At 44.8% G+C, this 72,089-nt stretch overlaps 2 protein-coding genes across 2 annotated transcripts; both read right to left on the reverse strand.

The window, feature by feature from the left end:
* Positions 1–627: 627 nt before the first annotated feature.
* LOC135401512 (E3 ubiquitin-protein ligase MARCHF2-like) lies at positions 628–31,749 on the reverse strand. The gene is made up of 5 exons (XM_064633965.1): positions 31,524–31,749; positions 28,466–28,575; positions 2,649–2,869; positions 1,794–2,048; positions 628–873 (listed from the first exon to the last, which is right to left on the reverse strand). Exons 1-5 carry the CDS (start codon positions 31,651–31,653, stop codon positions 732–734), a joined length of 858 nt encoding a protein of 285 aa, XP_064490035.1. The 5' UTR covers positions 31,654–31,749; the 3' UTR covers positions 628–731.
* A 25,283-nt stretch (positions 31,750–57,032) lies between these two features.
* Positions 57,033–58,479, reverse strand: LOC135377632 (uncharacterized). Its single transcript, XM_064610202.1, has 2 exons — positions 58,372–58,479; positions 57,033–57,491 (listed from the first exon to the last, which is right to left on the reverse strand). Exons 1-2 carry the CDS (start codon positions 58,477–58,479, stop codon positions 57,033–57,035), a joined length of 567 nt encoding a protein of 188 aa, XP_064466272.1.
* Positions 58,480–72,089: the final 13,610 nt, after the last annotated feature.

Here is a 72,089-nt window from a genome sequence, read left to right on the forward strand (position 1 = left end):
TTTTATCGTCCAGGGTGGACGAAATGAAGACTCTGCCACACTGAGGGCAAGCTGTTCACTGTGATCGAATTGACCAGCGCTATCTCATCATATTCGGAAAAGGCATGCCCTATAGAGGACTACCCTTTGAGAATATGCTAAACATGTAAGCATCTGAAATAGCTCGTCATTGGAGAATGACTGTCTCGATAAGTAATGCGCAAATTATATAGATTTCTGATTTTCTTTTCATTTCTTTCTCCCCAAGTTACGTATCAATGCATTACTAGTATTACTCGTGTAATACACAGAAGTATTAGTATTATGTATTATAATACCTCAGAATCAAAGTATTACGTATAATACCGATTTCTAGGAAGTATTATGTATTAGTATTATAATACAAAATATGGGTATTACTGCCCATCCCTGCTCTTTACAGACGTACTCGAGAGTTTCGCTATATCCGCGTCGCTAGTGCCGCCGATGTCCGCGGAACTGATCATTGTATAGCATGCTCTTCACCTCGCCACGTCAAGCGTGTTGGCGTATATAACTCAACAACACAGAAAAAAAAAAACTGAACGAAATAAAGATCGTGTCATACAGATCAACACGCAATAAGCTGACAAAACCAACGACCATTTATACAGGAGATACACCTGTTATTGTATACGTAGTTCGAAATTCCCTCGGTAGAAGCCAAGGTTCTGAAATGTTCAATCCGTTGTACATGTGTATACTATCTGGCGCTATAGCATATTGCTGGTGCAGCGCCTGACTTTGGGACGTAGGTCGGAGTCGGTGTTATTTGTGCACGCAGTGATGGATTTGAGCTTTGGAGACTTTAGAGTTCCTTCTGGACAGGATCCCATTTTTGCGTCCAACGAGGCTCTGGAAAAACACAAGTTCACGCATGGTTATACTTTGCACTACAGGCACATGTCGAGATCTCATGTATTCATAGTGCGCTATCGCAATAGTCCGGGAACTAGGAAGACGAAAATCCGAATCAGAAACACGGGCTTCGCGCATGCCATGTTTTGTCCACTCGGTTGATCACATCCGTGTTCCGAAAAGCTCGAACATCCCACATGAAAGATTCAGGTACTTAGTAGCAGCAATTGGTAAGCAGGCAACAAGTATCAGAAACAAGGCCTGCTACAACAAAAACTAATAATAATAGCTAACATTGAAGATGCATTCTGTGTAAACACACACTGGTTTTATTCTATGTGAATTAGAATTTCGTATGACACGTATTGATTTCATAAGAGCGACAGTTTCTAAGATCAGTGCGGATCTCTCTATGCCGGGAGGCTAATTGCGTACTTTTGAAGAAACAAAAACACGCTACTGGCTCGTATCTATCTATTAGTTATTTACTTTTCCATATATCCTTCATTATGCAACAGGAAAATGTTTTTTAAATACAAATACATGTGGTGATTAATTAATTATAAGTCGGCCACCCCATCGAAGCTCTATCAACTTTCTGTGTAGCGCAATGATAACATTTGTTTTTGTTAGTGCACTGATGTCGTCGGAGGAAAAATGAGCAACTATTGCTCATATTCGCATTTAAGGGCAAGGGAGAAATCTCGCTTCTCGCGGCGCGACAGAAACGTAAATGTGTAGTGTATAAGCAAAGTGTATAAGTATAAGTTGCACATATCTATTCACCTTCACTGCGGAAAATAACACCGTGTACTTGCTGATAATGTGACATACTTAGTTCGAGGCACATGCATGGTGACAAGGGAAGGAGATTATATGGTAGATGATTCGATGATACGATGAGAATGTTGACTCACCTCCTGGCCTGCATTGAGAATCCATTAGTCTCGGGATGTGTAGAAACGGTGTTATTCGACCCTGATGCCCCCAGAATGGTATCTGGAGGAGTCCCATCGACAGTGTGATGGCGCGTCGCACCTTCTTTTACATGGGGTGGCAAGGAAGGCTGATTTGGGACTCGCTCCAAAGGCGCATCATCCTCAGGCTCTACCGTTAGTAGTTCAATCGAAGCCGTTCGCATTCGCCACTTCAAGATTGGCTCGTAGCAGGTCCTGTCGTGATGACAACAAATGTAGAACGCATGAGATACGGATAAAGACATACTTAGTGTTTATGAGAATCCCAATGTTGCCAATAGCATGTGAATTTGTACTGAAGGCACTGTCCCAACTCAACTGCGCGCGATCGCGTGTTTAAGTATAGTGAGATGTAATTGTGCAAAGATTTGCTCTGTTTTGAAGGTTCCGTATAGTAGCAGGTTTCCAAATGCAATAACAAACAATCTATCGATATGAAATTACCGCACAACTGTCTCCCACAATTATGGACTACGGCACTAATATCCGAATCAGTGAAATTTTGAAAGTTTTTTTGAGAAAAACACTAAAACTTGCTTCGCAGACTGCGTGGGAAGACGGGTGATTTACCGGCGACTTATCACTGGAGTGTTTGTGTGATGGTCGTGAAATGAACATGGAAACATGTCTACGTCAGTTTAATAAAATACCAGGTACTCAGCGGGTATCATCCATTGGTTAAAAATTGCGAAATTGGTTAAATGTTCTGTCCTCTAATGTTACATAGCAAAATGAGACTAACCACACAAAAAATCCTAGCTGTCTTATACGGCAATAAGAGTACGCAGGACCCACCAAGCTCTGATGAAGGCAACCACTATCCAAAATAGGCTCTGTGACAGCAAGACGGCAAGCACCAGCAAGAGAAGGAGGGTTCCCCGGTTGAAGAAATTAAACGAAGCGTAGCGCCACGCAAAGGTCAGCACCATGGCGTCTCCCAGACAGGTCACAAGGCTCACCACCATACGCATTATGTCCACACGATTGCTGGCCTCGGTGAAGAACTCGCACAGTGGCTGGAAAAGCGACAGGAACACCCGAGAGCGTACAACAGAGCAGAACACGTGCACATCATTTCCGCCAGCCAGATTTAATCAACAACGACATAGTTACCCTCTACAACATGGCCCTAAGTAAAATCACTGCGATAAAAACTTCGGCAAACATACATATAGTGAAAGATGAAAGTCACTGAAAAGGTTAGCCAGGCTGTAGGATTCGAACCCACATCTTCTGGATTACCGGTCCAGACGCTCTACCAATTGAGCCTTTTTGAGGCTTTGTATGTGTTTGTCCTTTCTATGTCCAGCCTCAGAACATCAGTTCTCTCTTATACATATAGTAAATACGTATATGACGGAGCTTTAGCATTTTTGTTTTCACTTACTTGCGTTGAGGGTGGGCACAATAGAAACGCGTCTTTTTTTTCTCTCTCTCTTTCTTTTTTTCGGCACCTTGAACAGCCTCAGTATGATATTTCGTATTCTGTAGCTCTTCAGCGGTTGATCTGCATGGTAGAAACGTTTACGCAATTTTGTGGGGCAAACTTGCGGACACATACTTTGCGCCACAGCTATTGCTCAGATACAACATGTACCGTACGTGTCTAGTTTGCGCAGAATTTGAAATAAAAGTTGTTGCTTGACAATGCTGAAAGCAACCGTGAAGTAAGTAGGTTATTTCAACTGTACCTTAACTTGTTACTAATTGCTCAGAGTAACTGTATTCGTTACTTAGTTACTTTTGTGTAATAACTGTAGCTTAGCTTATGTAGTAATCGAGAGTTTTACTACATTGTACGCTATCACCTTTGCGTACGTAAGGGGTAGTGTTGGTGGTCCTGCGCACGCGCAAAACATAAAGAGGGCTTCGCGTAGTGTGCAGAACGACCACGCTATCCCTTACGTGCGCAAAGGTGATAGCGTACGACGCACTAAAATTCGCTACTATTTCCCAACACTGGTTACGACACGGTTAGAAACGAGATTTTTTTTCTGCTTCTTTGCACGCACTATAACAACGCAGCCTGAAAACAATGCTGTTTTCTCGTCTTGGATATGGATGTGCAGCATGAGTAACGGTTGGCGACGCGTGTTTCTAGCTTTCAGAGAACCGTCCACCCAATTGTCTCAGCCTGCAATTATTTGTCTAATGAGGATGATTTTTTTTTCGCTCGTTGATTTTTACAGCACTGGAAGCGCAAAAAGGCGGGGACACAGGGACACGGTACAAGCTCTTGTATCGTGTCCCTCCGTCCCCGTCTTCTTGCACTGTTTTCTTCCAGTTATGTCGTACCAACTAGCCCAACTCTACAGCATTGAAGCAATGAAATTTGAATGAAATTTTATTTACACCAAATGGTGCGGGGTAATTATGGCAAAAAAGCCAGAAAGGCTTGACGAGGCCATAGCAGCCATGCACACAAGCATTACATTTTTTAGCAGCCCCCGTACATTTTTTAGCAGCAGCAGCATAATATAGATTACACAATATAACACACAGTACGTTGTCTCCAGCCTGGAATAACAATAAAAAATATCTCATACAGCATACAGATGAAAAAAGAATCTAAGCAAGAAATTGCACTAATAAATTAACATTTGTGTAATGTTCGCATCGTTTAAAGCGAAAGCATTAATATTAGTAGATGCAAGGTTGTTCAGAATGGTTGGTAATTCATATCTAATGGGTTGATACCCATAGCCTGTCCGACAAAAGGGCACAACAAAGGAAGAAAACTGTCGAAAGCCGTAAGCACTTTTTGTGCGTTCAAGGCAGTATATATCAACATGTGGATTGTCGACTTTCACCATCCTCTTATAAACCTGGATCAAATGATACTTATACAATGCATCTACTCTCAACCTGAAACTGTGCAAAAAGGTGCTCTGCATGATCAGGAAAATTTAAGCCCTGTAGAATACGCAGAACTCTTTTTTGAATCAAATCTAGCTTGCGTGTGTTAGTTTTACTGGTGGTACCCCAAACTAATGTAGAGTAGCAAAGCTGATAAAAAATATAGAATTGTATAAAATGAGCTTAACATTTACAGGAAGAAATCGTCTATATGTATTTACTTAACGTACCAGACACTTTACATAACTTGTTTGTTAAAAATTTGCAATGATCATTCCAGGACATATCGTGAGAAAATATAACACCTAAAGATTTCGCACTAGGTACATACTCGAGTTCATATTTACCAAAGGTTAAGGGGGGAAATTGTTGTTAAAGTCTTGTTTTTAGGTTTAAAGATTACTGCTTTTGTTTTTGAAGTGTTAACACGCAAACAATTTTTTCTCAGTCCAAACTCGCATGTTATCTAAAATGGTGTTCCCCTTGAGAACCAAGTCTGGCCCTTGTGACGCAGAAATGAGTACAGTTGTGTCGCCTACATATACAACGAACTGCGCATCTTGGTCAATATAAACTATATCGTTTATATAGAATATGAATAACAAAGGACCAAGGATGCTTCCTTGTGGCACTCCACACCTTATGTCAAGTATATCTGACATGGCACTTTTTAAGGTTACAAACTGTTTTCTAGAACCTAAATAAGAAGCCATAATCTCTAGAGCTTTGCCCCTGATGCCATATTTGAATAGTTTGGTTAAAACAATACTATGATTGATGCATTCAAATGCCTTAGTAAGGTCTAAGAAGATACCTAAAGTAAGCTTGCGATTTTTCATATTTTTAAGTACACATTCTTTTTGGCATAACAATGCATGTTCTGTAGATAAACCTTTCCGAAAGCCAAACTCTTCCATAGCAATCAGCTTATACTTGTCAGCAAATTTTGATAATCTAACGTGTATTATTGATTCTGGAATTGTAGAGAAAACAGGCAGAATAGAAATTGGTCTATAGTTCTTTAACTCATTCCTATCACCACTTTTATAGAGGGCGACTACCTTGGCTACCTGCATTGAGTCGGGAAATACGCCTGTAGCTAGAGATAAGTTACAAATGAAAGTCAGGGGATAAACCAGAAGGTCGACTACAAATTTTATCGGCTTAATCTGCAAATCATCAGCATCTATACTTTTCGAGTTATTCAAACCCATTACAATGCTCCGTATCTCTGTGGCATCAGTAGGAAATAGAAACAATGACTTATCATTTTGGGGAATGTTATGTGTGTCACATTGTACATTTGTAGTATCGCCGATATTAGTAAAGTATGTATTAAAAGTATCAGCTAGCTCGTCACCGGAAAGGACTCGACCATCTAAAATAACACTATCAATATCTGCAGAGTGTCTTGACTGGCCCATGATGCGTTTCTTCCAAACAACCTCAGTCTTTTTGCAGGTGGCCTCATCGAACAGACGATTATAGTAATCTTGCTTGGCCTTGCTCAGTGCAATATTTACCTGATTGTGGTACCTTTTGTATTCCATCAATTTAGTTCCGTCCCTAGTTACGAGAAATTACTTGTATAACGCATATTTCTTACGAATTGATGTAAGAAGTTCAATAGTTACCCACGGCATTCGCGCATGCTTAGCTTGGGAAACCCTTTTCAAAGGGAAGCACATCTTATAGACTCGCCTTATAATAGAAAGAAATGTATTATACGCGTCATTTACATTAGAGTACTGGTATAAAATTCCCAGTCTATTTGGGACAATTGAGAACGGAATAAATGTAATGTAGTATCGTTGACATCTTGGATACAGACAGAGTTTGACAGTTTTTTTTTTTTTTTGGCGCCTTACGAACACCGAGAATGACCGGCAGATGGCCACTCACGTCGCATGCAATACAGGCAGAGAGTGTCCTCTTTTCATCATAGTTATGAATAAGTCTAGCAGTGTATTACTATGGTCTGTGACGCGAGTGGCTTCATTAACACAATTTGAGAAACCGTATGACGTAAGCAGTGACAGAAAGTTTTGTCGAGAGGATGATTCTATAAGCAAGTCTATATTCATGTCACCACCCAGAACCAGCTTGCATCAATTCCCGCAAGCGTAGGATAAGATCGATTCAATGAATTCAAGAAATCTACTTACACTGCCATGTGGCGGGCAGTAAATTACTACAAAGATATCTAGAGTATATTTAATACACAATGCTTCATAGTCCGGTAGAGATACACACAATGCATTAACTAACTGAAATTGATTTGATCGAACTAACATGGAAACCTCCTCCTAATAAACATGATCGGTTTTTAAAAAAATGGGCGTATCCAGGTAAAAGAAAGAAATCACTTTCCGTTTGGTACCAGGTCTCAGTAAACATCAAAACATCGAACTCGATGTTTATCACATCGAGCAAAAATGATAGGCTGTCGTGTTTTTGTCTTAAGGATCTAGCATTTACTTGAAAAAAAGAAAAACGAGGTGCAGCATCACAGAACAAATAACTCTTTACTGTGTGAGGGAGATAAGGCATTTAAGGCAAGGAATTTGCAAAAAACAACAACACTAACACAGAACGAAGAGAAAAAAAATTGCAGCGCTTGTATCGTGTCCTCGTCTTCATAAGCTGTTTTCTGCCAGTCATGTCGTACCAACTAGCCCAACATCACATCATCATCATTCTCATGATTTTTACAAAAAAGTTTAGGGATGGGCAATTACTAATAATAATTCGTGGCTTTACGTGGCGAGACAAGTGCGATCATGAGCACCGCCACAGTGCTCGTGTCTGCGGGTTAATTTTGCCCACCTGAGGGTTCTCTAACGTGCGCCGAAATCTCGACACACGGCACACCACACTGAACGTCCCTCGCGGAAATCGGCATGTCTGAGCAACTTGTACCCTTCTACCAATTTGCCACCGTCCTCTGCCGGGTTTGAACCCGCGAGCTTCCCTAGTAGCATATATTGTTGCCGTGACGTTGAAGCAACATTGCAAATGTTGTCCAATGTGGAGCAACGTTTTGCAACATTCATTAACATTATTAGCTTATGTAGACACGCATTGAAAAATGTGCACTTACGATGCCGCAATGTTGTTGCAGTGTTGTTTATACGTTGCTCGAGTGTCACAAATGCATGTTGCAAATGATGTTAAAGTCGTGGACATTAGCGACGTTTGGGCAACATTGTAGTTTGACATTGATGAAATATTGCCATACCATTTGGTGCTACCTGGGGTAGGTTCAACAAATATGGATGTAACGCTTTACAATGTTGTATAGGAACGTTACATAATTGTTGCCGAAACGCTGTGTTGTATTAAAGAAACATGGCTGTAACACTGTCATAATGTAGTGAAAACATTACCCAAATGTTGCCACAATATCATGTGTGCATTGAAGAATATGGCTGTAATGGTGTCACAATATTGTGGAAACATGACGGAAATATTGCCTCAATATTGTATTTGTGTTCGGGAAACATGGTTCTAGTGCTGTCACAATGTTGCAGAAATGTTTTCTAGCAACGTTGCTGCAACAGATTTTCAAGAGGACATTAGCCACGTCTTCATGATCTGTTTGATTGTTTGCCATTGATGTTTTCATTCTCATGATTTTTACAAAAAAGAATTTTTTTAGGGATGGGCAATTAATAATAATAATTCGTGGCTTTAAGTGGCAAGACAAGTGCGATCATGAGCACCGCCACAGTGGTCGTGTCTGTGGGTTAATTTTGCCCACCTGAGGGTTCTCTGACGTGCGCCGAAATCTCGACACACGGCACACCACACTGAACGTCCCTCACGGAAGTCGGCATGTCTGAGCAACTTGTACCCTTCTACCAATTTGCCACCGTCCTCTGCCGGGTTTGAACCCGCGAGCTTGGGACCAGTAGGCGGACACCCTGCCGACTAAGCCACAGAGGGCGATGGAAAATCCATTACCGAAATGGTTGATTTCAGTCCACGTTCCGAATTCTATTAGGGTAAAGAGCTAAATAAGGAACTGCAATGACGTTCAATCCATCGTTGGTTAATATGAGCGGTGGAGTACTTGACAACAAGACCTCTGGACAAGAGGACAAGAGTGGAGGACGCAGTGGACAAGATCTCTGCGCTTCTCACAACTATTCAGTTGAAGGCATATGGAAAAGATTTTGCGCTTCAGCGTTGTCTGTCCTCAAGGAATATAAGGGTACGTGCGACACGTATAGTATAAGTATAGAGCCTTGGGAGACCACTTGGGTTCGACGATTACAAGACATAATCCGCCTAGCACCAGACAATATCGATTAAAATTTGTTTTAATCTTGAATCTCCATGCTCTAGGTGTCTTGGGAACATAACCTTACAGCACGCTATCACACAGACGGACATGCCAGCACATAGAAGGGCGCAAGCTAGAGCATATAAATAGGACGAACGTAGCATCTTGTTGAGTCTGAAGAGCAACAGGAACACTATTTGAGCCACCACAGAGTATGAGAGGACACGAAGTCGGAGGAGGGGTGGGAGATGTCGTAAGTGTGGAAAGAAAAGAAGGTCTGCCTGTTCGGTTTTCGCAGGTCGCGGGGAGGCGACACATGAGAACACTACCTACCCGCTACTGTACCAGCGGGGGACGCTACCTCTGTCGCGGTTAAGGTGGGCAAGCAGTACATCACACAAGTGACGGGCGGCTCCCACGACCTGGTATAATACAAACGTTTTAGCTAGAAGCATCCGGGGCACCTGATTTTCGCTCACTACAAGAGCTTTTGCTTTTGGGAAGATAGGTTTGCAGTTAGTACAGGATATTTTGTGGTTACACAGTTTAGAAACATGCCATTTTTTTGTTGTTTTCTAATTATTCGGGTTCTGTCTGATTCATTGTTGTACGCGATACCGAAATAGTGTATCACGATACCAATACTCGTTATCTGAGTAAAATGAATCGAAATACCGACATCGATACTTCCTTTTTAATGTGACGAAGTACCGCTACCGTTACCAAAAATGTAACGCTGTAATATGTCTGATACTTTTGCTGAAAATATGAATTTGCATGCAATCTGCAACATCAAAATCTCGCTCACGTGAACAGGCCATTCGGATAATAGCGAATTGGGAGAATACAGTTTTGCATGAAAAAAAAAAGCAGAACGTTTATCATACAGCTAAATCCCTTTGGTTGACTCTTAGCCATAGCTGGCGTTCAAACTTTTCGTGTGTCATCCTAGTGCGCCTTGCTGTAAGCGTGTCTGTACAGACACTGAAGGGACGTTCCGCTGAACCACTAGGGGGAACTGCTGTGTTCATTTTTTTAGGCAAGGTGAACGTAGGAAAGTTGTCTTTGTCACTGTCCGCACTAGGCGGGCGCGTCACAACTAATAACGGTAAGAATTTATGACCGGCGAAGCAAGAGTGAGGGCACTATAAAAGTACTGGAATCGATAACCGTAAGGATATGGCGTTACCATAAATTTGTATACAGAAAGACTTTTCCGATACCGTTTTATAAAAGTATCGCGACCCGCACTTCGATACCGAAAAATGTATCGATTTATGGTAACGGCGTTACGTATACTACACTAGTCTGATTCTTTCACTAAGGAAGCAGCCCGTTCTCATTATTCATCAAACGCAAGCGTATGCTAAGTTCGTGACATTCATTTGATTCTTAGATGTTAGTCGTGAGCGAGGGCACAATCCGTGGGCTAGGTTTTGCAACCTGAAGAATATTTAACGTGCCCAGAAATCTCCAACACATGTAACACTGCAATAAACGCCAAAGTAACTTGTATCGCGCCACAAAGTAGCCAAACAGATGGCTAACACGTAAAAACACTTATCAACCGAGACCTTTCCGAGGTTAAACTGCCCTGATACGCCTAGATTCCACGTTATATTTCACGTTTCACGGTATTTGCGTATATGAACACAAGTTAATTACATCAGTCGGTTTGCGCAAGTCTTTTTTTGGCCGCTCAAACTTTCGCTCAACTATAGTTGAGCGCCTTCCATGACGGCTGTGACGTGACATTGCAAACCACACACGTCATGCATAAAATCTGATGGCCGAGAAGAACACCCCGCACTTTTAATACGGGATCATAAGAGCAGAGCTACAAATGAGCTTCTATCACACGAGTGTTCGTTAAAAAGGTGGAAAATCTCGCGAACTTGTGGGGAAATGTTAAGGGACAAGACTCAGGATTAGATGAGATGAGGATGAAGATGAAGATGAGGATGAAGATGAGGATGGAGATGAGATGAGATGCGATGGAACACAGTCTTTTTCTGGCTCCTTAAAGTGCCACTGCGGACTAAATTTCTGGGCTGACTTCAGGGGGTACTGCGCCGACATCCCTCTGGGATATCTGCCCGAAGACATCAGACATAACGGCAGACTTTCCAGATTAAAAATTTTGCTGATGGACCAAGAGGAAATTTGACGGATTATCAAAATATTCTGATGGCATATAACTGACCATCAAATCTACCTTGATGCTTCCCAGTGAACCACCATACCGCCCTTGGTAGCGCCTCATAGACAAGCAGACTGTCCCTCTTGATGCCTAATAGACCAGCAGACTGTCATTGGAGGTGCCTAATGGACTGCCAAATTTCCGTTGGTGATGTGTGGTGGAAACCAGATTGCATCTGATAGTACTGGTGAGCCCCTTCAGCCACCTTGCTCCGCCGACTTGCATTTTCATCGGCGTGTAAATGACTAAGTGGATCCCAGGATTTTTAAATATTTATACACCTTAAAAGCTTTAAAGTACACCTCCATGATGGCAGAAAATATGTGCACTCTGTCATTCATTCGTTCTCAACCAACACACGCATGTAATCTGCAGACACAATACGCTGAAATCTGTGCTAAAACACGGTAAGTCCTGGCTGAAGCTGGTGAACTTCCGGTTGAGGTTCTACGTGAACGTGAAGTGGCTCTGCACTTCCTACGTTTGCGTGCGCACATTCCCCGTTACCCTCTCCTCAGGACAATTCGATACCGACCTGAAAGCGACTTCCATCAAGTAGCGCAGAGGACACGCCAGAGTCTCACTGGCTTAGTAGCTAAGGACGTAACACCGCTGGAAGACCCTTGGTCTCTGCCGGTGCGCCACCCACCTTCGTAAGTCTTCCGAACATTCTGGAACGAAGAGATCAGGTTCCCCTCAAGTCCTTCGACCCTATTTTTATGCTCTGGCAGACGAGAAGTTATCTACGTCTGCAGCAGCATATACAGACGAGGCATCCAGAAATAGCACGTCCGCTTCGGCATTCGTCATACCATCCGAAGGCGGAGTGCAAGGACGACGCCTTTCGCATCAAACCTCATCAACAGCTGCGGAACTCTATGCCATACTTTCCTTTCTGCAGCACATCATTGATTTTGCCCCATGTGAATGGGTAGTGTTCACTGATTCAAAATCTGCACTGCAAGCTATTGACAATTCTGGCTTACCAGGCTCATCCGCACCCCTGGTGATGGATGTGTTAATGGCAGACCAGCTTCTCTACGAAGCAGGGCACGGTCTGGTTCTAAAGTGGGTTCCAGCCCATTGTGGTGTCGTGGGGAATGAACAGGCCGATAGCGCCGCAGAAGCAGCTCTCTCGTCTCGGAGACGGACGAGTATTGCGCTGCTGAGAAGAGACCGTCGTTCCATATTTCGACGGCTCGTGACTCCCCTTGCTTCCCGCCAATGGACAACTGACATTCTCCCCATCTATGCTGAGAAGAGTTGATCCAAAGGTCCAATGTCCCTGGCCTAATTCAGCGCACCAACGCTCTGCCCTCAAAGCTCTTTTGACCTTTTTGAGCACCATAGGACGTCGATCCCTATTGTGAAGGGGCTCATTATTTCATTCCCCACATCACCAGCAGCAATGAGGTAGAGTATCGTCCCTGGCGATGAAACTCCCAATTCATCACCTCACAATAAAGTTGTTATGTTGTTTGTTGCAGAACCCTTGTACCCTTACGATATTTCCTCTTTCACGTCGGTGTTCGACTGTTCGTAACACATGTAGTTGTAAGTTGTTTTCACTGTGGCTGATACGTTGGAGGCGTAATATGTGACGCCCAGTCAAGGAATTGGTACTTTTCGGGGGGTCCTTCGGACTGAAAGCATTTGTAGTCACTCCGTAGCTCCTGTAGCACAACCCCTTTGCAGTCACTCACAACCTTTGTTCGAGGGAGTCGGTTGATGGAGGGGACTGGTGGAGATTCGATGAGATGACTGGTACGAGAGGTGTAATAAGTAAGATCGACCAGTTATCCCGTCTGAAATACAGGTGACCTCATGTTATTATGTCTGCGATGAGTAGTTTACGACGTGTGTCCCTCTATCTCGTAGTTCCGCGCTGTAGAGTTTGGCTGTTGATCTGCGATGCATTAGGAAAGAGTCTTACGTAGCTCCAGTTTGACACTTTTGACTTTTATTACTCTATCATTAAATCTATGTCATTTCAACATGTGACTGAATCTGTATGATCTTTGGGGATGCACAACTGTTCCTCCACCGTCAGGCCTGGTGGACCATCAACTATGAGGCCTAGTGGATGAACCATCAAGCATCACAGTTGATGGCCCATCAAATCTGGTGGGTGTTTGTACCATCATGGCTTGATAAACCATGAGGTTGGTGGGCCATCAACCTAATGGTCCATCAACCCATCAGGGTTTCCAAAACCTACGAGATTTGATGGTCCATCTGGAAAATTCTCAATCAGCAGTACAGCCGGTGGTTGGATTCGAACACATCACCTCCCAGACTACATCATGGCCTTGGATTTACCACCCACGAGCGAATCCTTTTATAACATTCGGCCCTGCCGCTGGTACGCTATCTTGCACCTGTCTGGGAACAATGCTCCCCAGAGGTCGTTTCGTGTCCCCCCTCTGACTGGCAGCATCTGTATGATGCGTGCAGTTTCCAAACTTCGGGAGGAGACAGACACGGGGACTGCATCTGCGTTGTTTCTAGGATTATAGGCGCCCCTAGCACTTGGTGGTCCATCAGAACAATGTTCAATCGGGAGTGAAGCCGGTGGTTGTATTGGAACACACCACGTCCCAGGCTACACTATTGCCTTGGATTTACCACCCACAAGCGAATCCTTTTACAGCACTCGGCCCTGCCGCTGGTACGGCATCTTGCACCTGTCTGGGAAACCTGCCAGCCAACTTCGGGAGGAGACAGACACGGAGACTGTCTATGCGTTGTTGGTAGGCTACAGACGCCCGCAGCACTGGATTACGTTATCTATTCTTGGAGAGTAGAGTTTTCTTGGGTGTTTTTAATATATTTATTTATCATACCCTCAGGGCGTTAGCGTTACGGAGGGGAGTGGGGTTTGCAAATAAATGTGGTGAATGTAGAATGCTCTACTGGTAAGTGTGAAATGTGTGGCGCTCAACATAGCAGAGCTAGAAAGAATTGTGCAACATAATAAGAATATAACATAACAATTAGAGACAACACACAAAATTGTTCAACATGATAAGTATATAACATAATAGAGATAACGCTCATACACACAGGGACCTGTGATGAGATGAGCAGTTAATGCATGTTTAAAATGGATGCTGTTTACAATTCATGCTAGTCAGCCCAGGAGGTAATTCCATTCGACAGACATCCGGGGGACTAATGATCTGTAAAATGCATTTGTTTTGTGACGATGGATTCCTGCTTTATGTCGGTGATCAAGTTGCGTCGATACGTATGTTGGAGGTAGAAGAAGAGTGTGTTTTAGGTGTTCATTATGATGCTAAATTTTATGAAAAGCCTGGCTGTTTTCTGCCTTAGACTTAGACATGAAAGCTGCAGGTTACGTTTCATCTGGGTCACACTCGAGGCTCGACCATAATTTCCGTAGATAAATCTGCTGACCCTGTTTTGGATACTTTCCAGAACTTTCTGTCGTGACTATTCCGCTGGGTCCCAAAGTACAGCTGTATGTTCCATTTTAGGAAGTACTAATGTTTTATACAAAGTTAGTTTTAAGTCAAGGGGTGCCATTTGGTAGTTGCGTCTGATGTAACCGAAAGCGCGATTAGCTTTGTTGTAAACGAATTCTACATGTGATTTCCAGGTCAGATTGTAGTTAAGATTAGCTCCTAGATACTAGGAAGAGGTTACCGATTCAAGCGGGACGTTGTGAATGTGGTATACTGGTGAAGTACTGTTCGTACGTGTTACTCGCATGCATTTACATTTGGTGATGTTGAGCTCCATTGGGGGGGGGGGGGACCAAGTCTGACACCACGTGGGTAAATTGTTAAGGTCTGACTGAAGGGCATTTGTATCAGATGAAGAGGCGATATCCCGGTAAACTACGCAGTCATCTGCAAACAACCGTACAGAAGACGACACAGATTTGGTAAGTCATTAATACAGATAAGAAAGAGGGCGAATTACGGTTCCTTGCGGAACACCAGTTAGTACTGGGGTTAACTGTGAATCAGAGTTATTGACGTGCACAAACTGACAGCGGTTCTGCAAAAATGACTGAACCACTCTTTGTACATTGGTGTCTATGTTCAGTGTACCTAATTTTCGGAGCAGGAGGTCGCGATGTATCTTATCAAAGGCCGTTTTAAAATTAAGGAATATGCAGTCAGCTTGTGAACCGTGATCTAATATGTACTGTAGATCGTGCGCTATGGAGAGCAGTTGTGTGTGACGATACAGTGATTTTTCTTCTTTTTTTTCATTTCTCATTTCATTTATTTCCATTTCGAGTAGAAATGTGTACCAGCCGCAAAAGGGAAAGGTCTCTGACTAGGCGGCTGGCGCTACACGGAGGCATGATGGCAGTGCACTTGATTACATATTTGTGTCACAAATATCCGAACAAGACAAAAAAGGAAACCATTTGTAAGGAAATCATTTGCAAGCTATCACTTTATTATGCAAGTTTATGTAATAATAGTTCTGTTAAAGGTACTGTAAAGCAGTAGACAAGCATGATATGCCGGTGATGTGACTAGAGACTTTGTTGCTTCTAAATACCATATGCGGAACCACACGACCGACAACGCGCTATAAATATTTTTAATTTGACATGAAAGGTGCACCGTAGTGGAGCGGTGCGACGCCTGGTGTCAAACAACCCCCTGTACAGCGGGCAACACTGAAAATTGGTATTACACACTATTAAATCGGAACTTCGTTATTTTAGTAACCATATTATTATTTTTCCTGTTTACTTATGCATTCTGAAACCCCTGTTAACAGTTTAACCTGTTAACCCCTGTTTTTGCGAAGTAACCCAGCGCTGTTCGATGGAGGCCCTCCCTATTTCTCTGCTGCGCCTGCGCGCTCCTTCTGTTCGCAGCCTCTTTGGAACGAACAAACTCTCACTGTGAACCTCTGTGAACAAACAAGTCCCGACGCTGTCTGGCTTCTTGAACGTCTGACACATTTTTTTCAGCGGCTCAGCATTTCATTTCAGTTCGCTTATCCGTTTTTCCTCAGATGTGGATCGTTGTGTGGATTGCAGGGGCAGATTTTATGGTGGATTGTGGTGGATTGTTATGTCGGGCCTAGTGTTATATGCATGCAATGTGGTTGCCGCCGTATGTGTCAGGAGTACGGATTCATTTCGAATACCTATAGTACAGTGTTGACCGTAATCTTTAATTGTAATTTTCTAATTAATTACACCGTCGATTGGAATGAAACTTGCGCTTGGACTATCGAACAGCCACACTAAATGACATTTGATCGGTGCTGCTTTACAGTACCTTTAATGTTTGCTTAAACCTATGCAGTGTTGGGCAAGCATGCAACAAGTAGCTCCATGTGTTGAGGAAATGTGGTATTAAGTGCTCGGTGGATTGCATTCCGTAGCTGGTACGACTAAGCGGAGGAACTACGAAATTTGGATTACGAAGATTATATTTAGTATTTGGGAACGTCAACGACGTAGTGCCTGAGTGAAAAGTGCTATGTATATGCGAATATGCCCAATCGCAGTGAGTAAAGTTGTTGAATGGGCAGAATTTTGAGTTCTTTGAAATGATATTGCGACACTGATGGGAAATTCAATATGAAACGCAATGCTCGCTTTTGCAGCGTAATAATTTTCGCGTAATTTGTATTGGTTGTGCATCCCCACACTAATAAACAATACTGAAGTGTAGGGTAGATTAAGGCATAATAGAGTGTGTGTCTAAGCCAGTTAGGTAAGACGTGCCTGATTCTACTTAGGGCACCGATTTTTCGTGCAACGTCGCATGACACTTTAGCGATATGCGTGTTCCACGATAGGTTTTCTTGGAACCACACTCCAAGAAATTGTATTTCTCGGGTTCGCTCGACGGTATCTGTACCAATGCGTAGTTCTATTTGGCCAGGTGTTAGAGGCTTATTCTTAGGTCGAAATATTAGGTACTTCGTTTTGTTTACGTTGAGTTTTGATCTATTTGCGCGGACCCACAGAGACAGTTCATGGAGATACTTGTTTACAGTGATATTCAAATGCCTTATTGAGGTGTGGCTGAAAAAGACATTTGTATCATCTGCGTACATGACTATTTCATTAGTATAAGGAACACAGATGATATCGTTGATGTACAATAGAAACAAAACTGGTCCTAAAATTGAGCCTTGTGGTACACCGTGCTTTATCACCTGCTTCGAAGAATATTGATTATGTATGTATACATACTGCTGCCTATTGTCAAAGTAACCCTTGAAAAGATCATAGACCTCACCCCGAATACCATATGTGAAAAGTTTATGTAGTAGTATGTCGTGCTGGATGCTGTCAAATGCTTTCGTGAAGTCCAAAAAGAGACCGATAGTGTACCGCCGATTCTCGATGTTCTCTATAATTTTATCCTTTACTCCGAGTAATGCAGTTTCCGTTGATTTACCCTTTTGGAAGCCAACCTGGGGATTCTGAAATTATGCGATGTTTTTGTAAAAAGGAGAGCAAACGTTTGTTTATTAACTTGTCTAGTACTCTGGAGAATATAGGGAGGATCGAGATTGGTCTATAATTGTTCAGGTCGTTTTTATTTCCACCCTTACTTAATATTATCACTTTTGCAATCTTTAAACTGTCAGGAAACACCCCAGATACGAACATGCAATTTGCGATGCGACATAGCGAGTGGCATAGTACGGCGGCAGCATGTTTAATCGGAAGAACTTTAAGACCGTCCACGCCAACCGAATTGGACACTTTTAACGATAAGATTACCCGTTTAACTTCGACCGGGGTCGCAGGGTACAGATAAAGTCAGTCAAGTTATGATTGGCTGAGGTATCGATGAAATGATGTCTCTGATTTGTTGTTATTTGGAACATCCATCGCGCCAACGTTGATTAAGTGCTTATTCATGATCTCTGCTAGACAGGGACCTGTGTACTCGTTGCCGTCTAAAGTAATCTCTTTCGGTACTTCAGAGGGTGCACATCCAAAAGCTATATCCTTCAGTGTGCGCCATGTCTTTTGGGAGTTGTTGTGGTTCTGATTGAACAAGTTAGTATAATATTCTACTTTAGCTTTTTTGGTTCTTTTTGTGACTTCGTTACGGAAGCGCTTGAATTCCTGGAAATGCTCTGGATCGTGCGTTTTCAGAAACTTGTGGAAAAGTTTATTTTTCTTTTTGATTTCGTCTAAGGGTGAGTGGGTTACCCAAGGTTCACGCGCTTTTTGCATCGAGGGCGCATCGTTACTTCTGGAAAAGATTTGTTATAGCAGTCAGATATCATGTCAGATATATCTTGGTTAGGAATTTCTGGTACAGGAGAGTGGGGTCCCTTACGGTGTAAAAGTTAAAGATGGACCAAAGGCCGGGAACATACATCTTTAATTACCGAAATTCACACCGGCTCACAACAATTAAAAACAGTGAATTAAAATTGACGTTTCGGAATCCATCCGGATTCCATCATCAGAATGCGGTCTAGGTGGTCTTCCCCGCTCTTTTATACATCAAGGGGGCGTAGCATTCGGGTAACGGGCCGGGATGCCTGTTCATGGTGTTATCTATCTTCTTGATAAACCAGGACTCCAATTGTTTACGTACCCCCCAACGTTTTTCATGTGCCAAGATTGCCGGTTTTTCTAAGCTCACCTGGTGCCCTGTTTTCAAAACATGATGACAGAGCTCTGTCTGCTTACTAGTATTGTATTTCATATCCCTTTTGTGTTCTTTCATTCTCGTTTTTGTTTTCCTACCTGTCTCCCCAACGTAAACCTCTGGACAATCGTTGCAGCTTATTTTATATATAACCCCACGTTCGTCCCCTTGTATCGTCTTATCCTTAGGGCGAGATATTAAGTTCTTTATAGTCACCTGTGGTCTAAAAGCAGTGCGTATACCTACCTCATCAAGAGCCCGCCTAATTTGTTCTGAGACACCCTTTGTGTATGGAATGGTTACAATTTTAATTCACTGTTTTTAATTGTTGTGAGCCGGTGTGAATTTCGGTAATTAAAGGTGTAAAAGTTATCCCATTCGAGATTTGCAACGTTGCTATAAAATTTCTCTAGTGATTCTTCATTTATGATCCTCACCTCTTGGGACTGGAGGTGGTTACGTGGGCTAGTGTTAGTTGTTGTTAACGATAAAACGCAGAAAACAGGTAGATGATCACTGATCAATGTTGAGAACACTCCGGAATATAGCACAGGTTTACTATTAGTAATGCAAGAATCGAGTAATGTATTTGATTGTGGTTTTGTTGGAATATTAATCAAATTTGTGTGACCAAAGGATTCATAAAGATTGGAAACGCTTAGAGAATCCTGCGAAAGAAAATTTATGTTTAGATCGCCTATGATGACAAGAGGCAAGCTCATGCGGTCTGCCTCCCCAATCAGTGTTTCCAAGAAATCAACGAAAGGCCTTCGTTTTCCCGATGGAGGCCTGTAAATTACTGCGACAAGTATGCCACAAATTGTTATGATCAAGTATTCGACATCATCATTTATCGTAGTGAGATTGCTTTCAACGGTGTAGGCGTGCTTTAAATGAACAGCGACCCCGCCGCCGCCTTTTGCTGAACGCTGTAAAGTGACAGGGGAATACCCAGGAAAGTGTATAGGGTCTTCGCCCTGCTTAAACCATGTCTCAGTGAAGGCCAGGATATCAAAAGGGCACCTTAGAGAATCAAGGAACAAGTCGATGTCGTCTTTTTTGCCCAGAGACTTTGGGCATTCAAATGAGGTAAAGATAAGTAGGAATGGAAACGAGAAACAGTATCGTCAAATGTTGCATTTGTAACATATTCAGGAGACGATAACACCGAGAAAGTGGCTCATGAGGACAATGTAGACGACTTTGTCTAAAGCACTCTCAGTTACACAATTTTGGTAAGATCTTCTTCAGTCTCTATACCGATAGCCCTGCTGCCTTGTGCCTTCCTTATATTGACAACACCATGATGGGTCCATACAAATGCGTATGCTGTTTCGCGTGCTTTGGTGCGCACCATCCATTGCAACTTGCTGTTCACATCCGTAAGATTCTCCTGTATGTATACGTGCCTAGTAGTTTCATTACTTCTTAATTTTCGACTTTCAACCCATGTGTCTCTTTCATGGCGATTTACAAATTTGACAATAATCTTAGGTATTTTTCCCGTTTTTGTGGGTAGCCGGTGAATGGCCTCAGTATTGTCCCTTGTAAGAGGAGGCACTTGCAAAGCCTTGGCTACGTCATTCACTTTTTCATACAGGTCTTCTTGAAAAGTAACCGTTATGCCGTGTATCTCAATATTGTTGAGGCGACCGTATTGTTCCAACTTGTTTAGTTTTTGTTGTATATCGTTTGTTTTGTTACGGCCGGCTTCAATGGCGTCAACATGCTTTTTGAGGTTCTTAATACCGCTGTCTTGTTGTGCAACGCGGGTTAATAGCTAGGCATATTTCGCAGACAGCATTTCGACTACAGGTAATATTTTATCTACGTTGGCCTTAATTTCTGGTAGACATGCTAGTTGGCTCGAGAGAAGCGACAGCGAGAAGGTGTGTCTGTATACCAGACAAATTTTCATCCACCTCCTTGGTTTGCTTTGAGCGCAACCTGGCGGTTGAGCAGGTCGAGCAGCGCCATGTGTTTTTGTCAAATGATTTTTTTGTAACGCTGGACTCTGAAACTCCCGAGCACTTTCCGGTATGGTAGGGGTTGTTACAGACATTGCAAGTAATGTAGGGAATGGATGAGCACTCCTTCATGCAAAAGAGGCAAACAACGTCACAGGATAACTGTTGCAATTCGTGATTTGGTCCTGTATTGGATTCGATATCTCCGGCGCGGATCACTCTCAGGGCGGTATCATTAGTACACTCACATATATATAGCTCCCACGAACAATTACGATTGGGATTTTCGAAATCCATGGAGGTTATTATCAAAAAATGAGTTTTCTTTCGAAAACTGCACAAGGTGTGAATGTATAACGTGTTCAAGGACCTTGCACGGAACGCTTGTCAACGAAATTGGACGGTAATTTGATGGACAATGGCTATCTCCCAACTTGAAATTGGGGATCACCTTCGCGATTTTCCATTCGTTAGGAATTGCGCCTTGTTGGAATGACAGATGAAACATTTTAGCGAAGAGCATTGATGTGTACATGGCAGTACTTTTTAGCAGTTTAGAATTTATATTATCAACACTACTGGTGAGTGACACTTTCAAAGAAGTAATTATGTTGGCAATACCAAGAGGATCAATGTTAATTGGGGTCATTGGTACATAGTTGCATGAGGGTAGAAGCGGCAACACAGACACATTAACACTTGCAAAAACCCATGCAAAAACGATAATTAAAACAGTGGCGCATTGGGCCTCCGGAATCCGCTCCCCCAGCTCGTCACGTAGCAAATAGGTTGCTCCTACCTTAGCTTTATTACTTGTTTTTTTTTTTTTTTGTTAAAACATTCTTGGATTGCGTTCGAGCATATCGGAAAGAAGTACATTATAATAATAATGCATTAGTTTTCAGCAATTCCACTTTATACTTTTTAACAGTAGTTTTATATGATATCCATTTCGGGGGGTAGTTTGTTAATTTTGTTGAGCGAAAGATTATTTTCTTTTTGTTAGAAAGTTTAGGCAAGTTGCTATCATCCCATGGAGATCGAGCCTGTGAGCTGATCTTAACCAATGGTATGTTCTCGTCTGCGAGCTCTGTTATTTTGTTTTTATATAATGGCCAATTTTGATCAACTGACCGATGTGAGAAGTCCTGCAAAAATCGGACCATGCGTAATTGTGAATCATCTTCGGCGACGTTCGGGCGCTGTTGGTCGGAACGTTAATGTTAAATCCATAACTTAAAAACTCGAGACTGGGTTGCAAAAAAAAAAAAAAAAAGACAAGACAGACCTTGTCTGTGTGACAGACCTGATGGTCATACACAGACCTTGTCTGTGTTGTCGTTTTTTGTCTTCCAGCTTCCGGTTTTCAAGTTATGGGTTATAGTCCGATTATATAGTCAATATATATATAGTCAAGTTATAGTCCGGTTCACCAGCTCGCTCGCCACCTCTCCATACTCTCGTTAATGTTAAAGTTTAGGAAACAATGGTCGCTAAGGCCCTTGAAATAACGAACTGGGGAGGCGAGATCAGGGGGTTGTTGTCAAGATCAAGTCAAGAATATTTGCTGAAGAATTTGTGATTCTCGTTGGTCGAGTCACTAGCTGGGTAATATTGCAATCGTTACATAATGCTAGGAACTGATTGCACTCTGCGGGCTGTGTGCTAACTTGTGATGGTGGGGAGGTCCACTGAATTTGGGGATAATTAAAGTCACTTACTAGAAATATTGGGTGAGACGGATATCGCGTTATATATATTACAATTATATTAATAATAGCATCGTGTAATTCCATAACAAATGTTCGACCTTTTCCGGGCGGACGATAGCACACACCAACAACCGGTTTTTTGAAGCCACAATCAACGTGAACCCAATGCATTTCTAGGTTTGGTTCTATAGTGATAACACAAGAGTTGACGTTTTCAGCCACTGCAACAAGTACGCCACCACCTCTTCTTGTACCTCTATCTGCCCTGTATACCTTGTAAGTTTTGTTGCAGTTTAATATATTTGTTTAGGACAGCATTTGAAAGCCACGTTTCAGTCACCAAAACAAGGTCCGCTTCGACTGTATCTAAGAACGAGTTAAAATCATCGCGCGTGTTCATGATACTTCTGACATTTGTGTATACAGCTGACAACCCAGAAAGGAATGTTCGGCACCCTTCGCGTGGCTGTGGTTGTTAAGAAGAATGCGTAACATCCTCAGCGGCGATACGTAGGGACGATGGTTCTTTGTGGTCAATGCGAACCCTATCCTGTGACGTTTGCCTGCAGATTCGCCTATGTTCTCCTTTGGCATGTTAGCCTGAGCGCTTTTGCTTGTGCCTGCCGTATCGTTCATCGTCTCGTTGCTATGACGTCATTTGTTTAAAAACATGGAGATGTCTATTCCTGAGCTTTCCATAATTAATTCAGGTATTGATACCACAATCGGATGTCCAAGATGTTTGTCTCTAGTTTTGATACGTTAAAATCATACCGGTCTTGGATATACTGAAAGATGCCGTACCTTGGTGTGCTCCATAGGTTGGCATGAGATTCGGTTTCCCTAATTCCTTCAAATCATTCAACAGAGCACAAGCAGGCCAACGCCAGGCAACCGCGCCAAGTGAGGCAGACAACGGCGCAAGTTGGCGCGCCAGGTTACACTCTTAACTCGGTACCCTTTATTGTAACTTTTAGCAATGTGCAACCTTTATATAGACGTAGATTTCCGAATATCGTAAAGGTTACACGTCCGACACCTCTATTTAAAGGTTAAACACGACTTATAACGTGACACCGGATAAGCAATAGAGAATACTTCAGTGTTCAACGGAAATCTAATCGTCGTAACTCATAAATGTACCCTTTATAGGAACGTTGTAACTTCTAAACGAATTCCGCGTTTGAATTTCCTTCGTTTGCTTTTCTTGTTTCTTTGCAAGGTAACCTGTATAAAATGTACTGATCAAAAGTCACTGTGTTCTCGTTCAAGCCGCACATTCAATCATTCAGTAAGAGAGTGTCGGATACGTGTGCGTTACGTTATTGTGTCTCTGCGTCTGTACGAACTGCGGATCGTGTTCAGAATTGTGAAGAATGCACAAGGGTCAAGTGACGGAACTTGATCAGGGTATTTCTACGGTATGTTCACTACAAAGCTTACGTGGTTACGTTTTTGCTGGACAGTCTAGGAACACTAATCACAGCACAGTCTGTCTCTCCAACACGGTTCAACGGTTCAACACAGTGTGTACGTGTGTGTCTTACGTCCGTTATTTGGTTAGTCCTTTGTCATCCTTGTGTTTTACTTCTTCGTGTGCTTCTGATTTTACCGCGTCGCTGATGTGTCCTTCTGACATATCAGAAAGGTATAGAAATGTTTTCGGTGTACTGGAGAGGAAGTTGCAACAACATGAGGCGTCGTTCACCACAGCTGAAGTGTTGGTATTGTGACGTCCTCGTGCTCTTGCCTCAGCTGTAGTTACAGGTTTGCCAATTAAATAATACATATGCTCCAGTTGCAATTATTTCTTTCTTTCATTTGCTGTGCATGTGAATCTGTACATGTAGTAATCACTCCGTTTTCGCCACTGGATGCCCTTAGATGAATTACGTATATTATAGCTATATGTTCCGAATGACAGTATGCGTTCTGCACTGATGAGAGCTCACTTTGAGCACCATTTGTTCTGTAGCGTCTGTGAAGAGGCGAGCGTCTTGGAGACAGCCATGCCTGGCGAAACTGTAACTTTTACGTCGGTGTGGCGGTTAGGAGATAGTAACCTCTATTTATAGGTGATATGTGTAACGTTTATAGAGGGTATTGCCCATAGCTTACAAGGTAACTTCTGAAATAGAGGGTAAAAATTTTGAAATTTTTACCCTTTACTAGAAGGTACTGTCAGGGACACTTCTAACTTTCTACTCGTTTCCGTGGCCGCGCTCCGATAAGCGCCACGCTAGCGGCCAAGGTCGCAAATAAAAAGTGGACTCGTCCAGGCGTGGCCGGGTGCCGACAAGGTATCGCAGTGCCGCACGAAGGCGTTGGAAGGAACGAGTAAAAAAACAAAGAAAAACGTAACAACGGAAAGCAGACGCAATAACAAAGCGCGATCTTCTTGCTCCTTACAAAACAGGGCACGGCAAGTGACAACAGATTAAGATAGTGATATAATTCCCTCTCACACCGTCTGCTTTCCTTTTGTTACGTTTTTCTTTATTGTTTTTATACGCTATTTCCGACACCTTCGTGCGGAAATGCGATACCTCGTCGGCACCCGGCCACCCCCGGACGAGTCCACTTTTTGTTTGCGACCTTGCCCGCTAGTGTGGCGCTTATCGGAGCGAGACCACGGAAACGAGTAGAAAGTTAGAAGTGTCCCGGACAGTACCAGGTTTAGAGTGTACTCTTGCTACACCGTGCCCGCTATACAGATGCACTGCTGATGAACGCCTCCTGAGTCTCCTAATGTACGACCAAAACAGAATTTGTAGCGTTCACCGCGCAACATGGCAGTGGAGTCAGACCCGCCGTCCACTTTCGCCAGGCGCGCACGTGGTGTCGTCTGATTAAAGCGGGAGGACGGAGTTTGTGTCTTCTGTCGTCTGCAGACCTTAGTCATGCAAAAGGAACTTGGAACTCGCCCCAAGTTACTTTGACGAAGTTACCTAAAAAAGCAATAGTTCCTCGAGAAGTTCCTGGGACGCAAAAGCAACGAGTTGCATAAAAGTTACTGAAAAAAATGAGCTTAGTTACACCAACGAGTTACAACCAACACTGCTCTTTTGGAGCGCCTTTAGCTGCGCTGTCATGGCTGCCTCGATGTCGCGAGTTGATGTGAAACGTGTGCCTTTCATGGTCATCTTGATTTTGGGGAGCAACCAGAAATCGCGCGGTGCCAAATCGGGAGAATAAGGTGGATGAGGGCACACTGTAATGTTCTTATGCGAGAGAAACTGCCGGATTAGTAGGCGCGTGACAAGGCGCGTTGGCATGATGCAGGATGTAGCCGCCCCATTTCGCCTCATCTTTGACTCTGCAGTCCTAATGCGTTGCACGGAGCCGTAAGACATGCCCAGATCTCGGGAAATTTCCCGAACAGTCAGTCGCCGGTTTCATCGAATCATTTCACTGACTTTGAAGATTTCCCCGGTTGTTGATGTTGAGGGACGTCCCGATCTGTCTTAATCTTCAATCGATTCACAACGATGACGAAATTGTTCAAACCATTTGTAGACAGTTAATTGTGACGACAGCATCACCATAAGCAAAACTGAGCAATTCGTGGGTTTCCTTAGCACTTTTCTTTTTAAGTCTGAAGCAAAACCTCATATTGATGCGTTGCTCCTTACTCACTTCTGAAGTATAGTGATGCAAAAATATCGAAATTTGCGATATCGATAAACATGAACACCGTAAAAAAAATAACCAGTAAAATCGATTAACAAGTCGATATTTATATTGATAAATTGCCGATATTTTATCGATATATCAGAATCTTTGACAGAAATATCGACATATCGATGTTTGAAAAGCCGTCACGCCATTGCTTGAACAATTGAAAAAAGTTGCCCTTGTGCTATTATCTTCCATGCGCATTACCGCTGAGCATGGGCGCCGCCAGGATTTTCTCAAGGGGGGGGGGGGGCGGGAGGCCAAGGCAGAATGTTCGGTATTCTGGCACAGTATTTGCGCCCGCAACGACATTGTCTTGGCTCAGAAACCCTACCTTTCTGGAAGCCAGGGGGCGGCCACGGTGACCCTTGCTCCCCCACCCTAACTGCTCCCATGCCGCTGAGGCACGTGGTAAGACGGCGGCTAGCGGCGACGAACAACGTGCATTACGAGGACCAATGAGGACACGTCCTTAATTATCGTGACAAAAAGATTGGTGAATAATTAGTGCACGAATTTAGGTGAGTGCGGAGGATGTCGCCTTCTTCGGATCCGCAACAGCTTGCCAGTCCCCTCCTCCTCCTCCTTTGTTCCTCGAGGAGTGGATGTTTGCGAATACAGAGCCACGCCAGCAACACAAAATCCTCGGTTTCCACCGCCGTGTACGTTGCACACTCGGTGAACTCGTTCTATACATTCCAAAGCGTCCTTCGGAATGAAATGCAGAAATGCGGAACAGATTTCTTCCACAACGTGCATCACATCTTTACAGGGAATATCGGCATCGTGTTGCAAAACCCGATCAAGAAGGAGAGAGGGAAAAAAGCCGTCAAGTTTGGTTAATAAACTCGTTGACTCGCTGTTTTCATATCCTGTCCGCGCACAGAAGCCGCCGAAATGAGTTTAAACGGAAGATTAAAAGTCATTTTCTTTGAGTTTGTTGCTATATTTGTTTTTGCAGTGTCGCAGGTTAAACTGCTTGGTGTTCCTCACTCTATACCTATAACACTTCTTGTATTTGTAGTTTGGACTGTCATACAGGGCTCGCCCTCACAGTCCTGTTCTGTTCTATGTATGTAGTAGAAAACGATGAAGAGCAATAAAAAAAAATTACTTATATCTCTATCAGCATTCATATCGACATCTATATCGACTTAATATCGATATCTATATCGATGTGATATCGATATTCATTTCCATGTGAATATCAATATTTTTTCGATCAATATGGATATTTCAAAATTGGCGATCATATCGCAGGCATAAAATATCGATAAGAATACCGATATCGCTGCATCCTTACACGACACACTACACAAAAGGACCTCCTTTTTACGGGGGCACAAAATAGACTGAATGCGGAGAGCAAGTTCAGATTCAGAGTTGTCACACATTTGCACCGATATACCGGGTGTCTCAGTTAAATCCCCGGGCTGAATATTTCGCTAACGGGTGCACCAATCGAATTACTTTCTTTCTTACAAGTATCTGTCCAATACCGCCTACAAGATGCGCACCGCGTGAATGAGCGGGAGGCGCTCATTATTTAAATAAAAATTCAAATGAGTTTCGTGAAAAAAGCTAACTTCTAAAGCAGGGCGCCGTCGGCATGAAAATGGGTACTACCCCTTCTGGGATTTTCAGTAGATACCTTTTAGAGAAAAATCTGCAACCGAAGCGGGTCGTTTGTTGCAGTAATTAATTGGTTTCGGTTTACATATTTTTGTCGCGGCTGGTCGCAGTGAAGCGCAAAAGGACGCTCTTTTACTCCCATGTCCACCAATGAATTACGTCCTTACACCGATGAATTAACGAATGAGTTACATCCTTTTGCGATTCGCCGCCACCAGCCGCGAGAAAAATACGTAAACCGAAACCAATGAATTACTGCAACAAATCACCCGCTTCGGTTCGGCTTTTTTCACGAAACTGATTTGAATTTTTATTTAAATAATGAGCGTCCCCGCTCATTCACGCGGTGCGCATCTTGTAGGCGGTATTGGACAGATACTTGTGAAAAAGAAAGTTATTCGATTGGTGCACCGGTTCGCGAATTATTTAGCCCGGGGATTTAACTGAGACAGCCGGTATAATGCGTTGCCTCCCCAAAGCAGTTTGCGGAATCTCCGTTAGCTGCAGGTCTGCAGCAACATTCACCGTAGTTTTTGATCACACCTCGTAAGCGTGTGATGTTGACTGGCGGCTTTTTGTCGTCTGCTAAATTGTTTTTTAGCTCCTCAACAGCACTTTCAGAAAACGTGCTACTCACGACTGGTTATTCTGGTGCCTACGAACCTTTGGCCTTCTTTTAATGTGGAACACATAGTGGCATCTTTTGCAGTGGTCCGTGTTCCGGTCTTTGAGGTACTTCTGAAGGCAGCTCTTGTGGGTGACGCGAATAGAGCCTGCGAAAGAGTCGTTAGTTAGACGACAAAACAACGTAGAATAGAGATGACCAATTAATTCTAGTGGTACTTGGCCCGCGGGGAGACGCACATAAACGCCTTCAGTTGCAGGCAGGAACTTCCACAGGCAGGAAGCTACTTTAGGACAGCACTGCTATCCTAAAGTAGCTTCCTGCCTGTAACGATTATTTAATCTGGAGCGACTCATTCTGGAAATAATACTTGTTGGCCGTCTCGATTACTTATGTGCTAATTGGTGACGCATACCCTTCTCAACTCTAACGTGCTCAAGCAGTTTGCTGATGTAGTGCCGTACCTGGACCACTCGTTTTTGTTTTTGGTTTTAACAGAAGATAAATATAAAGGAACAAGCAATTTTCTCTGAAACAGGAGCTAAAATTGACCAAAACGAAGGAAGAATGAACGTCGAATGTCGTGTGAGACATATAACACTTTCTTATTGTTTTTTTAATCATTTTTTGTAATCGCTAGTTCTATTGCTCAGGAAGCATGGCAGCAGAGTCTCGTGCCCGCACCGTCTAGAGCGCGACGGTGGAGGGGGGTGGGGGCACATCCGTGTAACCTAACCTGACCTAATCTAACCCAACTCCACGCCTCTACCTTTCACAACATCGCAAATTCTAAATCCGTTAGCCTTAGCATGGCCGTGTTTCTCCTGCTGTAGAAGTGCTTCAGATGGTGTTGTTCAAATGCATATATAAAACGTTCTAGACCACACAATTTTATAATTCTTACATTTTTAGGTTCGGTATATGACATTATTTCCCTTGTATGCAATATTGGCCTTTAAAACGCTTTCAGTAAACGCTCAGTGGCGTTACCGCTTGAGGCAAGTTGACTCATCTCAATGCAGTCACTGCGGTGCTGTAGAATATCTAGAGAACATTCTTCTCCATTGCCCACACTACCAACCTTCCCGAACCGTACTCTCCCGATCCCTTAATGAGCTGGACTCTCGCCCCTCTCTCTCTCACAAAATTGCTTGGTCCCTGGCCACATCCAGCCCACCAACGCTCTGCCCTCAAAGCTCTCTTTACCTTTCTGGATACCAGAGGACTTAGATCCTTATTGTGAAGAGGCCCATTATTTCATCCCCCGCATCACCACCAGCAATGGGGTACAGTATCGCCCTTGGCGATGAAACTCCCCATTCATCATCTCCCAATAAAGTTTTTGTTCGTTGCTTTCACTAATTCTTAAAATCCAGTGGTCCGGGTACGGAGCTACACCCTAGTCTGCTTCAGAGACCTAGAACTGGTTGAGTGATTGGTCACCTTTTACAAGTAGCTGATTCGCTGCACCAGGGTTTCTCAACCGGGGTTCCGCGAGCCTTGTCTTGAGGTTCGGCGAACTTCTTCCGCGCACTGTTCAGCACCCGCGAGTGTAACTTTACCGCCTACCAATGCTCGCTTCGGATAGCTTTGTTGTGGGACCGTGCTCGACATTTGACCTTTGGCATTGGGATTGACATTGAGTTCGCAGGACCAGGTTGCAGCTGCTGACGGTTATTGCAAACACTTTTGCAAAGACGGCCTTTGGCACAACAAGAAGCTCAACCCAACAACTTCTCCGCGCGTTTGCTTTTCTCTTGTGCTTCGAAACTTACTAGCTGCAAGCTACTACAAGAAACTACAAGCACTTAGAAAGTCGGATCTACCTCAAAGCAAAATTCGGAGGTACTCTCCTGTCTATTCGTGCATGTACTTGGGATGTACAAGCATCAGTAGAAACCCACAATGCGTCGGTTTTGTGAAACAGTCGAATGAATCCGGCAAGCCTCAACAGATATCTTGCCACGAAACAATGAAATAAATTATGACTAAAAAATTCGAGAATTTTTAAATATTAAGTATTAAATATAGGAAATAAGTAATAAATAATTTAGTTCAATAACTAAACGTTTAATTAAATTTGAACAGAAATTTTCTACTTGTACGATCGATGTTCATTCACCCACAGTTGCGCCAGTGTGATAGGTCCCTTGAGGTTGTGCTGGGAGAATCACGGGTTCCCTCAAATAACAAAAGTTGAGAACCACTGAGCCAGCTGCGCACCAGTAGAATTGATGAGTATCACGTGAAGCTTGATTAACTGGACAAAGGAATAGGACTGTATGTACCGTCTACACTTGTTATTATGACACTCGTTAATACGACATCCTCACTCTGTAACCGTTTTTCTAGGAAGCCATTTCTTCCTCATAGAAGCACCACGTACTTCTTCCTCATTATTATGACAAATCGTTAATCCGACTATGACCGAAGTTTTGATGAGGGATCGCGTAGAACACGTGTATTGTGACCCCGTTGTGACCACCGACTACGAACACACTTTTGAGGACGCACGGGGGAGAACACTAGCGTTCAGCCCCTATTAGACCACCGACCTTGCAACCCTTCTGTTCCACAAAGTACAGTGGCCCGAGGTGACGTATGTGTGTTGTATATGAGGGTCCAATGCACAACCCCGTTTTTAGGTGAATTCATTCTGAGTCATGCTTCTTGCATAGTTCTTGCATAGTTGCAAGAACTGTGCACTTTTCACCAATTTCTATTCAAATCAATTGTAAATAGACCACTAAATCATCTGATTTTCATAATATGTAGTAGATCCACACGCGGCGGTTGTGTGTGTGTGTGGGGGGGGGGACGAACGATGGTTTTCCGATGTTTTTTGTTAGTGTGACAATTCGCTTTATGACCAAAATCGGCTGGAACAGACTTGGTCATATTAACCAGTTTAGACTGTGACGACTTCACGTAGACACTTCATGGCAGTAATAGAATAATCTGGAAGTGCATTACATCGCCATCTACACAGCTGACGGCAATTAGACCCTAATGTAATACCAGGGTAAGATTTTCTGTGCCTGTAGCATCTCATAGCCGAAGCTTGACATTCAAAGGGTTTCGATGAGCGTGGCTAACCTTTGCAGTGACATGGCGTAATCAACGGTTCGATGGTGCCTGGCTGATAGCAGAAATGGCAAACGGGGTTCTTTTCATCCCGGACGCAAATATCCTTAGAGAATGTTTCCATGGTGTCGTTCTCCGCCATTTTTACTACTTCCAATAACCCTGCTTGTGGTTCGGTCTGAATTGCTCGTGCTTCGGTGTTTTCTTCTTCGGGTTCTTCCTTTTCTATGGGTGTCGAAAATACGGCCAGTGTGTGTTCACAGCAAACTGTTGTGTATGAGGCACCTCCTCCGCATGACTTGTACAAGGGAGGCTAATGACACTCTTAAGCCCTTATTCACCAGACGACTAACACCATTGGCTTGGTGACGTCAGGTTTAAATCGATGACGTGGTATTTCTGATGTGAAGAACGGTAGCGCCAGTATGACCACAGCACATGTGCATTCTTCACATTGTAGCGAGATGGTTGAGATGAGGGATAAATGAGCCGACGACAGAAGGACTGTGAAGAGGACAACTTTCTTTTTTTGTTTGAGTATGAGGCTGCAGGAGAAGTTAGCAGAAGAAAACAAACTTCAGGCAGCGATGCTACAGGTGGCTCCGGGACGAACAGTGTGTACCTCTGGGTTTGTAATGAAAAGCTCAGCGACGTCTGATCGTGTTCAAAGAGAGCGTTTGTCATGTTATTGAAGAGGCAGCAGTACGTATTCTTGCGGAGGCGATCGCTGTGCTTTTGTCAATGTTCAGTCGTGGATTGTAGTTGCGTATAATAACTGCATCTGTATCGATCATTGTTTGTTGTGTGGTCTTTGTGGTGAACCGCAATAATGAAGATAGCCTCTTGATCGTAGGGGCATTCCAGCAGCGTGTCTTATCAATACTACCTTGATAGGACAAGGCCTCTCCATGCTTCCCTCTACCGCGCCGTGACGTCACACAGTCCCGTCCGCTGTCTAGAGATTTTACAAATGCTAGTTGCCCGCGTCCCACTGCGTGCGTGGTTATTTTATGACTGAATGAGCTTTTTAGCGTTGTAGCATGCTTGATCGACGAGCCCGGGTGCGAGGACGATTATGACATGGGTCCGAAACGGAGGAATTTTAATCAATGAGTGTCTGGAGGCAGGGTAGTTCGTATAGATTCATAGTGAATTTGCAGCACAGGAACACGGACAAAGAATGAAGACTTATGTCTTCATTCTGTGTCCGCTACCTTGTACTGCATATTTACTATGAATTTTAATCATTCTGAAGCCTCAAGGACAAAGGTAACCATAAAAGCTGTCAACTGTGTCCATCACATTTTGCTTTTTGTTCAACTATCACTGGACATAGCCAATAGAATAAATAAGAATAAGGAGATACACATATGTATCAATACATTTTTAGTTTATTAAGTAGAGCACTGCATACAAGGCCTTAGTTCAATCAATAATAGTGAAAGGGCGCAGACTAGCTTGTTCATAATGACGACGTGGAGACCCGAGACAGGGAGGAAATAACAGACAATAAATTCTCAGCGAATTTGATGTCTTTGTGAATTGTGAACCTTTGAGAATTTGTTGTCTGTTATTTCCTCCCTGTCTCGGGTCTCCATGTCGTCAAGGCCTTAGTTGTAAATTCAATATGACATTCAACAACTGCATTCTACATAGGTTTCCGAGCTTCATTTTAAGACAGAACCAATCACCAAAACACCAGGCTATGTTTACCGCCTTCACCAGTGATTTGTGTACCAAGCACGTCACAAGAGGCACCTGAGAAGAAATTTAAAAAAAAAGAAAGCGAGTATTGAAGCAAATGCAACAAAGTCAATGGTATCACAACGCTCACAAATCTATCAGACAAAATGGAAATCGAACGCCTTTTTTTACATTGTTTTTCGAGTTCACCTCCTAAAATTTATCTGCAACAAATGGCTCAACCAAAAGAACGCTGTAAGGTGTTTCTTCTAACCAACCTTGTATGACAATGGCAAGGAAATCAAGGTTGAGGGAGCATCACTTATTTTTTTTATTGCGTTAGCGCCGCGAAGCAACTATGGCTATGAGCGGCGTACAGATGTGGACAGACGGAGAGAGGACAGCAGGAAGGAGTGGGGGACAGGGAGATTAGTATGCGTCCTGGGCCGACTTCAGAGGGAACTGTGCCGACATTCGTCTGGAAAGTCTTCGGAAAACCCAGGGAAAACCTCAGACAGCACAGCCGGCGGTAGGATTCGAACCCACCACCTCCCAGTCTACAGCACGACCTTGGTTACCACCAACGAGCGGACGCCTAAGCCCACTCGGCCATGCCGCTGGTGGAGCATCATTTAGTGCACTGTATAATTACTATGCGCTTGAAAGAAAGAGCCTAAAAAAAGCACACTCTTGGACTGACATTAGGGCCCTCAACGAAGCAAACATTAAGCAACAGAATATGAAATTGCCGTTTACGATTTACAGCCCCTTTGTAGCCGAAACACGTACGCTTGTTGTCAAGGCTGTTTGAAATTCCTCTCCTAGAATAATCAAAGAGGGACATTCAGCGTCACTGTTCAATATATTCGGAAGGAAGAAGAAGATAGCAATAGGTGCTCAACTATAGTGAGCTAGAAGAAGAAGAAGAAGAAGAAGATGCTCACCCTAGCTCAACTCTGGACATATTCGGAAACTTTTGCTTCAACACGTTCTACCTGTGAACACGCAGTTGGTTAACTACACCGAGCTGCAGAAGACCAGCTGCACAGGAAGCAGCAGCAAGCAACTTCTGAGAAACAAAAGATAAAACTCTACAAGGCGTATACTAATAGTGCCATTTGATCAAAGAGCGTTCTACAGGCGCCTTTCATAACGTAGTCAACGTTTCATCTGAAAACATATGTACTGCTTGCGACACGGTTGTCTGAAATCAGCACCTCGTGGTTTATCCCCTCTAAAATCTCGAGGAGTTGCAAGATCATTTATTTCGACTAAGAAACACGTGCAGCATATGGCCCACCTTTAAATACAATGTTGAAACAATGTTTTCGATGGCAATCAATGAAATATGAGCTCCAGAACTACGGACAGGCGATTCCGGACAACCGTGTCGCGAGCAGTACCTGTAACTGTACGCCCCAAAGTACAACTTTTGCACGTGTTTCGAAGTATGTTGCTGGCAGACCGTTCTGGAACTCTTCTGGACGAGGTATTCGAAGCCACACGAGTCGAAGCGAGTAGTAAAGCTGTTCAGCTCACCTTCGTTCGTGCTTTCTTATACTCGTAACAAAAGAATTTGTAAGTGGCTCGTCTTGCTGGTGTCTACGCAATTATTCCGTGTGTTATGAGCAGAAATGCTGCTGTAGAATCCCATTCTTCGAAAGTACACGCTGGTTCCCTGTTTCACATCGAAAAAATGGGTGAATTCAGTAGTAGAGGATCAGCTCAACTAGCGGGCAACTTGTAGGCTAGCCTGGACGCCAATAAACTGCAATTAGAAGAATTTAGGACCCTCCGCAGTAATTGGGACCACCCATTGAGTGACCACCCAACGACACCATATTGAAGAAAGCGGTCCCAAACCATCGTTAGGTACCATGGCTGACAGAGACAGGTGGCTACCTAGTTTACTTATTTATTTTTCCCCAATGGCCCTTACGGGCATTACATGGGGGTGGGAAAAACACTTGCAATTGCAGTACAGTTACAGTGGAGCAGTGAACAAACAGTGAATACAGTATATGAGAGACAAATGAAATACAGCAAATATTTTGCAGTGAGGAAAAAGAAGAAAAAAAAAGACGACATAATACAAAACGAGTTAGTACACCAATGAGCAACACGAGCATACTTAATAAACTTTGCAAGTAATCTAAAAACAAACACAAACAGAAAATCAGCTTAGCGGGCGTATGATGTTCAGAAATGATTGGTGGTCGTGAGTAGTGGCTATGTGTTCTGGGAGGTCATTCCAAATGACTATGGTGGAGCAAAAGAATGACTGCGAGAATGCGTTTGTGTTACAGTGAAGACGCGTGATTTATTAGTATGGTCCAGACGGGGGAATATGGTATCGGCACGAACGATTGGCGATTGATCTGAGGGAATGGTATGGAAAATCGGTGAAAGAGAGATAACTTTGAAATTGTACGACCATGTGCTAAGGTCGAGAGGTTAAGCTCAGCTTTCAGTGCAGTTACTGACATCGTGGTGCAGTAATCGTTGAGTATGAATCATGTTGCCCTGTTGTGAATACATTCAAGACTATCAATGAGGGTTGTTTGAGCAGGATCCCATATGGCGGAGGCGTATTCGAGTTTTGGGCGAGTGAGTGTGAGATATGTTAAATGTTTTAAGTGAGGAGGTGCCTGCTTCAATGTTCGACGGACAAAGCCAAGTAAACGATTAGCATTCGAGATTATGTACTCAGTGTGTGTATTCCATGTCATGTTTGCTTAGAGACGAATGTCAAGATATTTGTAAGAAACTGCTCGTGGCAGAATGACGTTATCGATTGTGTAAGAAAATTGAGGAAGGGTGCAGAAGGAAGTGTATATAGAAGTTTCTTATGTGGGACCATATCGAATGATTGTCGGAAATCGAAGAATGTAGCATTAGTTCTAGAGTTTGTGTCTGCACGAGAAAGAATATCATAAATATAATAGTTGCGAAGCATCACACCAGATGGCGCCACCGTTCTCCTTGTAACCTCAAGTCCTGCACATCCTGGGATGCCAGGTTTACGTCATCATCGAAGGTCTGGGCAGGCTAGGACAGGTCTAGACAAGCAAGGAGAAAAACATTTATAATCGAGACAGAGGAATACAAACTGCTGTGAAAGAAAGAACAAAATTTACTAACAAGAGACGCCATCAACAACCAACAACAACAAGGACTCGGTACACAACAAGTCACCCCGCTTTCCCCCACGGCAACAGTCACGAGGAGCACATAAAGATATATCCGTTCCATGTGAGAGCCAGGCAGAGATCGGAATCGCGATGCTTTTTGTTTTGTTTCCCTGTATAAAGCCACGCACCTGCCCCCGTAGCGCTTACTTTCTGAACTAATGTAATTGCAAAATTATTAAGAATGATGTCAGCGCTACTGTCGTTCCCAAGGCCAAGGCAGCTTCTGTGGAAAACAGAACTTGGCGGACATGCACGGACAAGAATCGCAACAACGACATCCAACATGCACGGGCACGTCACTGCTAATCGCAAACAAAGCGGGGACAATGATATCACGAGAAGCCCACCATGTCCGTTCCATCCAAGAGCCAGGCGGAGCACCGAATTGTGATGCTTTTTTCTCCTATAAAAGTCACGCATCTGCCCCCTAGCGGTTACCCCGACACTGCCAACTTATGACCAATACGCGACAGAAGTTAGCAATATCGGCTCTATGTTTACGGAAAAACGCGACATGTAGCCGACAATGCCAACTTGCGACCGATATCACGTTGAAGTTGGTAATGTCGGCTCGGTGTAGACCGAAATAAGCGACGTGTAGCTGACAATGCCAACTTGCGACCGATATCACGTTGGAGTTGAGAAACGTTGAGTTTCGAAAGCTTCTTGCACTTCGTGGTTCCTGGAGCTTTTGCATTATTTACCTTATTGCTTTTTGTAACGCCGCGCACATTGCCCTCCATGGGGAATACCACAAGGAAAGTCGTTCGAGAAAACGAAAAAATGGCGAGTCTTTCCTTCTTCTGATTTCCGTGGGCTTCAGATGAGAAGGATTTATTTAACTTGCATTACACACACACATATGCCGGGGGTTTCAGCTAAACCCCCAAGCTAAATAATTCGCGAACGGGCGCACCAATCGAAGACCTTTCTTTTTTACAAGCATCTGTCCGATACCATCTACAGGCTGCGTACCGCTTGAATGAATGGAAGGCGCTATTTATTTAAATTGAAATTCAAATCAGTTTCATGAAGAAATGTAACATCTAAAGGAGGGCGCCGTCGACATTAAAATGGGTACTACCCCTTTTGGAACCTTCAGTGGACATCATTTAGAGAAAAATCTGCAACCGAAGTAGGTCATTTGTTGCAGTAATTAATTGGTTTCCGTTTACGTATTTTTGTCGCGGCTGGTCGCAGCGAAGCGCAAAATGACCTAATTAATTGGTGTAGTTGATTGGTGTAAAGACCTAATTCATCGGGTGATAAGGAAGTGAAAGAACGTCGTTTTGCGCCTATTAATTACGCTACACTAGGGTGGGCTAGGGTGGGTTACGCTAGGATGGGCAAAAGTGGCAGATAGGTCAGGTCGTCTCGCTATCGAAGAACAGCGAAAACGACATCGTGTAACCACCATTCCTTGTGCGATGTTGGCGATGTCAAGTTGCGAAGTCAAATAGGCGATGTCAAGTTGCCGGTGATAAGTAGATCAGAGAGTGATATTAAATGGTAGGAGCAACTTATTTATTTACACATGGTAACAAGTCTTCGTGCACGAGACTGCACATCCTCAGGTTATCTGAGAAGTAACCTGGTAACCTGGTATCGCAGGTAACCTGAAGAAGTGCAGTCTCGTGCACGAAAGACTTGTTACCACGTGTAAATAAATAAGTTGCTCCTACCGTTTAATATCATTCTTGGATTGGATAGAGTTAAGCTTATTTGGAGACTCCACCTGTGCCAATGGTCAAAACCGTCTGCGTTTTGAGTATTGCAATTTACCGTAATGGGCTTTTATAGTTTTGTTACCGCGTGGAGCAAATTACTTTCATACATGCTCACTGAAGTTGGTAAGCATTATTCAGTATTTAGTTTATTATTTTTTATTATTTATTTGGTTGTCGTACCTGAACTGAATTTCGTTTCTAGGTGCATACCTCTAGTGCTTCAAGAGTAGGACAGAGCAAGGCAAAGAAACCAAACAGAAAATTAGGAGAGTCTGTGCGACACTGAAGGACAAATTAAAGTCTATGAAAAGTATTTAAAGCCTGATTACCTCAATCGCGATAGAAAGTATTTGAACACGAAGTGGTGCTATGGGTGGTCGCTGTTGTTTATATCTTGAGTTCCACTATGTGGAAACCTCAGCACCTGAAGTAACACCGGGGCCGAAAAACCAAAAGGGCTGCCAGGCACACGTACACAGAGAGTAAAAAAGGGGGAGTAGAAAAGGGGGGGGATGGACGGAATGTGGAGGACGTGCGGATGTGAGGATGTGCGTCCTCCACATTCCGTCCATCTAGTCTGAAGAAGAGCCTTCGCTCGAAACGTCACCCCCCATTTCTTTGCTCCCCTCTTCGGTACACGAGTTCCCCCCTTTTTTTCTCTTTAACCCCGGGGCCTCAAGCTCTGAGGTAACCCCAGGACATCAATATCTGAGGTAACTCCAGAACCTCAAGCTCTGAGGTAACCTCAAAACCTCAGATGTCACATAATCCCTCAAGACCTCGGAGTCTGAGGTAACCTCAGGAACTATTTTCAATAGGGCAGCCCTCCCTTTCCGATTTGTTTAGATGTCAGTCTGTCTACCAACGTCATCATTTATATTATGTTGAGTTTGTTACGTGATGTCCGGGACATGTATATAAGTAGGTATAAATAGTTATGCCAAGAAATTTTCTATTATTAACCTTTTTTTTGTAGTTTGAATCCTTTGAAAAACCATTGCACAGCACCGAAACACAAAGGTTACATTATGACCCAGTTTCACCAACCTTTTCAGCATCTGAACTAAGATGAACGGTCATTAAACTCTCTACTTCACTAAAGGAGTTATTATTACTGAAACATTCACCACGTCACCGATGAAAAAAAGAAGTGTATGTTAGTAGTATAGAGATAGACTGCATAATATTCGAGCGGCATAAGAACCGTGCGCTATAACGACATCCTTTTTCTAATCCAAGATGGCCGATTCTAAGCCAACACAATCCAGTTCTAAGCCAACACAATCCACTTGTAATCCATCACAAGCCAAATCCAAAGCCGTCTGATTGGTCGCCATTAGCTCCGCCCACTTCACGTTGATTGGCCCACGCTAAGCCCCACTGATCGTCGATTGGTTGACCGTAGCTCCTTTATGCTAATTAGTCGGCTCAGCTCCGCCCACTTCACGCTGATTGGCTCATGCTAAGCCTACTGAGCACTGATTGGTTTACCATAGCTCCTTGATTGGTGCACGCCCGCCGCGCTAAATAAGCGGCTCCGCTGATTGGTCCATTCTAAGCCTACTGGTCACTCTCCCAGCCCCCCCTCTGATTGGCTGCCGCCGCCGCCGCCACCGATTGGCCCGTTCCAGGCCCACTGATTGGGGCCCGCTGAACATAGCCTTGATTAGCGCCCGGCAGACGGCAGCGACCCCGCCGCGGCCCTATCTCGGATGTTCAAACTTACCCGGGCTAGCGGGTGGCCTATTGAACATAGCCTTCACCGGCGCCCGCCAGATGGTGCGCGGATCGCTCGGCGGCGGCTTCAGATGGTTCTAACCTATCTCAGATAGCTCTATGAGATCGAACAGGCAGGGAAAAAAATACCTTTCAACGTTTATTGAGTACATGTTTGAGGAAAAGCATGGCAGTCTTGGAGAGGTTGATTCCTTTGATGCTGGGCGTGGTTCCACGGAAGTGACGGATCATGTAGACGTCTCCGGGACAGCGGCTGAGAAAAATTCCGTCCTCCGTGAGTTGGCACTTCCGCGTGCACTGGATATCTTCGTAGCTGTCGCTCACGTCCAGCAAGTGAACGCACGTACGCAACGATCCAGTAGCGTTCCTGTCCAGGTTAATGCCGGACCGCATAGGTACCACGTGCCACTCTCTGATGGCCAAGATGTCGCCGGGGCATTCGTGCGCGTACGTGTGCTTATTCTTCTCGAGCTTGATGCTTGCCGTACAGTTGCCGGCGTCCAGCGCCAGCGCGCACGAGACGAGCGAGAAGAGAACGAGGTGCCACATCCTTCCAGTGACGCAGGTCAAATGATGCTACTCCTACTCATCCACTGCATTATCTGTGCGGCGGTGGGGGAAAGAACGCCAGGTGAAATCTCGCTATCTACGTCATCCACTCGAGCTCACCATATTCGCAGCTTCCGTACAGGTAGGAGTCTACGTCATTGTAGAGGTATCGTTTGTCCTCGTACGCCATCAGACTTCTTTTCACATTTCTGATGGTGTACATGCACTGTTTCTTTCCCACTATTGACACCTGTTCGTGCGATATGCTAGCGTGCTTGAATAGGGTATCACGGTACGTTTCATGGAGGAGGTGTTTGCGCACAATGTTCTTTTTGATCCCTTTAGCGCTTGCAATCTGTTTTCCCCCGGCTAATTTGATGGAATACATTTTAGCTTTCAAGCATACTACTTCCTCAATGGGTACGCTACCCGTTTCACTTTTGAACGCGCCAAGTCTATCGCGATTCCTCTCGCTGTACAGTGGATGATCACGATCGAAGGAAGACAAGTCTAAATGGTCGTCGGCGATCGCACGTAACTGATCTTCGTAGTCCTTGCAGAATAGGCCGAGGATCAGAGAGTCCGTGTCAAAGTAGCAGGTAATCACCGGACAAGTGAGCTTACTCAACAGGGCTTCATAGTAGAATGAGTACATGGCTAACTTACTCAGTTCTAAAATCGTGAAGCCAATCTGCAGGGGGAAATCGCATCGCACTTTTCTCTTGCGCATTTCGTACATGACACAATTGGGGGATAAAATTTCCATTCGCGCGCATTCCACCTGACTCCCGTGGCGACTCGCCGTCTCCTCATCGAAGGCTACTCGCATGTCTCGCACATTAAATTTATTTAGCAACGTACGCCCGAAGACCGCATTATTTGAGATTTTATAGAAATTTTTCTCGAACGTCGTGCTCGATGCGACGTGTCTGGCAACATTGTCCTCAATGTAGGGACGCAGGAATGGTGCCTGACGAAATTTTAGAATTCTGTGAATTTTTGTCACCCGCATGCCCAGTCTACAATAGAGCGCGAGCAGCGCGTAATGAACAACGTACTCGATCTTGTCCTTGCACGTGAGCAGCAGCTTTTTGCTGTTCGCCGGCTGATACATTAACTCTTCGAGGAGCCCTCACTGGAATGGTGAGAGCCATTCCTTCGGAACGACAGCCTTCTCGGGAGCCAGGGGGAAGTACCGCGTCAGCGCGTGGATAGATTTTGGATACTCCAAATCGCACACGTACACGAATCCCACGTCCGAATCTGTGGGACGACGCATAAAATCCACGGAGCTAAACTCCTCGACCCATTCGAAATCACCGACGGGGAGGTGCTTTATCATACTGAATCCGTAAAGATTGTTGCAATCTATGTACGATATGTACACCTCCTCTTTATCGGGATCATAGCCACTGCACAGCGGGTTGTTAGCCCGTAAATGACGCCTGCTCAGAGTCCGCTGACAGAGTCCGCCTCTAACACCCGATTCGATGGTCCGGTACATGTCATCGTCGATGATCAGCTCCAATTTTGCCCGCGTGTACCTTAGAGCACATTGCCACGAATAGGATGCCAGCGAAACACAATGAAGCAATTCCAATCTGCGCGCGTCGTAGCACAGGCGCCGGAAGTGCTGCATTACGTCAGCATGTAACAGGGCATCCATTTTCAGGTACAATGCATTATAATGCCTCAGATTCGAGCATCCAAAACGTTCAAATACGTGCAGCGCGTACTGATAGTCTTCGTCGCTTATATCCTCCCCCGTCAGATCGTTTCAGAAGGCGGATTTTGCCGGCAGAGCCAATTCGTCGTAGACCGCGAACGAGCTAACGTGGCTGTACGGGAATACACCTTTACGAAGCAAAATTTCGTAGTCATCTCCAAATACCTGCTTCAGGCATTGGAACGCCTCTGCGCCCTCCATGGATTTGACGGTTTCCACGAGCTCTCCCAGCGACGAATTTAGGTACTGCATGGTATCTCTGAATAGGAAGGTGCCAATTTCGAACGATCGGATTTTTTCCATGGAACTGGCCACGATGAAGGGAGCTCGCTTCCACTCGAGAAGGTGAAATTCCCGCAACAGTCCGGCCAAATCGTAGGCCAGATTGTGCACCATGATGGGCAGTTTTTCCCGCGTCGTGCACGCCAAGTTACAGGGGTTGCACAGCCTCGCGATGTAATTTGTCTCGCCGGCAGTACAACGCTTGGAATGGTCGTGGTGCCGGACACGGGGTAGATCTTGCGCGAACTCCCGCCCGCAGTATGCGCAGTGGGTGGCAGCTCTGTGCCGCGCTCCTTGCTCATCATTCAGCACCATTTCCGCGGGGCAGGCGTTCAGGGCGATCATCTCGTCCCGCATTTCCATCAAAGCTCTGACGCACTGCCTCGCGGAATCTTCACCGTGGTGCGTCCTGATGCGCATCACCTTCGAGTCGTTGTTCGCACGAGCACGGCACAGAAGCTCGAGGTGACGTGACGCTGCATGCCAACACCACTGGGCGCGAGTACGCTCTCCGTGTCCAACGCGACGACGTAGTTATACTGCTGCTTGTACTGTATTTTAGTAAATTCTACAAAGTTTTTGCCCGGTTCGCAAAATTCCAATATAATTTCGTTTACGTCCGCGCACAGGCGATGATGTTTCGCCATGCTCTCTTCCTTGTTAAAAGAGTGCGTGCAACGCTCGCATACGAAACGCCTGTTGTCTCTCATCAGTAACCGCTCGAGGGACTTGATTCCAAAAAAATGTTCATCTACAGCCAATAAGTGAATTTTCTTTTCATACTCGAGTTTTGGAGGTCGCGACACGTGCACTCCCTGATCGACGTACTCGTATACGTACACGGATAGCTTGTTTTTGTCTTCGAATTCGTCCAGATCAGAGTAGGAAACGGGGAAGCAACTAGGCCACCAGTACTCCGTGGCATAGTTTTCACATTTTTTCCACGAATTACTTTCCTGCGGGTGCAGGAGGGCGAGCGTATTGTATTTAAAACACTCACCCTCCTTATGTGCCGGTAAATGAATATTCGTCAGCACGTTCCTGCGTTTAGCCAAATGATCGGGAAGTGCCCCTTTGCATCCGAATTTTTTAGTTTTCACCGCGGAAATGCGTATTTGAACGTTTTGGACGTCGGTGGACACGAACCCACTCCCTTCCCGCTGATAGTTTTCGACGCGCCCCGTGGACTCCTGAATCGCGTCCATCAGGGTATTCGCGACGGCTCCGTCGCTGTGGACTTCGCAAGCAAACGCCATAAAGTGGGCTATGTGCGCGGTTATCTCCCCCAGAGTTTCCTTCACCATTAAACAAATGCAAAACCTAAAGGGTATTCTTTGCGCTCTCAATATGGCGAGCATATCGTGAAAGTGACTCATTAAATATTGTCGCAAATCCTCTACTCCGTGATCGTGAACAGATGCCAATAGCGTGAATCTTTTGACGATACCTCTAAATGCGGCGTCAGTCTGGAAGAAGGGCAGGAAAGATGTATCCACGTCGGGGTGCGATCGGATCACGTGAGCAGACAGTGTAGGAGGTGCGCCGTCCCGAGAATCGTCGTCCGATTCATCCTCGATATCGTGAGGATCAAAAAAGCAGAACACACACCGAGGCACTGAAAATAAACGCGGATCCGTAAGAAACGTGCAACAAGTAAAGGGAATTAATTACTTGTGAAGCGAGTGAAAGCAGACTGTTCCCCCCCTGAGGCGATCGCGCGGCTTATAAACCAGCATCCACACTACATGCGCCAACACGTCGGGGCTCGCTTGTTTCCACGCGGTCGTAAATCATGTGTCACCTTGCGGATGAGGCCACGTTGGGCCATCTGTTTAATATCAGAACGCGCGCAGCCGCAATGAGAACTCTATGGTGAGCTTTGTTTCATCACAGTCGAAGAAAATGTTGCGCAAGGTAATGTAAATAGGTCTTCTCCGAGAAATTGGGTCACCTTGAGTCGGCTGCATGTTCCAACGCGTTGGGGCCGCCTGTTTTATATCAAAATGCGCTTCATGGTCAAAATGACTTTATACTATAGAACAACGAGCTTTGTTTTATTCTCGGGGAAGAAAATGTTGCGTCAAGGCAATGTAACCAGAAATTGTGTCACCTTGAGACAAGCCCCAACACGACGGTGCCATCTGTTTAATATCAAAAACGCACTTCAACCCATCGTGGCAGGCCCTAGCGAAAGAAAATGTTTCAAGGTTTCTCCGAGAAACTGGGTCACCTCGTAAATCATGTTTTCCGAGGCCACGCGTATTAAAACAAAAAGTAAACTGTTGTGCTTGATGAGACAAGTCTATCTGAAGGAAAATATCCCTATGAGCCCGCGTCACCACCTGCTCATTGCCGAAACAAGCTTTCTGTAACCAAAAACAAAGGGTTCGCTTATGCAGTTTCCAAGAAGTTCCAAATGTCCTTCGCACGCGCATCATATATCACATGCTGTTGCTGTGTGATTGTGTAAACAGAATCGCACCACCCTTGCGCTCCTCCAGGGGTGCTTTATATAAAAGTTGCGATATATACAACTCATTTGAGGTCTGTGAAGCCGTCGGTCGACTCCCGGTGAAGCGCACAACGAGAAAGGTATGTTTCACTGTCGTCTTCAAGATGAGGAAAGTTAGGTAATAGTTGTCCTCATTTTCAGTTCATTTGGCGTGCGTATAAACTTGCACTGAGAGATATGTCATCTATTGTCGAGAAGCTGGATAAACTAAAGAAACCCGGTGATGGGGACATTCAGAAAATGAGCATTGTTCCGAGCAACGAAAAGCTCGACGTGTTGGACTTACGCAAAGTCGACACTATCTATGGGGAGTCCGTGTACGTGGAACTCCTGATGGACAACGATAAACGTGTAAAGGTGTACCTACCCAGTCATTTTAAGTGACTCACAGATGAAGATTTGCAAGAAATGCGAGAATTACCAGATCTGAAACTAGAGAAGAAGGAGAGATTCAGGGATGGTAAAAGAGTCGCATCGCCCGACATCATCTTTACTCACGCGAAGAAGAAGTGACCGCGAGACCAGCGAAAGTCCGCGTCCCATATGTAGTCAGCAGTAAAATAAAAATACATGTATTTCTGATTTTAAATGTTGTGTTGTTGTGATGGATTAGGAAGATAGGCTGATATGATGGGAAGCTCTATTGATAGAATGATATGATAGGGAGCTATAGCGCGTATTCATTGACTAAGCAAGTGTAGTTTGTGGGGAGCTGTAGAGAATAAAGGACACCAGGCGTTTTTAAGCGACAAACAACTTTTCTAGCAGCTTTATTGATTTTAGGTCATTAGCTGCGAGATTATCGGAAAACAGGGAAAACAGTACACACCACACATTGGAGAATACAGGCTTTGGATACAGACATCATTATATTCGTCGACGGTGAGGCGTTTCAACTCGGGTTCGATGGATGGCAATCCGAAGGAATCAAAGTAGATGAGGTCATCCTTCATTTTCGCGTACAGAATCCAGTGCTCCCCAGCCTGCTGAAGCCGATCGGTGTTCACCACGATCATACCCGGTCTATCCAGCGCGTGCAGACGGTCGTCTCGAGCGTATACACCGCGGAAGAGTGCCGAAGTGCAATCGTTGTACTTCAGGAGTCTCTCAATATCTTGCTCGAACATCGCTAATCCAGTGTGACGTTCCTGTTCTTATCGATGGACATAATTCGCACACTCTAGGACAGTATCAATACGGTTGTGGGTTCGACCAAGGCACGTCGGAACTTGAGTTGCAGACGAACGTTTCCACGCCTGATCGGTGACAGGTGGACGGAGGATTGATCGGGATCCAGGTCGTAGTACAGTAGGAACTTGTTTCCAACGTAGTGGTCGTATTCGTAGGAGACGTGCTTCTCACACAGCTGCTCCAGGAGGTTGAAGTAGCTTCGGTGGTTCAGGTTATTGTTGAAGTCGAACGTGTCTATTCGCTGCGTCCCGTTTACGGTGAGCGTCGCCGACTCAATGTCACAGTTCACAAATCGGTACGGGTCCCGATTGAATGCTCCCTGGTAGGCTAGGGTGGGCACGAATGCGACCACCACCTTAGAAAGTATCTTCTCTGGAAATAAATCTTCCAGGCATGCATCCAGGTTGCCAACTGGTAGCGAACGAATACGCGATTCACTTCCGGCCAGTGTGTAGAGAGCCTTGCGCTGCTGCAATTCCGTTTCGTGTCCGAGGAATAGGCTGGGAGACACGGTGATTTTCTTTATGTACAAGGTGGCACTCATGATTTCCACTTTATGCGTGTGCTGCTCCTGATCGGTCTTCATAATGCGGAACGCGTCGGAGCCTTGATAAAAAACAAGCCTAATTTCCACTCCCGATATGAGTAGCTTAGGCTGCAGGAAAACATCCGAGTTGATCTTGGAAACCAGGTCGACGGTCTTGCCGCCACGTGTGAGGTTGTATCGTTCGGTCGGTCCACGAGCGCGAATGTTGTTTTCCGATTGACGCGCTTCTTCTTGCGTGTACAGACCTGCTTTATGCACGGTATTTTGCTCCGTGGTGCTGGCATGAAGCAAAATATCCAGGTAGCTTCTATAGCTATACAAATCATTATTCCTAATCATGGTCTGATTCAAGAAGACGGCTACGTTCTTGAAAAGCGAGCTAGCAAACGCGTTGACGGGGTAGACCTCGTCGTAGGTCGTCCGATCGCCAGCCTGTGTTTCCGGTAGCGAACCATCGTCACGTACGATGCGGACTTTCGTCACTATGTACGCGGAGTTCAAATCGAGATAGTGGTGCCCCAAATTCGAAAGCTGGAACTCTATGACGGAGGATATGTCAGCGACCGGGTGGAATACCTCATATTCCCCTTTCAGTATACGCCACTGCGTTCCCGGCACAGAAAATAACTGTGTTTCCGACTTATCCAACAGAGGAGTGTCGGGATGTACGACGTTAATCGTGTCCATCTCGCAACTAAATTGTGGCCGCGTAACCAGCGTGATTTATGCCATCGAAGACGTCCGGTTTTCTCCTCTTTCTTCGCCCGCCAGCCCCTCCGAGGTCGCGGACAATTTCACGGCCCGTATCTTTCGCCGATCTTTTAAGTGCACTTCAGAAAGAGTCTCCCTCCGACAGATTTTTGGCTACGCGCTTAGCGGCCGCAACAGCCGTCTTTTTTAAGTAGGGCGATACGCGTTTAAAGAGTGGAATAGCGAAACGCCCGAGCTGAGAAAAGAAATTGCCTCCCCTCTGGTACAGGTGCGACCTGTACACCGTTGGAACGCCAAATCCGTAGATTGGTACCGCTTTAGTGTACATGCTTAAAGTGCAGCGTCAGTGTCGATCTACCGCGATTTTGTAGCGGTAGCTAGCGACCCGTGTCGTCACATATAGAGACGGTGATTGAGGAAATTTCGCGCTGCACTAACTTAAAATACTGAATGGGTAGAAAGCTGAAACTCAGTTGTTCTTTCGTTCTATCGTATACGAATGGAATTAATTTCAGTATCGGATGCCGCCCGTTTCCCACTACGGAGGGCGTGACGAGATCCGTGTATATCATAATACAGTTAATGGGAAGATCTATGGTCACTTCGTCGACGCCCGTATCGTTTTCGGTAAATACGGTTTTCGCGCCGAAACCCAGTAGGTACGCAAAGTAATCGGATAATGTAAGCGACACGTTTTTCCGCAAGCTCAACGAACACTTCCTCGCCCACGCATCGTACGTGAGGGAAGCCTCCGGCTGCAGACACTCATGGATGGCGCTCACGGGAGCTTCGGGTGTTTCGTAGTAATTCGGTGGAAGTGAAATGCGCCGACTTTCCGTCTCTCGAGTGTTTATGTGGATGCGGTACGTCTTCACTATGGGATTACACGTGATGCGCTTTCGGGATCCTTCAACATGGATGTGCTTCACCTGAATGAGGTCCAGGAACTCGGTCGACAAGTTGAAATTCACCGGGAGAGAAAGCGAGTAAGTGTTGTCTTTGTATTCCACCCGTGATTCTGTATCGTTCGTCGCTCTGAAGAATTCGATGAATGTGTCGGTAACGAGCGATTGGGGTTGTAAAATTAGATCGTTATTGATCACTATCACCCGGCGAACTCGCATCACAATGGCTCTTTCTTCCGCGAGCGGTAACACGTTTGGGACAGCGCGTACTCTACAACCCTCCGGGTGATCTCCATCGATGTCGATGATTCCAAAGGCGAGATGCAGCGGTCTGTCGATTAATTTCACCGAGCGCACGCGCGACGGTAGCTTAAACACGTAGTGATCTTCCTCGTAAGTCCACTCTATCCCATATTCGGAGAATATTTTATTCAATAGTGTGTCCGTGTCTTCGAACGTGAGCTGTTTTGTTTGCCACTTCTCCGTTGATAGCGTTATCAGGTTATCAGGCGCTTGGTTCACGTTCAGGAAGCTGTTGGGAATGGAAAATCCCTCTAGACCGACGACGTGCGAATCATCCAGGTGTAGCGGCTTATCTAACGCGATCGTGAAGTCATTCAGCATGTTGGAAGGGTACAGGTCCATGGTGGCGTTCGAGAGCAGATACACGTAAAATTCATTTTCTGACATCGCTGGCGGGCACCCAAGAATCGTGATCTTTGGCGTATCCGAACCAATGAACCAAGTAGTGCAATACCCCGTTAATTTTCTTCTTTCTAATCACCGCGGATATGAGTCGCTTATCATACGAGGAAAGATGGTGGACGGGCTGCAGCTCCTGCTCGTTGAATGATCCCAGTATTTCTTTTCCCGTCGAATCTTTCACGTACACTACGGGCGGATCGGTCTTTCTCGTTCGCGACACCTCGAACACTTTGGCCGTCCACCTTTGATCGTAGCCTTTGGCGAACACGCCGCGATCTAACGCGAGCCTCACCTGGTCCCCTGCTTTATACTTGCTCTCGCGCGGGGTCGTCTTACGATTCAATCTGTTGAACAGAGCTACTTCATTTCCGGCGTTCACGTTTTTCGGCTTTTCACCCGTGACAGAGTGTACCGAGTCGTTATAGTCAGCCACTATCTTCGGCAGCGTGTTGATATAATTAAACTTCCCCGTACTAGTGAAATGCCTGGCTATTCTTTCTCTAATTGTTCTCTGCACGCGTTCACAGGAGGCCGCTTTCATTCCGCTTTGCGTGCTATAGTGATTTAGTAGCGACTGAAAGTACCAACGAACGGGGGAACCCCAAAATTCGCTTCCGCGATCCGTGAGCAAATTCTTCAGAATTTCGTGACGGAAAACTCGTTGGAAGGCTTTCTTTACATCTTGCGGGCGCTTTGTGCGAATGGGGACCATGTACAGGTACCTCGATAGCGTATCTATGACCGTTAGGATGTACCTGAAGCCCTTGTTAAATTTCTGATATTTGCGCATATCCAGAAGGTCTGCCTGATACAAATCCCGCACGTGAGTTGCGATGATGGAGCGCCGTTTAAATTTTTTCTTCACTGGCTTGTGAAGGGTGTAAGCATCTTCTTTTTTCAGCTGTTCCACGGCTTCTGCGCGCGTGAGCTTGTGATAGTACCGATCCACTCCACCTAACCCTTTCTCCTTGATCTTTCTATAGGGCCCCACATTTGCTCCAGCGAGCAATGCGGTGTATTTTCAGAGCGCTTATAATTTTCTATACTTTTTTGTACCAGCGGGGTTTCTTGATGAGCGCGCTACGACGTGCTAAGTAGCTCACGAGAGCCACAGTGTTTGAGCGATTGATTCGCTTCCCTATACTAGCACGTTATCCGCCTGCCAGGTGAAAACTTTCTTCAATTCTTTTAGCACAGATTTCGCGCGTGCTTTATCAACGCCAGAGGGTAGAAGATTAAAATCGAATTGATTGGGTTCCGGTTCGGGCTCCGAATGGACAGGTTCCAGAGGAGGAGGAGGATGATAGTGAGCACGCTTCAGCAAATAATAGAGGGCTTCCAGTATTTTGCCCACTTTTACATCGTCGGAATCATTAGATTTCAGCAGTGATGGCCAGTAGTTAACTACATGTAGTTAAACTACTAGTTAAACTATCTCATTGTAGTTAAAAAGTAGTTATCAACTACTCGCAGAAATGTAGTGGCAACTACCAGTTAAACTACTATTTTAAGTAGTTAACTACGGTAGTTAGGTTACTGAAGGCGCCAACTACTTCTGATGTTGCCGCAAGCTTTACGGCACGATTGTGCTTCCGACTTTTACCTTGAGCTACTTGTTTGATGAGAACGGAGATGCAGAGCAATTGTCCCGTGCATGTGTACTAAATCTTCACTTTTAATGCTTGTCTAATGAAGCCTCATTTGCTGCGAAATAATTCTGCAACTTAGTTTATCGCGTAGGCAGAGAAAGAATCCCGCCACAAGCTTTGTATTTGACGATCGTAGCAATGGCTTGAGCCAAAGTTTATTATTGGTTGTGATTCATATTTAAGTGTCCAAGAACACTACGAGGGATTGGTGTTGGTGGACAACGTTAAGTAGTTATAGATGTAGTTAAACTACATTGCAGTAGTTAAAAAGTAGTTTTAACTACTCCCCTGAAAAGTAGTTGAACTACTAGTTAAACTACTCAATCACAAAGTAGTTACTAGTTATAGTTAAACTACTGTAGAAGTAGTTAGTGGCCATCACTGGATTTCAGAACTTCACCTATTTCTATTCTATGAGCCATGACCGATGGCTTTGGATATCGCTCGCCCGGCGACTCCCGCCACGAGACTTGATAGCCCTGAGAGGAGCAGTGGAAGTATGGGAATGAGACCACCTCGTTGTCCCCTAATATATTTCTTCAACTGCCGCGGGCACTTATGAAGTGACCTGTAAGCGAGGAAGCGGAGGATTTTTTTGTGTTTCTTCAGGTTTTTATGAAGTTCCGTCGAAAGTGGGATATTTCCGCGTAGAATATTCAGACAGATTTCCGAAAGGATTCGAATGTTGTCGCAGCTGAGCTCTTTAAGTAACAGCGGTGCGTCGGTTTGCTGGCGGCCAATACTTTGGGGAGCGTGAGATGTCTTCTAAGATCGGCCGTCATTTCGCGGGTGTAAACAGGAACTGCCGGTTGTGCGGTAAAATACCCGTTCGCTGGCCACGAGAGGGAGGTGTTTGCGCGTGCAGATCCACAACTAAATAACCAGGCGCCTTCTCCGTCGCCTGGTTATATGCGTCGAGAAAATAGGAGAGCCCCTGTTTCCCAAATACCTGACGTCCGAAGGTTTCGATCTGTTGTACGGACCGCGCATTCCGGAACAATACGATATAACTGGCGTTCAGCGATATCGTTCGAAAAGTGGCGTTATGATAGAACAAGGCTTGTGTGATCAGGATCACTGACGCGTTCTTATGGTGGCTACCCACGTACAAACAACGACTCTACCTCCGATAGAACCCCCTTTTCCGTGATTTGATCGTCAATAACTATGAGAGTGGGATATCGCTAATCCCAATCTGCGGGTATCCGGTCCATAAACTCCACACCGTCGAAATCCTTTTCACAGCCGGCTGCATACTTTCGTACGTAGAGTATTTTCTGCAGTGGAATGCTAAATAATTCAGGGTGTCTCATTATATTCTGCGTGAGCACCGTCTTCCCACACATGGACGCGCCGGAGATGAGAATTCGAGCAGGGTGCTGGAACTGCATGCGCATCGTGGAATAACTTGAGCAGACTGTGTAGCGAGGTGTGATGCATCTTTATTTTCATCCATAGCTCCTAGAGCGATTGATGATCGTCTCCAGGACTCTTATTTCTTCCTGACATAGTTCCTGAAGCTCGCGCAGTGATTGCTCCCTGTAAGCCGACAGGTACTCGTCCAAGATTTCGCGTATGATTTCCCGCAACTTGTTTGCGGTGATACAGGAGCGCAATATGTGGCAGCACATCTTGACGAAGTTCTCTCGCTCGTGTGACGCCTCGAAGCGGAACCGCGCAGAGTTGATGCACCTGAGTCGCGCCATCTGGTGGCACGAGGTAAGTTTGGATGTATGAGATAGAGACATTGGGTTAGGACCATCTGAAGCGGAGACGTCTACATGATCCGTCACTTCCGTGGAACCACGCCCAGCATCAAAGGAATCAACCTCTCCAAGACTGCCATGCTTTTCCTCAAACATGTACTCAATAAACGTTGAAAGGTATTTTTTTCCCTGTCTGTTCGATCTCATAGAGCTATCTGAGATAGGTTAGAACCATCTGAAGCCGCCGCCGAGCGATCCGCGCACCATCTGGCGGGCGCCGGTGAAGGCTATGTTCAGTAGGCCACCCGCTAGCCCGGGTAAGTTTGAACATCCGAGATAGGGCCGCGGCGGGGTCGCTACCGTCTGCCGGGCGCTAATCAAGGCTATGTTCAGCGGGCCCCAATCAGTGGGCCTGGAACGGGCCAATCAGAGGGGCCGGTTATTTAGCGCGGCGGGCGTGCACCAATCAGCGTGAAGCAGGGGGCGGAGTCAAGTAATGAACATAAAAGGGGCGGAGCTATGGTGAACCAATCAACGCAATCAGTAGGTTTAGCGCGGTGGCCAATCAACGTGAAGTGGGGCGGAGCCAAGTAATTAGCATAAAGGGGTGGATCTACGGTAAACCAATCAATGCTCAGTAGGCTTAGCATGAGCCAATCAGCGTAAAGTGGGGGCGGAGCTGAGCCGACTAATTAGCATAAAGGAGCTACGGTCAACCAATCGACGATCAGTGGGGCTTAGCGTGGGCCAATCAACGTGAAGTGGGCGGAGCTAATGGCGACCAATCAGATGGCTTTGGATTTGGCTTGTGATGGATTACAAGTGGATTGTGTTGGGTTAGAACTGGATTGTGTTGGCTTAGAATTGGCCATCTTGGATTAGAAAAAGGATGTCGTTATAGCGCACGGTTGTTATGCCGCTCGGTCTTATGCCGATCGAATATTATGCAGTCTATCTCTATACTACTTATGTTAAGTTCAAGAATTGGCAACCGTTTATCTTGGTTCAGTCAACCAGAGTTGGTGAAACCGGGCCTACTGAAGTCACCGAAACAGTCATCACATCACCAACCAAAATTTGTAAAAAGTGTTGAGTGCTACCACGAAGTTTTGGCAATTGTGCGTAGCATTTGAACTGCTGCCTATATAACTGCAGCATAATTACAGCCAATTCAGAAAAAGTAGTACAATATTTGAGGGTACTCTATTCTATTTTCCCCTGCATGGTACTAAACACTGTGATTGTTCCAAGTGCTCATCCTCTTGGCCCAGATTCTGTAGCAGATTTATCAGCCATTTGCGTTCCTATTTGTGTTACTATGAAAACTAGCCACTTCACCCACATACCAGCATTCCTAGGTTACACAGAACATGTAGTTATAAGAGTGGTTTAAACCACCTCGCAGAAATTGCAGATGTTGTTCAGTAACGTTAGAAGAAATGGAGTTAATCGTTCCAACATCAACTTTATTTTGAGATGGACAGCGATTTTCGTCGCAGGGGCGATACTCTACCCCATAGCTGCTGGTGGTGTGAGGAAAGAAATAATATCCAATGGAGTCCAAAATTGTCAAAAGAACTTTGAGGGCAAGCATTCGTGGGCTCGATTTAGCCATAGGCCAAGCAAAATTAGAGAGAGGGGCGGGAGTCCAGATTATTAAGAGATCCGAAAATGGCAGTTTGGAAAGCTCGGTAGTGTGGGCAATGACGAAGAATATGTTCTGGGTCTTCTACAGAACTGCAGTGACAGCATCTGAAACAGTCAACTTGCCTCAGATGGTAATGACACTGAGCTGTAAATGCCCCATTGAGTCACAGTCCATGACTCACAGTGCACCATCTTGGCGAGAAGTGTTTTGTGGCATCCAGAAACCAAGCTCTGGGTCAACATTTCTCAGTATAGATGGGAGGAAAATGTCAGTTGTCCATTGACAGGAAGACAATTTGTACAATCCATTGATCTGTTGGTCAACGAGCTCTGCTTTCTACATGATCAGTAACAGTCCTTTGCTATCTTTCACTGTGATCTAATTAAACACCTCCCTCCTACGACGGTGTTCCCGGCACAGTTTTACCTTGGTGAACCACTTTTTGCGGCTCTTATCAAACATAACATTAGCGGTTCTTCGTAGACTGAGGCCGAGGAAAGCAAGAGCCGTTTACATGATTCTTACGTAATTACTGTCGTGACAAATGGTTGACACAGCAGTTTTGCGGTACGTTTTATATGTTGCTCATCCTGGACATTTTTCACTACCCGGTTTACTGTCCAAAACAGCTACGACTGCATCAATCTCACTTCACCCATGAATTCCTTATTAGTTGCACGCGTGTTAGCACACCAAGTCGTCACACGTCTGAAAAATACCTGATGAAATCGGCAGAAGAAACGAATGCTTTATTAGAGCTTGCAGTGATTATCCTTTTTATGCAGCACATCCGCAACACCATACGAACCACACGGCTCCGTCGTTACTCCATTTTCTCAGATAGCCTCGTTCCCAATGGTAGCCCAACGGCCGAAACGCTGAAGCGTTATTTTCCTAGTATTCATATGCGTAGTTATTTACGCCTATAACTTAATTAAGTTAATGAATAATTGAGAGATACATGCTGAATACGACACAGAATTGCATAGACTCGTTATTCTGGAGTGTGACCCTCCTAAACACTGATTTTCTGACGTGAAACCATGCTGAACACTGGACTGCATAGATCCAATGTGATTTAATTTGACATCGTGAATTTCAAAGGGATGGATTTTGGAGGGTGGATTTTTTAGCGTGGATTTCAAAAGTTTTATTATTAAGAGTGGGTAATAGGGTACACCTCGGCACAGTTCCCTGTGAAGTCGGCGCAGGAAGCACGATCGCCTACTGCGATAGTCGTGGCGTTGCCCGCCTTAGCGTGACGGACTACAGCAAGCAGTTCCATCACCACCACTACCACCATTGCCAATACTGGGAAACAGCCATATACTTTTTTTTCCCATGAGATACATAGCAACTTGGGATCCGGAAAATCCTGCAAAGTCATCGACTAGATCTCCTGTTGAATAGACTTCCCCGCAATACACAAACGCTGCTCTTCAGGTTGCGAAAAGGAAGCCCTTTCACTGAATCACAAGATTGGCCCCCATTGCCAAATGTAGGATGGGACAAGATTGGCTCTCTGGATAATGCAAATTGGAGACACTGTCAGCAAGCGTATCTATCGAAACTATCGAACATATCCTGCTTCATTGCAGTGCAGTGCTACGGTGGGGAGAAAATACCTTGGACACTGCAGGAATTGTACGCTGGAGACGGCTGTCACGTGTACGCTCGAGCCAGTGCAACGTTTTCTGAGCCACAACGACCAGCTGAACTAGCTATAGCTTTCGGAATTGCTAGAACCGGGATATCATAACAGATAGTAGTCATAGGATCGTAGAAACTCTAGCTTTATTTACACATATATAAATAATAAAATAACTACTTTGCACACAAATACAACATGACATGATAAAGCGATAGATTCAGAACAGACGTGTTGCCAAGTTAATGGCAGCAAGACAGCCACAACGAAGATCGACGCAACAAATAGACTGGTAGACGCGAGAAACGAAGAGAAGAAGCTGGAGAGCAGGGTTGTAGATTCAACATGAGCACGGAAGATGGCTGACGATACCTGTAAACATACAAGACCACATGAGCTCACTGTCAAGTACAGAGTATGAAGCAATGTACGCAAGATCGAGCCAAGTGAAGTTTCCTGTGGCGGTTGTTATACTAAACCAAAGAGAAGCATGATGCAGCGGTCTGCTGAGAAGTCTATGGGAACTCTCTTCTGGGGCATGCGGGGTGTCATCCATGTTGACTTCTTGGAACAAGGGGTCAGGATTAATGCCCTGTACTACTTTACGTCGATAAAGGGAGCCGTGCGAAGCGCTACTCGCAAGACCTGGAATGTTGTCCTGAAGGGTAATTCTTCTGCATGACCATACCCTGCCTCTCATGGCGAATTTGACGACAGGTCGAAACCGCCGAAATGATGACCCGGATCGAAATGCCCTGGGAGGTATTTTTTCCCTTGGCCCTACAGCCCAGGTTTAACCCCAAGCGATTACCATTTGTTTGGGCCCCTTTAAAGAGCACATTGGAGGAAAGACGTTCCACACAGATGAAGCTCTCCAGAAAGATATCCTGCAGTAGCTACGTGAGCAGCCTACTTAATTCTACGCCAAAGGCGTCAAAGAGTGATGGCATGACAGTGACTACTTTGATAAACTAACGTAGCTTGGTGCTTTCCGAATTTTCAGTTGTATTTAAATAAACAAAAGTGTCGGTCAACCTTGAACGGCCATTGTATATTCATAATTTTGCCGTCATCAATGGGGCAGTGCATCGCCTCTCGCGATGAAGCATCCCATTCATAATCTAATATACATATACCTACATAATTACGTATTAAGGATGCGAGGCAAGCGGGATACGAAATACATATCTGGGTAGACGTGCATCTTCAAAAGTTGTACAGGTGCTTCTAAGCTACTAACCAAAGCTACCAGAAAGTTATTGAGGGATCAGTGTTCCCTTGTTGCCATCAGAATCCAAGGGAAAAAAATAGAAAACTCAAAGAAGAGTTGAGGATCTTTACGTTAATCTATACTCACAACAGAAAGCACACGAAGGCTGAACACACAAGGTCGTCCTGGAACTCTTAACCGTAGAATCCGTGACCATAGCCTCCATGACCATAACCACCATAGCCTCCATGACCATAACCACCATAGCCTCCGTGACCGTATCCTCCATATCCACCATAACCGCCGTGTCCATAGCCACCGTAACCTCCGTGACCATATCCACCATAGCCGCCGTGACCGTAGCCTCCGTGACCGTAACCACCGTGGCCGTAAGCAGGAACGTGCTTTCCGTGAGCAGATACGTAAGGTGCAGCGGCAGGAAGACTTGTCTTGGTGCCGGGTTCGTTGGTCTTAACGACGGCGCGGAAGCCGTGCTTGTCTGCTACGTAGTTAACGGTACGGTGTCTACCGTCGATGTCACCCAGGTAGTAAGAACCGACGACTGGACCGTAAGCAGATCCGGCCTCCCAGCGTCCGTTCCTGGCACCGTAGTGGTTGACGATGTCGTAGCCAAACTTGTAGTGTCCGTGGTCCTACGGCGAGTAACCGTGATTGCAAGAACTTTTCACTCAACGGGCTCAATATGTAGAAAGATTGTGATGTGGCAGCGGCTTGATAAAAAAATTGAAGGAACGGTTACGATGTCTAATGGCAAGTCCGGCCGTGCCTTCGTAGTGCCACCCTTCGCATCATACGCTGTGTCTCTACCAATCCCGTCTCTCTGCCCTTTGCGGTCTTTCAACTTCACACACTTTCGCACACTAGGTGTGATGGATGAACAAATTCTTTTCTCAAATATTTTATCTTATGAGTATCAGTTAAACCGCTTTGTATTGCTGGTTGGATTACGCTCTGGGGTCACGTGACGCGCGTTTTCAGCTAATGCTGTAAAATGCAGACTTGGGAAAAGTTACATGAAAAAGTATCTGTGTTGCAGCTCTACAAAAAGAATATCTCAGTTAGAGGTACAGTTACCAAGCACAAATAGTAACTAATTAAGTTACATCTACAAGTAACTTAGTTACTCTACAGTTACCTTCCAAAATGGCAAGTCAACACCTTGAATTCAAACACGTTTATTCTAAATTATTTTGTGATGTAATGTGAACTACTTTTGCAGGTTGCACTTAAAAAACAACTCCTGCTCCAAGTTTCTCTCTCTAAGTCCGCCCCACTTTATTCCAAAACATCGCTACCAATGTTCAACAGCTGCTCAACTGGGGCACAAGGCGGCAACAGCGCTTCTTCCATGTTGCGCTTAGGAGCTCTGACCACAGAACTGCTTTCTTGCCATTGGAATAATGGTAACGTAGCAATGATATTGTAGCAATACGAAAACTAACTTTAACTTGAGCCCGTTACGAGACTAGAGTTCCAGCGTTGTAGTTCTGTACGAAGGTACTGCGTGCACACCGTATCATATTGAGGTGTCTCCACCGCGGGTAGCCTCAAGTCCAGGGCGACCTCCGAATGCAATGGACGCGCTATGCCCTTGTTTCTCAGTGACTGTGGTAGCTGCATACTTATCACATCGCTATTCTTTTACAGCTACCGGCAGTTGTTTGAGCCACGCACAACATACGGCAACGAACAATGAAAGAAAAATGCGAACGCTTTCAGATGCTATTGCAAAAAGTTACTGTAAGAAAGTGATCTAGTTACAGCTGAAAGTTACTTTCTTAGGAAGAGTAATTACAGTTACTAGTCACTGTTCCAGTAGCTAGGTAGTGTATCTATAGTTACTTCTAACTAAATTACTCTCAAGACTGGTACACCGTAGTTTTTGGCTCATTATGATCCTCGTTGTCGCTGCGCCAGAAACCTACCAATCATCAATCATCATCAAGACTGGTAAAATGTCGACAGCGTTTAGATTTCGAACGATAAGTCCCACACAAATTGAGTAAGACCTGTGAAATTTCAATACAATATAGAGCAATAAATTTTCTACCGTTCGACGTCAGGGTCGCGTTTGTAGACCGCTTGACGGCCATGGTTTCTCGGATGTTACATAAAACGGCGTGCCGTTCACAATAAGCGTACCACATCAATGGCGGTCGACGAGGCCAGAGCCCCCAGGCGGATTTCCAATCTGCATACCAAGCTTCATCTGCGTGCAGCATGAAGCGAGCGAGAAATGTCAGTTCAGCGTATTGGGAATTTCCTTCTTACACGTTGCGTCTATAACGCTTGGATTCCACTCTGTGGGGGACACGTGACGCGTGTTTACTGCGGACGCCGACCACGCAATATCGGGTGGGTCTGCCCTTAACAGCTGACGCTGTAAAACGATTTGAAGTGGGGGCAGAACAATCTGCTATGTTTCAGAGCACTCAGACAGCACGTGATTCGCTGTATAGAAGAAATTTAAACATGAGGTCACGTGGATGGCGAAGACAGAATTCATGTTCTACGATGTAATTTTGAGGTTACTCTCCTACTGGCACATAGTATATGAAATTCTGAATGGGCATTCAATCCAAGTCATTGGTTTGAATGATCACTAAGACTGCCTGTGTAACAGGGGAAAAACAACATTTGAGCATTTCTTACATCTTGGTGTCTGTGTTGGTGACTGTACCCTCCATGACCACCGTGACCCCCAGCGAGGGCGAGGGCCGATACGGTCAGTAGCACTGCGATCTGGAACAAAAATGTAAACTCATTTTGTGTGCCGTGGATAGGCAACGCGCGTAGGGTGACTAATGTAGTGCTTAAAACGGATGCCGACCTTAGCTTCATTCGACGCATCCAGATAATCACGGAAAACATTATGCTCAGTATGAAACATTGGATCATCGCACTTAGATTATAAAAACGGCGTAACCAAATATTCTTCGAAACTAAAAGTAGGTGACAAGCAAGCTGGTGTGCGCACGAAGGGGTAAGACAACGATGAGCTTGAACACGGACAACCATAAGAAGAACAACAACTCAGGGTAGCTTTAGAACATGCAAACTGCGCTGCAAAACACTGTGATGCCTCTGTATACTTCTTGAAAACGGGGACATTTTACATGCGGCAAGTGCTACAAAGAGCCGTACGACCCGTCGCCTTCAGCAAATCAGGAGACAGGACGATACCATTATGAATTCTGGTTGGCCTTGAAATTCCTATGCAATGAAGCTCAGGTTTCACAGTGCAGCCGCATCACCGAGTGCGCACGGTACCCTCTCGTTGTTGGTAGACAAACGGCCATGCTGAAGACTGGTAAGTAGTATAATCAAATGCTAGGTTCTGTCGGAGGTACCTATCTGGGTTTTCCGGACGACCTTCATGACAGATGTCGGCAAAGTGCCCCCTGGCGTCGACCCTGGACGCGTACTAACTCCCTCTGTTCCGTTATCCTTCCTTCTGTCATCGGTCCACCTGTCAACGTCTGTCTGTCTCTAGCAACTTGTTTTTCCTGGTGCGATTACGGTACGGCAAAAACGGCGATGCCAACTAAAGTATTCTATGAGTCATAGTATACACCAACAGGCCATCAGGCTGGAAAAGTCGGGGTATCCAACGACCTTGCTCACGACGGTTGCCGAGTCCCTGTTCAGGAAGACTTTAAGTCGGAGACAATCGGATACGGAGTTGGAGGATAGAAGAGCAAGAACCGCAGTTATTCCCTATATCCATAAAGTATCCCATAAACTCAAAAAATGGCTGGTCGTGCCGACGTCCGATTTGTGTTCTTGGCCCTAGAAAAACTCATTAAACTTTGTTGGCTGCTCAACGGCGTAGATCAAGAACCGAAGGGGTGCAAAAGGCAACACAGGAATCCGTACATGGAATGCAGGCAGAACGTTGTCTACAGGATTCCACTTTCGTGCGGAAAGTCATAAGTGGGACAAACAGGGCGCTGTGTGAACGACCGACTGCGGGAGCATTGGCTAAACTTCATGAACTGCAGGGGTGGGTGGCTAGCGGAACACTGCAGGGTGTGTGGGTGTGAACCTGTGGCAACCCGGTGTGTATTCATCGGAAGGAATCCAGGCAGAACAGCTAGAGAGATTATAGAGGCCCAAACAATTAAGGATTTGGGTCAGGCCTGTGTCAGTGTTCCTTCCATTGCTTTATCTGATAGGGAGCTGACGTACCTCGACACGGGTAAAATTAGAAAGAACCGGCAGGTGGCCAGGAGCGTTTAAGCAGCTGATACGACAAGTTTCATTAAAGTGTTGGAAGTCCTCGTCTTTATAGCGCTCTGCAGCAATATGGTCTCATACCAACAAGCCCAGATTTCGTCGCTCTGCCAACTAAAGGTCTAGTTCAACTAAACTACCTCGGCCCGAGTAAACCGACTGACCTGTCAATGGGTACGAAAGCCTGACCTTGGGCAATACACACGACGCGCAAAGTGCGACATTGATGGCAGCACAAACCCGCGAAAACTTGCTGCGATCAGTGTTTACTTTGTGTTGTGTGTGTATGTGTTGCCCAAGCTCAGATATTTCCGTGGAGGATATTGTCTAAGAGCTGGCCTGCGCGTATGCTATTCTATCATGCGACACGTCACTTAAATTAATTATTGAATTTCTGGGACGATGCTATGCATTTTTGATAGGCCAGGGGTTCTCAGTCGGCAATTTGTAGATGTCTGGGTAGGGGGAACGACAACATGTAACATGCAGACTTTTGAGCATATTCGGCGTAGTATATCATTAATAGGATATCTCTCTTGCCAGGAACGCCTCGATGGCATGTTATAACGTATAACATGTGAGCACGGCGCTGGAAGATGTATTTAGCGCAACAAACGGTACTACCAAGAAACTCACAAGAAACAATAAAACAGTTATATTTTTTACATGTGCATTACGTTTAAGTTGACATAAGTTCATGTTGGCGCTTCCATGAATGGCAAAAGGGGCCAGCAAGAAGCGCTGAGAATCACTATAGACCGCTTGCAAAAGTCAATGTGAAGATATCGTACCTACCGGAGCCATTTACGGCTCATGTGACTGGAAACTGTATCCGTTGATTAGGTGCGGTAGGTATATGCTGCTCCTCTATCATATCTCCCATATACTTCTTCAGTGTCTATTTACAGTGTGTATTCTCGAAACTGAATGGAACAATCAACTGGAGGAAGTGCATGGGTTGTGAAGCTGTCAGGAAACGAGAGTTGAATTGGGGAATATAGTGGTCAATGTTCATAAGCGATTTCATAAAGTATTGTGTGGAAAATGGGAGGAGGTTTTCAGGAGCAAAATATTTTTTCCAGGTCACGACTGAGGGTGTGAGTCTAAAGCTTAAAAATGCGATTTAAACCACTTTAAAATGCGCTTCAGGTCGGGAGGGTATACTTCTCTTAAGCTTAGCTTTGTTTCATTGCGAAGCATGTCGAAGTGCAGTTTTCTGCCTCTCTACACCAAGACCTTAACTACCTACAGAATTATTTAACAATGAATAGCTAGCCGTCCTCTCTGACTGACTTTTCCACTCAAAATAAGTAGATCCCACCCTCTTGCCTCTCGTTAGGACTCACTAAATATAACGATTCAACAATATATAAAGTGTCTCTTCCCTTATGAAAAAAGTTTTCTAGATTGTATAGAGTTTGTAAACAAGAACATAGAATGAGAGCACTAATCCTGAATAGAGAGTGTATACAGCATTTATCTGGCTTCAATGTGGTTCCTTGCAATAATTGGTGATAGAAACAGATACAAACTGGATAGCAAATTTCAATAGAAGCTGGAAACGATATTTCATAGAAACTAGAAACAATATTATGTAGGAATTGGAGAGCATATTGTATAGAAGCTGGAAACGATATTTTATAGAAACTAGAAACAATATTATGTAGAATTTGGAGAGCATATTGTATAGAAGCCGTATACAGGGAAATAGATACAATTCCGTATAGAATATGAATAGAATCTCGCTTCATTTTCGATACAGCTTCGACAACTGGTTGGCTACGCATTGTTTGCGCCGCCTAGCCGATGGCAGTAGCTCGATATTCTTCTTTTGTATTTCCAAAACCGGGAACTTTCTATTTATTTTACCGCCACATCCCAACCACTGCGTGCCATCCCACTCCAAACCGCAAAAAAAAAAGTACGAAGAAATACATAAATTAAACAAAAGCGAGAGGGAAACACTTGCACACGCACAAGGCTGTTTTGTATTGGCATCATGGTGGAAGACCAGCCATATCTCTTGGCTGGCTCCCTTTAACGCAACGAACGCACTAGCCTACAACCATGGCAACGCCAACACCCGAAGAGGAGCTCACGGCAGGTCTGGGATTGATGTACGTGCTAGATGCCACCTTGCAGCAAACCAAAACTCACGGAGAGTTGCACGTGGGACAGCAGCACGAAGCATATTAGAAGCGGATGGCATACCTACCATTGCTTTCTTCGAAGAGGGTCGCTGACGTTTGCCACCGCCTTCCAAACTGGACGGCCCCAAGGACTGCCCTCTCCCTGTAAAGCACTCTACGTATGCCCACTCTGACCCTGTTCAGTACCTCAACGGCGGTGCGAGCACGGCCACCGTGCACAGCTATGCCGCGTATACAGCTATCCAGACCTGGTAGTTTATTTCTACCGCCAGGAGGATAAACTGGCGTCTATCGCAGACCGGAACTGGGAGCGGGCTCAGTAACTGGACCGTGTCCCACCGAATGAACGGAATGCCATAAAGCACCTCAGCCTTGTGTCACAAAAAATCCGGGAGTAGAGAGTTGCGGAAAGCGTGCTCCGGTGTTTCAAAGCTAGGGCAGAAAGGGCAAAAATGCCTGGTCAAACCGAAGCGGGACAACCTGTCCCTCAGAGGCAAAACGTCATGCGCAAGACGCCACTGCAAGCTTGCACGGCGTGCAATGGCTTGGCCACATGTGGAGCCGTCTTAGCTCGAGATGCAACCACACGGGTGAGGAGAGCACGCATAGATTGTTATTTCGGTAGCGAATAACAGTCACTAAAAATATTTCCTCCATCTGGTTAATATATTACTGCATTATGGACTGTGTTTATTACTCAAATTACTCGAACTAACCCAGCACAATCTCCACACCAAATTAATGTTGTGCTGCACTTGCGCATGCATGGAGCCAGCACCGTACTATACGATTAGCTACTGCTATCAGTGAGTTACACTTGGTTTAAACGATGGTATAGACAGTTGAAATAGGTACAAAAATGGTACTTCCGCCCTGGTTTACCTTTTTTATACATAGGCTTTTTGTACCTTTTCCTCTGACAGTGTAGAAGCAGCAGTTCATCAAGTGCAACATTAAAAAGTACTAAACGGTAAATGTTCACGTTGCCCGAAGTGATAAGTCACAATATTGCTATTAGCATTTGTATCTATGGACAAATCACATGTATTAGCTGTTCTTCAAATGTACAGCAGAAAACAAGTAACACATGTCCGTAAATAAGATCTTTCGGGGCAGGCAGTATAAGCTCTATAGAGACTATATAGAAAATGTATACATTTTAGAGTCTGAAGACTGTATAGAAACTGTATAGAGTTTACCAGTTAAAAACCCTATACAGCTTCTATCTATTTCCTATGCACAAGATTGGCACTAGACACGATAGATAGATTCTCTATAGGTCCTGTATAGAAACTAGAAAATCATTTTCATAAGGGTCATTCTTGTTCTGCTCTATGCCAATCTAGCGAACGATGCAAACTTACCCTTGCGATCATACTTGCTCAGTAAACCCACTCTGGTGAGACACAGCCTCCTTAGCCCTGCACCCTACCTTATATACCTCCTACACACCCTCTCGCTTTCACACCCTCACAAAAAATCAAAACTTTGAGCACACACAGGGCAGCACAATCTCAATGGATGTCAGCGAACACTTGATACTAGACGTGTCAATCGTACGGTGCACCCGGTACCGCCCAAAGTTTTTCGCGTAATTTCACCTAAGCAGAATTCCTTTCCGAACGCCATTGTCCCCTGCAATTTGCCGCCGGAAAAGCGTTCACCGATTATAGCGGCCGGGCTTGTTTGCTTTTGCATTTTGTTACTTCTCGCTTACCTTCTTTTTATTTCTTTTTAGGCGTACACGTATGTGATCGAAGGTGAACTGTGTGCTTTCTCGGTTGTCATTTTTTGACCATTTCTTTTTCTTTTTTTGATAAATGTGGGCCGCTTTGTCGTTTTGCTTCTCCAGGCGGCCCTTTGCCATGAAGAGAGAGAGAGAGAAAAAAAAACAGTGGTAGTCGTGTCGTCAGTGTTTTGGAGGACTTGACTGGAAGGCGTCAGTGTTGTGCCAATTCAGTGTTTGAGGTCAAGTTTAGCGGGAGCGTGGGTTTAGTCGAGATCGCGTTTTACGTGGACATTTCGCCGTACACTCTTTGCTCTTCTTCTTGTTCTAGGCAGATCCTTACCCATTGCCCGCACTGCCAACCTTTTAGATCAGCTGGACTGTCGCACCCTTACTATGTTAAAATTGCTTGTTCCATGGCCAAATCCAATCCACCAACGTTCTGCCCTATAGAAGCACTTGTAAATGTTTTGGACACCGTAGTACTCGGGTCTTCACAGTGGGGCGGCTCACTACTCCATTTCACTACATTACCGTTAACGGTGGGGTAGATTATCATCCCTGCCGATGAAACTCCTCACTCATCATCAGAATTGATTATGTCGCTCCAACAGTTATGTGGTGCTCTCTAACAAGAGAGCTTCACCCGCAGAAAAACGCTGAAGGCCAACAATCCCACAGGATGATACTGTAGTCGTAATTGATGTGTGGAAAGCGCGGGGCCTACGCCTTTTTGTGACAATTAATACCCATACTGTCACACGGACAGTCTTCAGTAGTAATTGAAACGAACGGCCTACGAATATGCGCTCACTCGACTGTATAAGTGTAATGAAAAGGCGCACGCCTCCTGTTTACAACAAATCAAGGCAGTGAAGGATGCCATTCGGAATTATTGTTTCCTAGGAGCGTGTAATGCGGTGCGGTTTTATGGGAGTTATCGGAGAGTGTATTGGGAGGAATTAACAGGATTTTTATGTTAACGGTGCAGAGATATACCGGAGGGGTTTGCTGATAATGTCATTTTGGGTGCCGCTTCAGCATTCAGAACTTCATCATGCCCCGTTCGCGATTTCATTCAAGCACTCTGTCTGAGACTATTTTTACTTTTCGTGTTCCGATCGTTTTTCAACTCAGCAGATGGTGCAGAGTCAAACAAATATCGCCTGAAATGTAAAAGTAAAACTATCGTCGCAGATTTCTATGGCTGTAGATGACAGCCTTCCCTGTTCTGCACTCCTGTTTTGCCGTCGGATCTTACTCATAGACAGACCTGTAAAAATTACTTTTCGAAAGTAATTGCATTACGATTACAATTACATGTTCACAAAAGTAATTAAATTAAGTTACAATTACTCACTTTCTATTGCAATTCAATTACGATTACAATTACTGAGAAAAGTAATTGCATTACACTGAATTACATTCGCAAAGTTGACTGCAACGGGCAAACGACGTGCAAACTGCAAGATTTGAATGTACACATTTAGTGCACATGTTCTGAAAGATGGTAGTAGTTGTGCTTGTGGTAGAAAAACAAGTTAGAGAAGTCTTACACAAGGACAAGTCCCTTGCCATGTTAAAGAAACACGAACATCACAGTCAAAAGGCTTTCTTTCTTCAGGTATGTGAACAAAGTGCAGATCATGAGTGCAGCTTGTAACGTCCATTAGCTTTCAAGAGTAAGGTATTCTCAAAGTTCTTGTCTGTAAGGCTGCCACGTCTCCTTGTCATAACAAGACCACCAACCGAAAACAGACGCTCCACTGGTGCACTGCTGGGCAGTCCAACATTGTGCTTCATGAACACCTCGAGCACACAAGGAAGATCTTTCAAGCACTCTAACGATTCTGAAGTGCGGGTCGACACCCACAATTCGTACTCCTTTTCCCCTGGCCCAAGAGTTTTTCTCCTCCCAAATTCAGATGTAAAAATCAGTGCCAAAAAATGTACCGATCTGAATCGAGTCTTCGGGTAATCACTGTGAAAAAACGAAAAAAAGAAGAAAAAAAACGGTGTGGAACTGACCCAAACTTTAAACATTGGGCCTTCCCAGATAGCGTTCAAAATAATTCCGAAAGTAATTCAAAATGCGTTACGTTACAGTTACGTTCAATTACAGTTACAATTACATAAAACCTAGTGTAATTCCGGAAGTAATTAATTACTAAGAAAGTAATTAATTACAGTAATTCAATTACTTGTGTGTGTCAATTAATTACTTCACAGGTCTGCTCATAGATCACACTCATAGACACGTCATTACATGGGTTGAAAGGTTTCACAGATACTGAAAAGACCCACACTGAGGCTGGTGATGGGGATGGGGATGGTGATGTGATAAAGAAGAAGAAAGGGGGATGTGAGACGGACAACGTTGGACTGGGCACCCCAGGATAGTTACACACGGTGAATACAAACAGATGAACGGGTTGAAGTGGTGGCCACGCACGACTGACACCAGGTAATGATATTCGATGAGCATCAGGGACACCCGTCTAGCGTACCTTTCCTTTCTTTTTTTCTTAATAAGCATACCCCCCCCCCCCCCCCCATATAGCGTGGTTTCCACGTGAACTAGCAACCACTACGCACTCAGTTCTGCTGCTTTTCGTCAGATGGAGTGAAATCTCGTCCAAAACGTTTAGTGTGAGTGACTCCTTCTAGCATGACTAGTTCGAACTTGAGGCTGGTAAGTACGCCGAAACACATTTTTTTGTGAGACTGAACAGACGCACGTACACATGCAGAAATCAGTGGGATGGTTATTGACTTGGTTTGCCCGAATTAACACTTGATTCGTACTGGCAACAGTCAAAGTGCAGTATGGTTCGAGCATCTCGTATCGTATCCAGCATAATTTTTTTCGTACCCCTGATGGCTCACAAATACTCACATATAACATTGTTAGTTTTTTTTTTTCAAAAGATTTGGCATATTTAACAATTAGGTATGTGCATTTCACGCAATGTGTTTGCCAGTTCAGCATATATGTTATTTTGTAATTATTATGTGCACGCACGAGGATATGGAGAGCAGGCAGTGCAAATTTCTCACTTTTTTCTTTATTCTTCTGTCTCCTGAAGTTGCGGGTGTTATTACCAATTCGTTGGCAATGATAGGTGTGAAGGAGAGGGGTTCGCCACTTTGCAAGTGGCACACGGTGACCACGTGAGATAAGCAGAATGATACGAAATATCTGCGTATGCGTCTCAGCTTCCCGCGCGCTTCAAACATGTCGCTAAAAGCCAGGTAGTGGACCTTTTTCACACTCGCCTCGTATCCTAGCGGCTGTCCAGTGAAACACGATCGGCGCGGAGCAAAGTACAGCCAGGTAGGGTGCCTCGATACTACAGCACAAGTATCTAGGCACCCTACAGCCGGCGCCATATTGGCGCCATATATTGAACCTTCTTCGGCGCCGTCAGGGTCACAGAGCATGCACAGAAGCGTTGCGAAAAGGATCCATTGGAGTATACTTACGCGTAACATGACTTCACCGCAAACCAATCTCCTAGCCAAACATGATTGTTCTCAACCTTGATTTGTTGAAACTGGCAGGTGTTCTCCTTTTCGTGTCCCACATCCAGTTGTTTTAATTAGAAATGTGTGTGCGCTTCGATTGCTTCGCAATGCTTGACCAATTGGCAAAGTCTTCTTTGAAGAGTGCGGTATGACTTTTTTATTCGATACTTCAAAAACTGCGCATTTCGTGTGCAAGACGATTACTTTTGCTCGAACTATTCCTGCACTCGTTTCTTTTTCTCCAGGGTTTCTCGTTCAACACTCGTGTGGGCACTGAAACTTCTTTTTAAGAACATACGTTCAATTCCATACTAAAACTGACGTTTAGGCGACCCGGCACCCTATATTCTGGTTTCGCGGTGGAAAGGAAGTCGCTTGCATCAACGAAAGTTCATGGGCTCTTTCTGGCAGCGATAGGTATTGTGATAGGAAATATGCTGAGAAAATGAACAATTATAGTAAACGGCTTCGGGTGAATGCGCTCGAATGGCTTGACGTGCACGTCGGGGGTTAAACGGGAGCGTTTTTCGACCACAATCTCAATTGGATTCGTTTTCCGTAAGGCGAAGTCGTGCTCCTTGAATGCGAAAAATGCCTCAAAATACCGAGAGCGGAATAGCGCGTCGAACACGAGCAATGGCGTTACATACAGCTATTAAACTGCTGCGAGTACAATGCATGGGGAGAGTCTTGCACGTGACTGCTACCGTGGCATACCTACTTGTCCATCAGTACTTTTTGTTTTATTTTTCTTCTTGGGAACTCCTGCGTCTGACATACTCAGGTGGAACCATTCTTGCTCGGCTGATATTTTCATAAATGCTGATAAATGCTAATTCTTAGAATGGAACACGTCCCACTGCGCAGAATGATACCGCTAGCAGCCCTTCACTGTTGAAAGCGCGGGGTGCTTTTGTGAGAATTTACAAAAGAGCGGAAGTGTAACGAAAAACCGTTCTTGTCCCGTTTTCAACAAAATCAAGTGATAGAAAGTTCTTACTCGGGACGGTACGTGTTTGGCTGACGGACACGGGCTGGCCTCAGCGTGAACGCTGTCCATGTGCGCCCGTGTCTTCTGTGTGTTCCATGATGTTCGGAGTTTTGGCTGGGACAGGCGTCGGGAACCTGTGGCCCAGCTGCAGACGCGGACCAAGCGTGCGACAAATATCCCGGTATTTAGCCGACTGCATGGGACAGGGCACGGCAGGCGAGTTCCTCAGGCGAAAGCGCGCTCTCTGTGTTGCTTTTGCCGCTCTTTAACAAAATGAACAAAATGTACTTGTCCTATTACCATAACTTTGCGAACGCAGCAAGCCATCGCAAATGCGAGCTTTCAGTACACTTATTAAACAGTAACAGATACAAAGTAATCTTCGACTTGTTCGACCGAGACTCATTTAGACCTATTTTAGAATTAGTTCGAATAACTTCTGGAAAGCCCTGGAAGAATATCGACGAGGGGTTTGAAATGTGGCCCTTGGGACTGTAAAAGTTCCCGGTCCCTGGGCTTGGAGCGCGTTATGTGGGAAAGTTCTGTTATCAGCGTACTGAAGATAAAATGATTAAAGTGAGTGTTTCAGAGCAAAACTGCACACCGGCGTACGTGATATAAGGTGTCTTATTTTAGGTACCACACATTTTTATTAAAAATGTTTATGAAAAATTATTACGACTTAAAAACATTAAAAATCTGTGACAGTCGTTTGGGTGTCTAACGTACCTAGCTTCGTGGACATGTTCCCTAGCCGGTCGCATCCGTATTCGATGACTAATTACCTAAAATTCGATAATTAACTAATTAATTAACCAGTTTTAGGGAAAACTGAGATGGCAGGATTAAAGACCGTCGTAGTAGAAAGCTATTTCAGCTATCAGCGATTTCAAAATGTTCCTGTGCATCAAGACACCAGCCGTTTTTGTTTGCTATGCAAATGAGCCGACATCAAAAGAGCGCGCCTCGAGAGCGCATCAACCAGTGCATCATCTACGCCGACGTTGGCTTATCTGGGCCGGAACGTGGATTATCTGGCCAGCAGATCGGCACCTACACTCTACGAAAAAAAGGATTACCTTTACTCTTTTTTGTGGACTAAATGCATTGCCACAAAAAATAGTCCCTTTCGGGAGTAAATGAATGTCACAGAGTGGAGACTGCATTTCACACGCTGTTGTAAGAGCCCCAGGTACTTAATTCGTGTGCATGCATGAAAATGAAGCAAACCGTCTTGAGCAAAAAACCGCTTTGAAGCAAACCGTGAACCGTGATTTTATAAAATCTTGCGCCATACATAGGGCACAATTTGCGAAGAAAGATGCGCTAACCGTTTCTTACCCTGTGTGGCTGGAAAAGTGCTACGTTGGCTGAGTTATGCAGCCTTATGCCATCAAATTGACCAAGGGCACATATTTACGCAGACTGTTGCATTCAGGTAACCATTCGCGACGTTCAGTGACAATTTACAGTCCTGGGGAGTAAATGTCGGGACTAAATGTCGGGTTAGGGGACTAAAATGGGGAGTAACTGCAGTCCAGGGGAGTAGAAGCTGCAATTACGCCCCGTTTTACTCCTTTCTTTCTAAGCGTGCACTCCAATCATCTCAATAGCTCCGGATCACGTGTCCCCGTGACGTGGAATGAGCGCTCTGCTCCCTGCGCTCCCAGTCGCCGCGGTTTTGGTGTCGCCTCATTGTCATATCAAAATGAAGGGATGGATATTTTAAGGCACGTGCGTGTTTCAGATTAGTTAGACATGGAATGGCTTTCAACGAGGACAGTCTCTGATTCTGCTACCTCGCTTTTGCCCGAAATCCCCTAATTAAAGAGTTACTTAATGAATTTTAGGTAATTAGAGATCTTGTAGTTGCATAGACAGAATGGCGTAAATGCAGGCTAGCTGGTGGATAAATTCCATGGTAGGCAAGCCTGAACGAAGTTCGTTGTTATCAATTAAACGTCTTGTTGGTTTTGAGCCTTCGTGTTTCTGTTTGTTTACGTGTCTTGCCCATCGCTCAGGCTTGCCTATCATTGTAGTTGCATACTTTCTTCGAGAGGATGTCGGCCTGACCGTATAACTCAATTACAAAAACGAACATCTGTGCTGCTCTCATAGGTTTTTAATTTAAAAAAATCTGTGGCACACTATATGCCAGCAATAAATAATGTTTATTTTGTTCTTCGTTCATTTTATTATCGAGAAATCGCGACAATTAAGACATCGCCTTCGTCTGAACATTTCCAATGTCCGATACAGTTTGCTAAACCTCTTGTCCATACCAGTTTGCGCTGGTTCATAGAAGTAGAAACCCTGTTACGATCGCCTGAGGGCCCCAACGACATCCTCTGGAAGAGGAGTGTAGGCGGGGGGGGGGGGGGTATGTTTAATAGAGTGAAAAAGAAGGAAAACGGAAGTGTCAGACAGGCTATTGCCGGCTTGCTATTCCGAAAAAGAAACTGAAAAATAAACAAAAAGAAAGAGAAAGGAACTGGAAAATAAACAAATAGAAATATGAAGAAAGGAACTGAGAATAAACAAAAGAAATAAAGGAAAGGAAAAAATCAGATAAAAACAGGCACGCAGTGCAGTGCAGTACAGGCAC

The sequence above is a fragment of the Ornithodoros turicata genome, chromosome 1 (genome assembly GCF_037126465.1).
Source record: "Ornithodoros turicata isolate Travis chromosome 1, ASM3712646v1, whole genome shotgun sequence".
NCBI classification, from domain to species: domain Eukaryota; kingdom Metazoa; phylum Arthropoda; class Arachnida; order Ixodida; family Argasidae; genus Ornithodoros; species Ornithodoros turicata.

Bases quoted from the DNA above. Each gene is read 5' to 3' on its own strand.
- LOC135377632 (XM_064610202.1), bottom strand. From the start codon at position 58,479: ATGCAGCTACCACAGTCACTGAGAAACAAGGGCATAGCGCGTCCATTG. The intron at 57,492-58,371 runs GTGTGCACGCAG...TACTCGCCGTAG, and splicing joins AGACACCTCAATATGATACG to GACCACGGACACTACAAGTT.
- LOC135401512 (XM_064633965.1), bottom strand. From the start codon at position 31,653: ATGGCGGAGAACGACACCATGGAAACATTCTCTAAGGATATTTGCGTC. The intron at 28,576-31,523 runs GTTAGCCACGCT...ACTCTTTCGCAG, and splicing joins TACGCCATGTCACTGCAAAG to GCTCTATTCGCGTCACCCAC. The intron at 874-1,793 runs GTGAGTCAACAT...GTGTTTTTCCAG, and splicing joins TTCTCAATGCAGGCCAGGAG to AGCCTCGTTGGACGCAAAAA.